This window comes from Tachysurus vachellii, chromosome 19, assembly GCF_030014155.1.
Source record: "Tachysurus vachellii isolate PV-2020 chromosome 19, HZAU_Pvac_v1, whole genome shotgun sequence".
NCBI lineage: Eukaryota > Metazoa > Chordata > Actinopteri > Siluriformes > Bagridae > Tachysurus > Tachysurus vachellii.
In genome coordinates this window covers 13,227,094-13,299,182 of record NC_083478.1, presented here as the reverse complement: position 1 = coordinate 13,299,182, position 72,089 = coordinate 13,227,094, and the positions used below count along the sequence as shown (strand labels likewise).

At 36.6% G+C, this 72,089-nt stretch overlaps 1 protein-coding gene across 1 annotated transcript; it reads right to left on the bottom strand.

Moving 5' to 3' along the window:
• Positions 1-20,448: 20,448 nt before the first annotated feature.
• Positions 20,449-70,608, bottom strand: cntn3a.2 (contactin 3a, tandem duplicate 2). Its single transcript, XM_060893891.1, has 22 exons — positions 70,505-70,608; positions 68,473-68,608; positions 63,144-63,319; positions 62,933-63,025; positions 62,624-62,827; positions 61,579-61,681; positions 59,247-59,431; positions 49,618-49,754; positions 46,013-46,142; positions 43,271-43,421; positions 40,347-40,474; positions 39,513-39,682; positions 36,588-36,705; positions 35,596-35,754; positions 32,913-33,062; positions 32,410-32,480; positions 31,890-32,118; positions 30,700-30,809; positions 30,222-30,408; positions 28,021-28,133; positions 26,841-27,006; positions 20,449-21,519 (listed from the first exon to the last, which is right to left on the bottom strand). The coding sequence occupies exons 1-22, from the start codon at positions 70,557-70,559 to the stop codon at positions 21,422-21,424; spliced, it is 3,069 nt and encodes a 1,022-aa protein (XP_060749874.1). The 5' UTR covers positions 70,560-70,608; the 3' UTR covers positions 20,449-21,421.
• Positions 70,609-72,089: the final 1,481 nt, after the last annotated feature.

The following is a 72,089-nucleotide window of genomic DNA, read 5'->3' as shown; positions in this document are numbered from 1 at the left end:
TTGACATTCAAGATCACAAGGGTATGCAGTATGTCGTGGCTGATGCATATTAAAAAGTATAGTGTTATTAAGCAAACTGGGTTAACAGTATATATAGGACGTTTAAACCTAATTTATGAGTTTCCAAACATTTCTAGGAGTAATGGTAGTAACATACTGTACAGGTCCATAGATATATTCTTTTATAATTGTTAAATGATGGGCTTGTTGTCAAGAGCTGTGCTATGGTGTATTGTGGTGTGTTCCTCCCTGTGTTTTCTTCCTTTTAGCTTCTCTTTTGGCTTCTCCTTCTCTCTAACAGGTAGCAGATAGCCAACAACTGTACCTGCTTACCAGTTAGGAGTGAGGCAAGAAAAACTCACAGATTTTTGAGAAATTTTCTTCCAGTGAGCTTATGCTGGTGCAATTTTGGCAAATTTTCTCCTGTCACAGCTCTTTCTGCTTTATACACTTTTGAGTGTGATTTCACACTACTTTGTACTCTGTTGATGGTGTAGCTGAAAAACCTAATCTTTCAACCTGTTGTTAATCTTAAACATGGTTTATTTGCTTCTGTAACATTTTATTCAAATTTTAGGGAGGTGGGTTCCACATTATTCTTGTTTGTAAGGTTTAAAAAACCTTCTGTAGTGACATTGGGTACAGACCATTGCTCTTTAAAATATGGTCATATCCTCTAGTGTCCTCTAAAATAAAACCTTAAACCTGTGATTGGAGGGCATAATAGACCCTTATGTAGGTTCCCACACTTCAAATATCTGGTTGTTCAGATTTTAACTTAACTCTCTGATGGTGTTGAAGAAGGTACCTTTATTATCGCCACAGACCCAGGAATCAGAGGTTCAAATTGCCCCTGTGCCTTCTACAGGAGCCGCAATGCTTCCTGCCAGACATCACTCTGTGGTATAGAAACTTTAGCGTGATCAATTGAGAATACAACTGGTGAACATCTGCTAGAGATCTACATCTGGTGATGCTGAGAGATAGCAAGGAGTACCATCAATTTAGTCACCCATACCACAGCCTGTTTTGACAATTGTGCTACCACAGCATGAGAACTAACACTGTGTGTTTCTTTCCTCATCAAGACTCATGCATAAGTGCCTATATCTCCATATTGTGGACACACGCACCCTTCTCCATCTACAAGGACAAGAACTGTTCTCTTATCTCAGTAATTCCAACAGCACACACAACACACATCAACTCAGGACATTCATATGCATTATGTGTTTAATTTATATCAGATGCATTTGCAAATGTTTATTCTGTACAGTTATATTTATTGTTATTGTCCTGCACTGTTTAATATGCCTCATGTGCCCTTTTTTTTTGTGATGTTTACATGGCATGGGAATTTACTGTTAATAATTTTATTGCTGTATAGATTTATATAGCTATATAGCTTTTTGTATGAAAAAGACTTGAATTGAAGTAGAGAAGCAGAATTGTCTTAACACTGCAAATATGTGGGGCTGTGAAAAAAATGAGTGTGAATGTGTTTAGCCTACTTTTGGTCTCAGCTCTATGTAACTCTGTTGAAAGTGTAAAATCTTTCAAGATCTTGTCATCAGACAGTTACCTCCTAGTGTTTGCTGTATAAATGTGCTCATTTGTCAGTACCATGAACAGCAACTATTCTTCAGAATGCACTAGTCTCCTAATATTATCTAGCTAGTCAAAATAATTGTATCTAGCTAGACAAAATAAGTGCTGGTTGAAGGGAAAAAATACAGAAAACTCATTAATACATCCCTTATGCCATTAGCTGACTATAATGTGTTCGATCATCTATCATTATCTAGATTCCAACACCTTACATATTCAGCATGAAATTACAGTAATCCCCTTTTCTTTAATCAAAAACAAACCCAAAACAGGTAAACGCTCCACCTAACACCAAAATTCTATCCAAAAAGAGGTAATTAAAAAGAAAATCATAAAAGGCATATACAGGGACATGGTTCAGTACTAACTCAAACACAACTGAATGACAAGGCCTCACAATATTCATAAACAGTTTATATAGTTTAAAGCTAGGATAAGGTAGCTAGGAGAAGGAATAGGTTGTACATTAGCCTGTACATGTCCTGAGTTCTCATAAGTGTGCATACTAATTCCAAGTGAACACTGCTTTCATAGCTCTCCAAATCACTATTAGAGGATTTTCAGGGTGAATTACTGAACCACAGGAATGTCATATTATTATATATATTTCATCATTTGACTCATGCTTTTTATGAAAATCAATCAAACAAAAAACAAGCAAGCAAAATCCTTCTCAGTGTAACCTTAAATGGTAATTGGTTCCAGAACCATTGTAATTGTGTTACCCCAATTGAAATCCATTATTGTGTTCAATAAAGCAAGTAAATTGTCTTTCCTTGGGTTGTAAGTTTGGAGTGCCCTGGCATTTCTAAAGATCAATTCAGACTTGGCAAAAACCAGACAGAAACACATTGGTCTTCTTTTGTTTTGCTGTTCTGATGTCAGATACAGAAAAATTCATACACAAATGTCTACTATTATGTTAAGAGATGAACGCAAACTAGATCTAATCAGGTTAGGAAAAGAAGCAGATGGTTCAGATGCACAGTTAGGATGAATACATAAAGACACCTTATAAGTCCTCAGTTCACAGCTTCCTTAAATAGTACATGCAAAAAAAACTGTTTTATCTTCAGGTAAAAGATGATGCTGGCCTTACAGGGAGAGAAAAGAAAAAAGAAAATTTGAAAAGGTCTTGGCAAAGAAGGTTAAAATAAAAATAAAAAACATTAACGGACATTGGATGGACTTCAAAATAGATAGCTGGGTGAGTCTGAGGTTTTTGGATCAAACAGGTGAGCATATGTGAAACTAAGAATAAATGAAAGATGCTAGATAAACACTGCATGCCTTCTGCCAAGTATGGTGAATGACATGGAAGGCAATAAATTGGCTTTGGTGCTGGAAAGCATTTCATAGACTACATTTAAACAAGCAATAATGTTTACCAATCTGTTTAACTTTAACATTATTTAACTTGTAAATCGATTATTTATGTAAACATTCCCCACCTTTTCTATTTCTGATGACCTGTTCTATGGAGATGTTTTCTCTATGTACTCCCCCAATCTAAAGACATAGATGGCAGGCTGATTAGCATCTCTAAATTGTTTGTAGTGTGTGATTGGGTGTGTGATTGTAGCCTGAAATGGATTGGAAGCCTGTCCATGGTGTCCCCCAACTAGACCCCCCGAGTCCCTAGGGAAAGTCTTCAAGATCCCTGTAACCTGAGTAGGAAAAGTGGTTCAGAAAATTGACAGATGGATTGATGAAATGGAATTGTGAACACTAACATGATTTGTTCCTTGCTCTGTTGTATTTTCCTTCCTTCACTAACTCAAAACATATTGACTAATGCCACAAAGGAGCATTCAATATTCAGAAGCCGATCGGGTTTTGAAATGAGATGGTTTCCTGTCATTATCTGGTCCTGGAGGAATTTAGGTCAATATAAGGGCAAACAATATTGTATGCAGATAATCAGATAGCTTAGATTATTTCAATTACAGAAACAGAATGCAAAAAAGATGTTCATTTTTTTCATATTTTCTGTTCAATCTAAAATATTGTTTTTTCCTGTATTGGACTTGTACAGTATACAAACAATAATTGAAGTGGCTTCATTGTGAAACAATTGCTGAATACATTTAAAATAGTTTATTCACATATTAGTTTCAAGATGAACTTTCAATTCTCAGTACAGCTTCCACCATATTTTGGAAGTGGAATGTTTTTTTTTTCAGTAATCATTTGAGAACATAGTGAGCATAGAGCAGGATTTCTAATATGCCTCTGCATTGATTGGAAAGATAAAGAATGGCTCTTCATTATGAACACAGGTCCTAAGGGTCTGTGCTCTGTTAACTTTAGACACACAGAGAAATATGGATTTCTGCACAAGTCGCACTGCTCCGATATATTCTAGGTTTAATATGCTCAAGGACCTCTCCTAATGACATGCCTAATCCTCCACCCCAAGTCATTTCCTTATTCCCAGCAGCATGACTCTCTAAAATAGGAATGCATGGCTTTGTGAACAGGATCGATTTGGTGAGAATGTTGGATTACTGCTCTAACAACATTCAGATTAGGTCCACCATCAAACATAGTTCATTTAATTTAATTTTGACTTGATTTATAATTTTCAGGTTAGTTCAGGATTGTCTAGAGATCCTGGGCTTGATAAAATGTAACGTTATCTTCACCCAAATCCTCCACATTCAGATGTTCTGATGTAGTGCAAAAAAAAGGTATACAGTATATATTGCAGTGTATTCTTTAGGATAGATGCTTCAGCTTTAGGCTAACAAGCAGGTGAGCTGTCAAAAAATAAAATCATAAAGAATCTCCTAGTGCCTAAAGAGCACGCAATACAAGCCACAGTCGTTTCTGATTGAGCGGGAGCATGCATTGATTGCATCGACCTTCTGGTCTCCACAGCACAGGATTTAATGTAACCCTGCAATCTGAAGAGCTGCCTGATGAAAAATGAGAGGAACCTGTGCTTCCGCATTTCTCCTCCCACTCTCCCACACTGCTCTGTTTTTACTAGCAGAGTCATTAGTGCATTAGCAGCAATGAATGCACTCTTTCCTTTTGATGGCTTTTGGGACTGGAGCTTTTCTGCCTAAAGCTGAGCAAAAGGATTTGCAGTGTCACTAATTTATTTCCGCAATTCACATCATTCAATTTGTATTCATCGGCTTTGGTGCCAAGGAACAAAATATCATATTGGAAAATGCAGAGCAAAATCAGGGCATCAGAAAGTCATGTTTTTTGAAGCTGCAACTCTTTACATTTTAAACAGTCTCCCAAACCGTGGTTAAAAGGTGTTATCATTGCATGCATGTTATCATTGTCACAGCTGACAATTGCCAAGAAAATCTAAGATCAGATGAGTGCTGAAAGCTTGATAAATTATGTATTTTTGCCATATGTCCAAGATATATATCGCCGAAATGTAACCCAGATCAAAGTTAATATCCCACAATGCCAGTATAAATCTCTCTTGTTACACTTGCTGTCGTCCATAAACATCTCTGAATTAGGTTTCACTGTTTAATTGTATTGAGGTAAATATTTTGCTTTATATTTAATGCTTTCTCTGTTCACTTGCTTGTCTTCCTTTCCTCTCTTTCTTCTCATAACTAATCGTCTGAAAGCATTACTACAACTCGCAAGCTGATTTGGCTACAATGATTACAAGTAAATTTACGTTGTACAAACTGATGATTGCCTTCATAAATTCTGACACATAATCAATCACACATTCAATTCAGTTCATTTCAATTGTATTTGAATAGTGCTTTTATCAGTGGACATTGTGACAAAGCAACTTTACAAAAATATCTAAGTTTAAGATTGGAAATGAAGGTTACATTTAAAACTATGTCCCTAATTGAGCAGGCCAAAGGTAATAATGTCAAGGGAAAAGTTGAGGATGAAACATTGAGAGGAACCACATCAGGTTATGACTATGATTATAGTTCATATTATATTCAATTCAATTCAAGTTTATTTGTATAGCGCTTTTTACAATGGACATTGTCACAAAGCAGCTTTACAGAACATAAACATAGAACAAAAGATAAACATAAGGAGAAGTATAAAGAATTAATATAATAAGAATTCAAGATATATACAGTTCACAGTGTGTATGTATGTATGTATGTATGTATGTATGTATGTGTGTATGTGTATTTGTCCCCAATGAGCAAGTCTGAGGCTCAGGCAACAGTGGCAAGGAAAAACTCCCTTAGATTGGTAAAGGAAGAAACCTTGAGAGGAACCAGACTCAAGGGGAACCCATCCTCATATGGGTGACACTAGATGATGTGGTTACAAATATACAAGTATCGCAGAGTCCAACTGGAGCCGGTAGATCTGTAGATGTCTCAGGGTTCTCACAGAGTCAGCCTTGTCTCAGTGGAGGTCCAAAAATTTCAACGCACGGAAGACGATCTTAGCATGGGTGTCTCAGCATGGGTAGAAAAAGAGAAGAGAAGAGCAGTGCAGAGGGATTAACATATCTGCTGTTCATAAGAATGTGCAAGTCTAGTGTAATAGTGCACAATATTTATGGGATGTATTATGTGTACGCCTGACTAAAGAGATGAGTTTTCAATCTACATTTAAACTGTGAAAGTGTGTCTGAGCCCCGAACACTATCAGGAAGACTATTCCAAAGTTTGGGAGCTAAATAAGAAAACGCTCTACCACCTTTAGTAGACTTAGATATTCTGGGAACTACCAGAAGTCCTGAGTTTTGTGATCTCAGAGAGCGTGAAGGATTGTAACGTGTTAGAAGACTAGTTAGGTACATGGGAGCTAAACCATTAAGAGCCTTGTACGTAAGTAGCAGCAGTTTGTAATCAATTCTAAACTTAACAGGTAGCCAGTGTAGAGATGATAAAAGTGGGGTTATAAAGTTGCTATCAAGGTTTAAAATGTTATCTCGATATGGAATAAAATTATGAAATATCTCACAAAAAGCAATTTTTAATATGGAGTGAAAGAAAATGTTCAACATGGTCAATGGACCCTTGTATTTAATTTGAAGTAGCCTGTCTTCCCCACCACAACTGAGAGATAACAGTATTTTATTGCTTCACACTGTAAGAAGATGTGACAGTTAATGCCTGAAGAATCTATAAACGAATAATTTCCATCTCTTATAAGAGCGATTTGTGACTTACAATACTCTCAGCTACTGCATGTCATGCAGATTCGTCAGAAAAATGACAGATGATTTTAAAATACTTCTTATGTTTAACCTTCAAAACACGCCACATGGCAACTGTTGCTATGCAAAGCTGCAATGCTTTTAGCAATGTTAGAAAAAAAGTAAAGAAAAGAGGGAGAATGTTTATTCCTATTTGCGGATTTTTATATTCAGCTCATGTTCGCTTGACCTTGCTCAAAAGACCACTACACAAATATTCGACTCTTTTCATAGTGTGAGTGACGTTAAAGGTTCGGGGCTCTTTTACATTGAAAAGATTGAACTCAACTGGTGTATTTATTCAGATCCCAAGTGATGCAAATATTAAACTCCAACAAAAGACATGATATACAGAATAAAGCAGAAAAAGAATTATGAAATGCATCCCTCTATGGGGTAGTTCAGTTTTTGGCTCTGACTAATTTTTCAGTGAACGTTAGAAAAAATAGAGAAACAACACATATTAATGGCCTTCTAACTACCAACCAGTCGCATTGACAGATGGCTCTATATGAAAGATAAAACCCGGGTCTACAAATACAAGGAAAAAGAAATATCTAAGCTTGGACACGATGACAAGATGTAAAATAGATAGGATTGAAAATATATAATATATTTTATTCATCGATAAATAATCAGTAAAGGAGACAAACAGAAGTAAAGGCAAAATAAATAAATAAATAAATAAATAAATAAACAGATAGATAGATAGATAGATAGATAGATAGATAGATAGATAGATAGATAGATAGATAGATAGATAAAGTGAAATAGCCAGGCAAAGTTCAAAAAAACAAAAGAACTGGCAGACAATGCAAAGAAAAATACCCATAAATATTAGCACCAATCAATGGATTCACTGAAATCAGTATTGAGTGGTACTTAACCTGAATTAGTTTAATTAATTAATGTGCTTAGTAAACTGGCTGAGAGGGGAGCATCGATACATGGCATGATACACCGCAGGGACGCTTGGGAGAAGGAGTTTCTGGAGAATATAACAATGAGATAATCAAATGCTAATTCTAAATTTACAGTTCTCTAATGTAGAAATAAACACTATCAGACTGACAACCTTAAATTCTATAGATTACAAAATGCATATTAAAGACTAGCAGCAAAAAGTGATGTTATAAAATAAACATTTTGTTTTTAAATGCAAACAAATGGGATGGCATACTTCCATCAGCATAGTGACCAAAAGTGTTTTGAACAAACATGAGAGAGACGGATGATTTTTATGTCAATACAAATGACACAAATAGCAATATCAAGGCCATAAAGTTTCAGAAATATAGAAGAGTGGAAAGTCGCACATGATTTGAGAAGACACAGGAGGATAGTGAGCAATTCATTCATTCATTCATTCATTTTCTACCGCTTATCCGAACTACCTCGGGTCACGGGGAGCCTCAGGCGTCATTGGGCATCAAGGCAGGATACACCCTGGATGGAGTGCCAACCCATCGCAGGGCACACACACTCTCATTCACTCACGCACTCACACACTACGGAAAATTTTCCAGAGATGCCAATCAACCTACCATGCATGTCTTTGGACCGGGGGAGGAAACCGGAGTACCCGGAGGAAACCCCCGAGGCACGGGGAGAACATGCAAACTCCACACACACAAGGCGGAGGCAGGAATCGAATCCCCAACCCTGGGGTTGTGAGGTGAACGTGCTAACCACTAAGCCACCGTGCCCCCCAATAGTGAGCAATGCAAAATAAAAATTCTTTCTTTCTTTTTCTTTTTCTTTTTTTTTTTTTTAAGTTACCTACATTTTTTCCCCAGTTTTGTCACCTGCCAATTCCCAGCTGTCAGTCAGCTGTCCCTTATCATATGACAACTACTAACTGTGGAGGGTGAAGGCTAACAAATGTTTCTCCGAATCAGATAAAGTTGACTAACTGCATTATTCCTAAACTGCTGCTGCTACTGTGTAACAGGGCAGCATAACACACTGGAAATAAAGCACCCACTTTCCTTTTCTACAAGCAGGAGCTCAGTACTTGGCTGCTGTTGCTTTGATTGACAGATGAGCATGCTAAACACACTGACACAGAGAACATGCCCAATTTTTCTTTCTTTTGACTCCCATCAGTAGATGGCAAATTATTTTTTGTTGAGTCACTCAGGAGCCCAAATATGCATTTTTTATGTGTTGTTCAGTGTTTATGGGAAATAGTTTAGAGCTTTAAAAAATGCATAGACCAAATTTTCTTTAAGCATAAATGAAACTGCAGTTTTCAGTCTGTAAAAATCATAATAAATTTTGCTAAGCATAATTCAGCCCTTTTGCCTGATTACCTCTGCCTACAAAATAATATTTGGCCATAGGCATATCTTTTACGAAGATAATAACTGCAAAGGTACAGCACAGAAACCCAAATCAGTGCCAAGGCTATCTCAGTATCACAATATCCAAATCAGAACCTCTGGTCTAAAGTTAAGAAGGCAGGAAATTCCTAATATTCCCAAAAATATTAAAAAAACTTGAAAAGCTCTACATTTTGGAGATCCCTCTACAGTACAGGTAACCAAACTCGAGAAAAAATTTGCTTGAATGAAGATGCGTAAGAACCTAGAAAACATTAAAAAAAAAAAATCAATTAAATGTAATAGCTGTTAAAAAAAAATCATACTATAATATACTATTATATCTTTTTTATATACTTTATTTATATGAATATTTATATACTCATTTTACTGTTTTAATTAAAATTCCCAATATTTCAGTTGTATATCGTGTCTGTATGATTATTCTAGAGTGTTACTACTATCTGCTCGTTAACCTGTGAGGTGTGCGTGTCCTTGTTTCCTGACTATTGTGAATATTGTATTTATTTTCTATATTGTATATTGTTTATATAAATTGCTTGAAGGATTCTTTAAGTATTAAATATGATTTATAACTGAATGGCATTCAAATTAATTTTAATTATGTACAGAAAAGAATTCTGAGCCAAATGTTTCTGGAATAGATCACTCAGTAAGTGAATTATGATAAAATTTTAATCTGTGTAATTGTTAAGAGAATTATTCTTAGGTGGTGAACTTTGGTTGATTTCTGGGTCATCAGCCAAGGTGATGTAAGATTGCTGAAATAAGAAGGCATCATTTAAAGTTATGAGAAGCAAATTCATTGTACATTTCCCCAAATGTGGCAAGCAGGAAGGGTTTAGTGTGGGTGTGTACTGGGAGGGAAGTGGTTGCAGATGAGCTAGAAGAGTAATGACTATTGTGGAATAGCTGAGTTCATGCTGTGTTTTTTGAGCAGTGTGTTTATTAATGTGGCACAGTGTTGTAGACCCTAATCATGTGACTTGCACTCGACTTGGACTTGAATCGAAAAATTTGCTGATTTGTTTATCTGAAAGATAGCAGCCTTCATCTAAAAAGGTTATGTTGGGTTGCAACTTGTGGAATCTGTGAATATCAGATGTAGATTTTTTTTCAGCATTTGAAAAACCAAAGGCAAAACCCAATTGAATTTACATACACTCACTTTTGTGTTCATCCCTTTGTCTTACTTTTCTTCCCAATTCATTAGTGACTCTACTGAATTCCAGTGGGAAACTCTTGTTTAATCTAATCTTTAGCTAATTAACAACATAGATAGCACTCTCAATTCATGGGATACTAATGGGCCATGTACTACTGGGTGGCATAAACAGTAATAAAAGGTTTTCATGATAATGACAAAGTGAAAATGTAATGTTGAAAACAGTTATAAGCATTTAGCATTTATAAGCAGGCATCGGGATTAGTAAACATTTTAGTTAGAAAGTTTTGTCTTGTTATTTATGGAAACTTGGTACTACTGCCTATAAATAAAGCGTACACAATTTGGTGTCAGTCCAAAAAAAATGGTTTTACTGACATGATTTGTTGGTTGTAGCTCTCAAAATATCAAATGGTTGAAAAAAATTGCTTATTTTCACAATCAAGAATTTGTACATGGTTGCTGGAAAAGTTCAAATGAGTAGCAAATGAATGTATTGTGCTTATTGTAAAATTACTGACTATACACAGTATTAAAGCAGTCATGGTGTCACTGTGATGTGTGTACAGTGGACAAATGTTTGTCATTTAAATATCTGGAAAAAACCAAATTCTTCAAGGGATTGTTAAAACCCTTAAAGACTAATTTTTTAATTGGAGCTCCCTGCACCTGTGGCAGACAGAAGACAGACAAATAACAGGCAGAATAAGTAAAAAAACAAACAAACAGTGTTATATTTTATATAAAGGGAGAGTGAGGCTTGCTGGGTATCTGGGCTGTGGACTGTGGACATGTGCTGGGGTGGTGGATTGGTGCTAGTATTGCAGGTGTAGAAGGTTTTTGGTGCTGTCATTAGTTTCTGTCAGAATAAGAGAGAAATGGAATAGACATCGCATAAGAGAGAAATGGAAAAGACATCGCATAGAGATTGATGCCTATTCCTGCCTCTGCTGTGCCTTTTTCAACTCTCCTGGATTCTCCAGTGGTTGTGGAGCTACCGCTGTTATCATTTGCTGCCAGCCATGCCTGTTCTGCTGCCTTGCCTAGCAGCCATGTGTTCAGTGGAATGCAGCAGTAGTGCTGAAGTCGTGCTGTTCCTTTAGCCTATTGCTGGTGATGTCTGTGTCCAAAGACTGTATCTATGTGAAAAGCTAGATTATGGCACTTTTTTATTTTCTGGGGTTGCCAAGGGAGGTCTTGCAGACAGTTTTATTCTTTTTAGAACGGAAATGGTCGGTTGCAACCTCTTGCAAAAACCAATGCTTAGTGATGCACAGTGAGGTATCTGTCTGGGGTCTAGGGATAGCTCAGGGCTATTCAACTTGTGGAACTCTGCCCTTGCATGTGTAAGGCAGAGACCACAGTTTAATGGATTTCCTCCTAGAGGGTGTTGTAGTTGGTGGCTTCCCCAGTGTGGGGAAATATTAGGATTGCTGGATTACCCTATAGGGGGTACGAGACATGGGCTGGGGCCCAGTCTCTCTTGTGCAAATCTTCATGGGTGGCGATTAACTTGAAGGTGTGCAGGTAGTCTTTTAATCTTGAAGATCCGATGCCATCTCAGCAGAGGAAAGGAACGGCAGTGGCTGTGCTCTGCTTGTTGTGGAGGACCAGAAGTTCCTAAGTGGCAGCACAGAGCACCACTGTTAGGGCTTACAACACTGAGTCCTGTTGGAGACTGGTCTCCACTGGGTGTCTCAGCACTGGGTTGGAATCCGGTTTGGGTTTATGCCTGCTTTCACCAGTGTACTGTAGCTACTTATAGCTGTGACATAGAACACCAGAGTTAGTGCAGGAAAAAAAATCAATATATTATATTGTGTTAAGTGGAGGGAAAGTGGATCTGGAAGTCATGGGCACAAGACAGGGGACATCCTGGATGGGGTGTCATTCCACTGGAGGGCACAATCACACAGTACAGACAATTAACAAATCAGTCAACAACATCTGTCTTTATGCTATCAGAGGAAACCCCAAAGCAAAGGGAGAACATGTAGGCTTAGAGTTGTAGCAGGAATGAAACCCAAACTCCAGGGGTTACATGGCAAGGCAAACATGCTAACCTTAAGCCACCATGAATCTGAAATTTAATCTCTCTTGAAGAAAGAGAGAAAAGGATGCTTGGGAAGAAACAAGGGTTTACTAAAGAACATAAAAGTGACTTAGTAAATGTTGCTATGCTTTATTAACTGCATAACAGATTTGTCTACAGTATATAGAACAGTAATTAGTACTACACAGTGAATGAACCTTAATCAAACATTATTGCACAACATGTTTAATTGCTGATGTTTAAGCCAAAACAATATTCTGCTCATCCCATAATGATCATATGCCTCATTAAGCAAGGTATATATTTAACTGACTTCTATTTAAAGATTTTATGTGAACATATTGTTCATTTCATTAAGATGATTTGGTTTGTATGTCTGATTCTTATATTATTAGAATTTATTTTGAGGCCACAAGCAAAAATAACAGGACTTTAAGGGTTATTAGTTCTTGTTCTTTTTCTTGAAAATGTTCAGATTAAAACAAAACAAAACACTGTTTTAAGGTTCACAATACAACACATAGGGTTTCCCAGAGTGTCTAGATTTAACCTATTCATCAGAATTCTATATTAATATAGTATTATATATATTATATAGTGACCACTGTAAATGTGTATTACAGGAAGTTAAAAAATTTCAAAATATGCACAATGAAAATTCAAGATATTTCTCACTAAGTCATTAAATATTCCTCTGATAGCTCTTTAGTCAGTCACAGAAATGTGCTGTGCAGAAGACGATGGGTAGATGGGTAAAACCTTTAGGAATGGCAGGAAGGGCAGTTAACTCGCATCACATGTCAAGGGAAAATGTTCTGGAATGGTCACCTCCATCGACAGCTCATTTGGCAGTGTTTGTGTCTGGTAAATGTCTGTAAAAGCACAGACTATCGTATATAATTGGACAAAGACAGGAAGAGAACAGGAAAAAGCAGAAAAGAAGGGGAGGGAGAGAACAGAAAGAAAGACATGTTTCTTCTTAACACCTCGACTCATTTTCACCTCATTGGGAAATGATGTTCATAGTTCACACTAGTTAATGAACAATCCCTCCACCTTCTTCTTTTTTTTTTTTTTTTTATTTAAATCTAGCATAAAACAGGCATAGAATTTGTGCACTTCACTTTATTAGACATGCCTGTGATCATCTCTCAAGGGGACAGACTCAGTAGATCTATGAGAACTACTACCTATTTTTATAGAACAGATTGAATATTGGCTACACTAAGTGAACTGGCTGACTCATCGATGATAAAAGTCTGCTTTGACCTTTAAATAAGAGAGCTGTTAAACAAAGGTGGTGAGAAGTGATTTTTTTTTCTGCCACACCAATTATTTGTACAACTCACTGGAGCCGATCTTGACCGAAAATGTTTCTCCTGTTCCTAAAGGATGACCAAATCGACCCTCTGGTGATGTTTTCTCGCATTTCTTTTCTTTTGTTTGGACTGTTTGGATTAATGGGTGTCTGCATCTGTTTTGCAGGATGGTGTGTGTGCACTTTGTGTTCTTAAATGTGTGACTCTCTCTCTCTCACACACACACACACACACACACACACACACACACACACACACACACACACACACACACACACACACACCACTCAACATTATAATAATATCATCTCTTTATTACTCTCCATTGTACAAAATATCCTACAAAAACCAAATACTTTTGAACTTATCTAACAAAGAAACGATTAACTTTCATCCCACAGAGTTCAGGCTTAGGTGACTTTTTGAATTGACAAATTTCATCTAATTGCTTTGTGCGGATGCTGTCCTTCTTTCCTTTTAAATAATTGCCTCACGTGTGCCAAGATGTTGTAAAAACTCAGAGGAGATATTGATCTACAGGCTTTATTTAAATGCCTACTGCTTTGAGAGGCTGCTGTTTTTAATTTAAAGGCACTCTTGAACAGACACTCCAGGCAATGTCTTTTTTCCTCCTCCATCTTCCTCCGGTTAATAGGATGAAAAAAGAGAACTGACTATATTATTTTCCCCCCTCGATATTCCAGCTTAGGATAGCATGGACTGTAGGCGTGGTGCTTTCAGCAGATTGCCTCAAATGGCCAGGCATGTTTTTGGCTGACACCACAGCTGAAGATTGTCTGTTTGTTTGGTTGTTTTTTTTCCTCTAACACCCACGCCTGTCTGGACTGCACAGAAATTTACAAGTACATTATAGAGGCTTGATCATAAACGGAGCAGAGCACATTCAGCGGATACACAGCAGTTTAAACGTGAACGGTTTAAAAGGTGCATCATGAATCACTTCCATTTCCATCAGATAAAAAAAATGACTAAGTGAAAAAATGCAACACTTCCAGTGATACATAGAGCAGCCTTCTGTCTGGACAAACTTACAGGATACACATAAGAGCTAGACTGAATTCACGTGTTTCTGAAATGGCCCTAACACCTTTTTTTATTTTTTTATAATGCTGAGCTGGAAACATTATTATTTGTATCAATTTCAAACACAGCGTCTTTGCACAGATGGTTTCTTTTCCCATCTGTGATGATGATCAGGATTTGGAGGCCCCTAAGTAAGACTACAGTGATGAAAGGAAATGATGCAGTGAGTCGTATGAATGCAATACAAGGAGCTGAATGCAGCTGCTGTCGCTGTTCACACCCTCACATTTAACACGAACTATATCATTTTCTACGCTGTTTAGTGTAGGATTTAGTGTAGGATTTATTTCTTATTTTTTCTGATTTAATCATGTTAAGCCCAATTCATTGGTATATGTGCATTCATACTGTATGTACACAGCAGTTTTGCCCTTGCTCTTATTTATGTGCTTTCTTCCCTATCATAGTGTCTTAAACAACATGTCTCATCAAACCCAGCATGTCACATGTCCTAGTCGCTCACACCTGGAGCATGTTACAAACTGTTATCACTCCTATTTAAGGTTTTGCTTAACATTGACCCATGTTTGTCTTGTGCGCTAAGTCTTAGTGCTTGTGCTAGTCTTTGTTTCTGATTTGTATCTATAGTGTCTGGTTATTGTTTTTTATTCACAGTATTTTATCAAATCATTGCACTTCTACATCTATAGTATTCTGTATCTATTGTACGTCTCAGGTGTGTGCTTTACATGTACACGTCAGTATAAAGGTCAACTGTTTCCACTCTGTTTTTGACTGTATAAACTATAGCATGTCCAGGCTGTCTTTGAGCACACATTGAAATCTCTTTGCCTATACCAAGGCTCTTGGTCTGATTATTAAGTCATCGTACCTCTGCAGTCACTAATCTGCAGTATTTTTGATCATCCAGAAGGATTTGCAACAATTCTTGGCGTAGTCGGCATATGACAAGCAACATCATCCCCAGTGAACTATCTGTTCCAATGATTCTGTTCCTTTGTTCCTGACAAACGTCAGCACAGCGGAGTGAATCAGCATATTTATAAAAAATCACTTCAGTTTTATTCTTGCTAAAATAAATAAGTTTGATTGAAGTTTCTCAGTACTGGACGAGCTGCGCTGTTGTTTTATACAAGTATGCTAACATTTATTCAGGATCCTAAGCATGTTAGAGAGTCTTCCTCACCAGTTTGTGAATTATTCTAGCCTGTTCCTGGTAATGCCACTGTTACGGGAGCTAAAAGTGAAAGACTTCAGAACAACAGAGAGAAATGTTTTTTCTGCATTGAATAACTACATTAAGACCTTGAAGTCTTTATACTGTCTCAGGGATTTTCTCTGACTACCTACATCATTAATCCATCCAACCCAGTGGCTCATTTGGCACTACAGTGGAAAGCTTGTCTGCAAAGGCAAATGAATGTAATACTAAGTGAAAAACTAAAAACTGAATTATTATTGTAATAAAGAAATGACATGATTCCTCTTTTCAGATTCTGAAACGGAAACCTTGAGTATCAGGTGATATTGATACACACTTGATTTATTAAAATTATATATAATGTTATATATATTATATATATATATTATTTAAAAAAGGACCAGAGTTTTTTTTTTAATTTTAGTAAAAAAAAAAAAAGAATAAAAAATAAGATTAAGGCATGACTGACCAAAACCACAGCTTTCAGGCAAAAATAACATATAAAAATCGTCCTATTGAAAAAAATACAAATAACACAATCATTTTATATATTTGTAAATGGTGTGTACATTTTTGTGTAAATTTACAACTATGTAAGTTATTTTTGTAAATTTTTTGTAAATGCTGTAGTTTTATGTTAGCTCTTTCCTTCCTTCCTTCCTTCCTTCCTTCCTTCCTTCCTTCCTTCCTTCATTCCTTTATCACTTCCTTCCTTCCTTCCTTCCTTCCTTCCTTCCCTCCGTCCTCTCTCAAATCCAAGCTTCTAATTGCATTTCTTACATTTCTTAACATTTGCTTCACCAATTTTTTTTTTGAAGCTGGACTTCAATACTTTACTTAATATCGAAATAATTTGGTTGATTGTACTTGTAAAATACACGATAGAAAAAAAAACAAACAACAAAAAACCCCAAGACCCATTCTATTTAAAGCATCGGTTCTATAACGAACTCTTGGTAGTCCTCACATGCCCGAAATTAGCATGAAACCAAGAAAAAATGTTTTATTAAATAGTAATAGCATAGATCTTTTGGATAGTGAGATGTTTTCTATCTGAAATCACAAAGTGATCCAAATGTAATGTAATAAGATATAGAAGGTAGGTTGTTAGGACAAACTGTGAACTTATTAAATATATTTATATAATAAACAAGAAGTGAAATTTTTCACACTGCATCTATCTATCTATCTATCTATCTATCTATCTATCTATCTATCTATCTATCTATCTATCTATCTATCTATCTATCTATCTATCAGTACACAGTTAGGGAAATTACAGAAGGGAAAAGAAGGGAAATTACACTCTCTCATGTCACCCAGATGAGGATGGGTTCCCTTTTGTGCCTGGTTCCTCTCAAGGTTTCTTCCTCATATCATCTCAGGATGTTTGTGAATCGCTTTATAGAAATACAGAAACAGAAAATAAAAATAAATTAAAACAAGAATAAAAATAAACAAATAAATAAATTTAAAAGGTTAAAATTTAGTTACTATTTATCTCTAACATCTATCCCTAATGACGGTAGTAAGGAAAAACTCCCTGAGATAATAGGAAGAAACCTTGAGAGGAACCAGGCTCAGAAGGGAACACGTCCTCATTTGGGTTAAAATGGACAGGAAATAATGTCAATATAAATAATGTAATTTCTACAACAGTTTATAATAGTGCAACCGAGAGCTCCTGAGGAATTAATAGGTCAGCACAAACTCTGAGTTCACCACAAAACCAACACTAATTCCTTTATGCCGAAATCGTCAAATGACTTGATAACTTGTCAAATGTAAATTATATGTATCCTGATTCATTTTAGATGCTTTGTGAAAGGTGTGAATGTTCCCAGCGTTAAAAGCACTACACAATTAAAATGGATCTGAATTGAATAATTAGACAAAACATGTTGTGTTAGAGAAAGAGTTCATCTTTTGTTTACAAACACTTTTATATTACAAGTATATGAGGCAGAAAATCCAGTCGTTTTGATAATCATATCTACAAATGTATTGTACATCGATATTAACAAACAAACCAACTCAAGCCATGACGAATTCTAATTAACATGTAATTTAACACAAATCACTTGTAGTATGGAGGTAAATCTCCAGCAAATTATTAGAGTTGTTTTAAAAACAAAACAAAAACAAAAGCTACATACACTTAAAACAATTGGAAACATGCACGGTTATTGTACAGGATGTGGGAATTGCTTTTCAATATGAAAATATTGTCCTGATTAAACATGTCATCTCGCAGAGATTAAAGACATTCCAGTTATACAGCCGTATCAAAAGAGTTGGTCAAATGTTTACACGTTTGACAAAACGTGTGACTACAACAGACAAAAGCACACATGCTAAACTTTTCAAAAAGCAAACAAACAAAAAAGCATATTTCAAGTTGTCACATTCTTTCCTGAATGTTTTAAGGAATATGGTCTTTGTAGCCATATTCTTTGTGTCATACTTTGCTTTTTTTCATTACAAAGACTACAAAGGAGGCCATAAAACAAACAAACAAAAAAGTACAATATAGCCATCAAATTTGAAAAAATGAAATGAACAAAACAGTATTTTAATAACACAAAAGGATCAAGGTCAGTTGTAAAACATTATGATATAAGCTATTGATTGTACACAACACAACACACACGTACACACACACACACACTGCTCTCACACACAGAATTCAACATGTAATGAGAAAGAGATGGAAATGTCATCCCTGTGCCATACCTGGCATCATACACCTATAATGTGAACAGAGGTTGAATCAAAACTACACAGTGGTCCAAATCCAGGACAAAGGTTTCTGACAACCCTGACATCTGTTCAACAAGTCTCTAAGAATAACACAATTGTCTTCTCAAAGAAGGCCAAAGAAGAGGGAATGTTCACTTGTGTTCACTTTTGTGCTGTTTCATTTGACTTTAAAATCAAAATCAACATTCAAAGGAAAGACAGCTGCAAAATGCTGCACTTTACATGGCCAGTGCTAAAGATCGTGGGCTGACTGTGATCAGCTTTCTCGCTATCTTCTCAAGAGGCCACTAGAAATGTCTGCGCTTGAAATAAAAGGATGGGGAAATCTAAATATCTTTCATCAGCTCTGTCTGGACTGCTCTAATATAGCTTGGTGCATCGTTCTTCTCACATCCGTCTTCCTTCTGCGGCTCTAATAACCAGAATATACACCATCGCCTGTTCAGTCAGAACCACGGGAGGGCTGCGTAGCCATAATTTAGGGATGTTTTAATGACACCTGAATTACTGCATGGATCAGACACTGTATTTTTCGTTACATAAAACAAGAAATATTGACATAAAGATTGAAGCACAAGACTCTTGTGTTCCTAGGTTAAAACATGCTCGACTGAACGTCTAATCCAGTGTGCCAGAGAAATGTCAGTCAGGATCTAATCTAGCTGAAATCTACATGTTTAAACCTCCTGCTAGTCTGCTCCTGAAAACACAAATGTAGCAGCTGGTACTTTGTACACAGACAGAGACAGTTGTTTATCTCTCTAAGGAGGTAAAATAATACACTCTGTTATTATACCTGGGAACTGAAAGGATGAATTTGAAATTATATCCTGAATCCAAAAATGTAAAATCTAGAAAATATCTACGTTCTGGTGCGAGCAGTTGATCAAACCAGGTACAGGTCAGCGGGACAAGCCGGATGTTTGGTCATAAGAAATTATACTAAACTTTCATTATTCCACATATCAACAATAATTCCATTATGAAAACATATAAAGAACATGACAAAAATTATACACTGCCTAGAGGAGACTATCACCCAAAAGACTGAGAGAGTTTAAGATTATTAAGATTATTAGTCAGAAAAGTCACCAAAAGGCCAATTGAAGCTCTGAAGGAGCTGAAAAGATTCAAGCCGGGCATGGCACAATTCTGCCCACGATATTTGATTTAACCTTAAATTTTAATGTTGAAAAAATAAAATTGAAAATTTTAAATCTTTCAGAATCATAACTAATAAAAAACTGAGCATGTTTGTATTTATTTTGCACTGTGATGCATCGTTACATCCGTAATAGCAAGTCAAATAAAATCCTGTTTGGTTTCTGTAGTATAATAAAACTAAAATGTTGATCTAGGCATAAAACACTATATTTAGAGGAAACACAACACGGCTCCTCACCCTGATAACACATCCTGCAGTGAAGCATTAAATCTTGGCTTCTTGGTTGCTTCTCTGAACTAAGACATTTGTATTATGTAAAAAAATTCCAGGACAAATTTCTGAAATCCTATGAATATGTACATTTTGATTAGATTTCCATTCACCAGCCAATCCCTGTCATACTACAGATACTCTTTCCTTTTTGAATTGTTGCATCACATGGCAACGTAACACACTCAGAGGAAATAGTCTCATGGTTGGATATTGTTGCTGTGATTGACAGGGCAGAGACAGTAATGCCATCCATCCCACCCAGAGAGCACAGCCAACCCTGCTCCCTTGCTTCAATTTCAGTTACAGGTTGTAACACTACAAAAGGTGAAATAATGTACAGGGGTAAATTCTTATGCAACACATCATATGATCACACAAGTTTTACACATAACCAATTCAGACCCTAAAGGGCGCTGTCTGTCAGTCATATGTAAAAAAAATGTCTGTCAGCTAACCAGGGGAACATTTTTCTCTCTAACAAATCTGTTGCTATGATATAATGCAGTTGGGAGAATAACATCATATTATCTGCTTGTATTAGGACTCTAGTGGCGTCTACAGACAGGAGACATTAGAAGCTAATAATAAGTCTGCAACTCAGTATTACTCTGTGCTAATAGTTGTACCTGTTAACAAAACCCATGAAGCACAGCCATTGTTTCGACTAACCCAAAACAAAGTGGCATCAAATGACAAACTGCACATCCTCAAAGATAATGAAAGACTGAACAGTAAAGGCTTTGATGTAAAGTTAAATTAAATATATGCAGCTATTGTATAGAAGGCACAGTGAAAAATTATATTCTGTAAAATGGGTACGCAGAAGCTGCGGGGTGCCAGTGATATGTAACAAGATTGTATAAAAACACTGATTACATTGTCATATCAAAAGGAATAAAAAGCATGATTGGACGAACAGTGGCTTAGCAACAAGAAGTGAAGGACATGACAAAAGACATGAACTACTTTGGCATGTAACATGGAAGTAAGGCATTTTGTTCTCCGCAAGGGTCACAGAGACCAGCTGGCAAGTAGTGCATATGAGTCATGACATCCGTGTACGATACAAAAAAGTACGACCTAAATGTGTTCAGTCTATTTAAACGCTAGCCTTGAGACCATAACATGCACACAAAATCCTGTAATTTTGCACGTCCTCCTCGGTTTCATCAAATGCACATGACGCTGCCTCAGTTGAAATATGGGAAGTTTGGGAGTAAAAAATTGTTTCACTACATTTCTCTCATGATTTGTAAGGAATGAGTACACATGATCAACTCAATAAGTCTGTGCAGTATTAAAGTCCTTCTCACACAGTTGGCCTCGTGGCAGTTAACGCGATGGTAAAAAGCAAGGACAGGGGGATGGCGGTCGGGTGCCACGCTCCTGAACCCCGTACACTCATACCTGCAACACAGTGAAAGACAGCATCAACATGTATCAATTTATATCACTGACATCCTTAACATCCTATATAACTTTAATCATGCCTTGCACTTCTATATAAAACTGTACTGGTATTTCATACACACACACTACATACACTACATACATACTGGATAAATACACTGATGTAATGCATTATAAAGCTCCAGCACAATAGGAAATTCATGATTTGTAGACTAATATTATTTATCACAATTTATTTGATATTAGTCATCTTTAGTGAATATGTGAACTATATATTACTTAAGTTTTACTCAACTTTACCTTGTCCTGTTGGTCTTTGTTTAAATTTAAAATGTTGTTGTAACTTCTTAATTGATTCGTATCGATTTTAAAACAGCTATGCAGTGTGCAACATGGCATTATGCCGAATGCTGATTCATTGTGATCCTGATGTTAAAATGCTTATACGTTGGCAAGGAACTCATTAAAACATTTTGTTCTATGGGACAGGATAAGAAGTTACAAAATGGTCTCAATGCGTTGCTACCAAATCATAAATAATTATGATTTATGCATAAAAGTGTCACGCAATCATTAAAAGATGATAACAATATGTTAGTGAAAATAACCGGAACACACATTTGACATAAAGTGGGCCTGATAATCACACATTTAAATGTCATAAACCCTTTTACACTGTTCCATCTACATCATCAAAAAATCACTTTCATTTCTGACCAACTGAAATTAAACAATAGTGTCTTGCACTCAGCACTAAGCAAATTACACTTGCACAGCTATGAAAACATTAAGTCCATTAAGTCCATAAAATTTTCCTGACTTTTTTCCTAATGACGTTTTTCCGAAAAGCTCATCTGCAGTCTAAAACTGATATGTTCTTTAAGCAGCATATCCTTGAGACTGTTACACCACATACTGTATATACCATACGTATATATTTATGTCTATACAATCTAGTAAAATATAGTATGACAACAAAAGTATACTATGCAATCTCCTACATGTTTATGATCTTCAATTTTTTGTGGCACATACTGATATCTACGATATCACGAATTATTATTTTTTTATTTACCACATGATCTCTAAGTTCAAACTCAGTTTTTCTATGATTGCTATAGCAAAATCATCATATCACCTTTGCAACCTTAGCAAAACAGTATATGCCTTTAAAAAAAGTCTCGATAAAAGAAAGGAAAAAAAAGAAAGTGGGCCTTTTGTCGAAAGAAAACAAAGCAGCAGCAACAGCAGCAGCATACAAGCCACTTACATAGCTAGGGTTATTTTATCGACTGCACTGATATATGACTGATATATATACTTAAATGTGCATATTCATCAATATCAGTTCCATAACCCTCAATCTGTTTGCTGTAGTGTTATAGGAACACTATACTAAGTTTTTATGCCTCTTCAGCTTAAGGTTGATGGTGCAAATCCTTATTGTTTACCCTTACTTCCGGGATTATACCAATTCAGCCTTCTATTGATTTTCAAGATGGCATCCATGTGAAATAAGTGAACTGAAAGCACAAAACCGTATTTTCAGTCATTGGTTTTAGGGGAAGTCTGGAAAGAATGGCCTATTCTATGATTGGATGCTTTCAATGACTCTGCAAAGAGAAAAACCTCATTTCATGCCTTTGGTTGCTTGGATACGTCTATATCTCTAACATGCCTGAAAGACTGAGATTCCAAACCACAAAATCCATGCACGCTTACAGCAGGATTCTCCTGATAAATACAACTTTAACTGTTTTTCTGTTGCAGCTGCCCAAAACACCCAATCGCATGTTTAATATATGACAACAAACTGATGATTTAGTAATAGACTACTGAAGTTCTGAAATGCGTATTGGTTACATAAAATACATATCTTTGTGACATTTGGTGACAATCATTTGAAATGGTATAAGTCCAGCCACAAGTGTTGGGCCACCACAGCTTCAATGATCCTTGGCACAGATTCTACAAGTCTCTCGAACTGTATTGCATGGATGAAACACCAATCTTCCAAATGATAATCTCTCATTTGGTGGTACAGGCAAACCAAACAGATGCAAAAAGCATTTCACTGCATGTTGTACTCTGTATGTATGTGTATGTGACAAATAAAATTTGATTTGATTTGAAACGTCTAACATCTAACATATCCCTCAACTGGCTGTTTAATTGAGTAGAGATTTGGTGACTGCGAACGTCATGGCACATAATTGTTATTATTAAACACTCTATTACTCTCTGCTTTCTTTAAAGGATCTTTATACAGCACGCTACATCCAAAAGGACCCTTTTCATCCTGGACATCACTTATTTAAATTGCTGGCCTCTGGCAAACGATTCAGGCCCATCATCTCACGAATCAATAGATTTAAGAACAGCGTTTTCCTCAGCACCATACGGGAGCTAAATCTTGCCGAACTTGTGAACACACACATACACATAATCTGAAAGAACAATCTGAGCTGGCATTTTATACACGAAACCTATAGACTTACATTCTCTGTATGCCTCATGTATATGTTTATCTATATATATTTATGGAGAGTAATCCATTTATATATATATATATATATATATATATATATATATATATATATATATATATATATATATATATATATATATCAGTATGTTAACATTCTATTGCATTCTACTTTATATAGAAATCCCTGTTTGTATATTGTGCAATAACTTATTTATACCTATGTAAATAAACTATCTAGGTATTTATACCTAGATAGTTCTATCTATATAAATGTATACATACTTATTTATACCTATTCATCATTTACAATAACTGACTTATTTATTACTTCCACCTTGACTGCAATTGTGTTTTTTTATTTTAGTTATTAAAATTGCAGCTGGCACCAAATTATAAGTGGATTGCACTGTAAGGACTGCTTTAATTTCGCTGTACTCAGTAAAGTGACAATAAAAGAATCTTGAATCATTATTATTTTCACACTCATAAGACCCTGTATTGATGAGTGACTCCTTCTTCCTCATCGTGGAAGAGAACATTGCTACTTTCAGGATAGAAATGTTCTAGCATAGTCGTACAACAGAAAAGACCTAATGTTGAGATATCATGAGTAAGAATCCTAATGAAGCCAAGACAGCAAAATTGGCCATGTTCTCTGGGTGTGAGCACTGTCAAAATAGCTCTTCCCAGTCAATTGGCTAGTGTCACAGTGACACTAGCCAATTGCAGGCATCTGTCAGCTTGTATATGCAGATGAGGGCACTTTCCTCTGAGTGTGTTATGCTGCCCTGTGACAGAAATTCAAAACAAGGTTTGCAGACTTCAAATGTCTTGGAGGAAGCCTTGATTAGCCCTCACTCTCCTTGGTTGATATTTGAAAGGAGAACTGGTCGGTGGTTGGGAACTGTCAGTTGGAAAACAAATAAAAGGACAGAAAAGTTTCAAATAAGACAGAATAGATGAAAACATACGCCGCCATTTGTTTAGCATATTGGCACTAGTTTAATTTCTTGTTTTATTATTATAAATAATAATATTAATCATTTCCAGGGCACTTATGACAGACGACATGTTTGTGAACTTCCAGGTCATGCTAAAAACCATGCTAAAACCAAGCGTGACTGCCGAGCACACTGTAGCATAGGATGGAATAGTCTAGTGGTTAAGGTGTCGAACTGCTGATCAGAAGGTTGCCAGTTCACATCCCAGGTCCACCAAGCTGCGATTGCTGAACTCCTCAGCATGGCTCTTAACACTCAATTGTATAAGAATGAATCCTTGTAAAAAAATGTAAATCCTTCTTAATCCTTGTAGATGTACAGCATGACCGTATGTGCTTCTTTCTTCTGCTCCTCGCTGCCAGAAAGAAAAATTTTGCCCATATTGTGAAGATTTGGTTGTTATTTTTCTCCCTTATGCCATAATGATTTCCTCTGGATTAGATCAGCCGTCCATGATAAAAGAAACTATTCATCATTTTAGCAACTACAGTATATTTATCCTTGTATCTAAGATTCCTGCACATTAGATATCATTAAAATGTCATATCATTCATTAGTTTCAATTGTAAAAACAAGACTGCAGTCTGGGTTCTTTATATCTATCCATTCTGGACCCAGAACAAACTAAACAAATAATTGAAATAGGAGTATCTAGGCCAGGAGTTGTGCATACAAGATTTAATGAGCATACTTTAATTAACTTTACAAGCTGGATGTGTAGCACTTTTAGGGTGCTCAAATTAGATACACTCCCCTTATAACAAGAAATGTGTGGTACTTTTTTACCACTGAAGTATGGAGAAGTACCTTAAAAGTAAAATCAATATCTTTAAATGAATTCGCAGTTGATTGTGCTTCATCTTCATCTAAACGCACAATGACTCTCGGAGCATTTGTATTTAAAAAAAAACACATTAGCACTACAGGTAATATTCTGTGCTACTCTGAATACTCAAAGGTTTATTTATTTTTTTATAAAGTGGATGTAGACATCCAAGAGGAGTGAAAACATGAAGAATCTGCTGTGCAGTGCCGTTCTCACCTCTAGTTTTGTCTGCTTGTACCTCAGTATGTAGGAGGGAGCTGAGATCAGGCAAAGATGGATGAGAAGAGCTATAGATAGTTAATAAAGATCACACTACTTAGCCCAGCGGTGGATACAAGGTGTACACTGCAAATCTCAAATCACTGAGTGCTCATTTAGTGAGCTGTATTAAACGCTGAGCCTTGCAATTCCTGTAAAGGGATTTGCCTGGATTCACACCTGCTCTTTTTGCATGGTGGACATAATAAACCTGTAAACATTATACACAGTGTAATGTTAATCCTGTGCTGTTTACTTTATCTACAGATATTTATGTTTCTCACTTTAATGCTATTCATTCTTTATATCAAATGCTGTGATGCAGTATACGTGGATGCCAAACACAGCTATACGTAATTCTGACAGTGGCCTGTTACTTCAGTACTTCAGTAATTCAAAAGATTAGATCAACAATCCAGATTACTTAGAAAAGCCATACAAACAGAGAAACAAACAAACTTGCACTTTTCCTAAATGCTATTAAGTTAATGTGCATCTGGAACCATTAATGTCCAAGACTGCTTTCAAATTAGGTAAATTGGTGCCGTGGGTGCTGAAAATGCAAGTATGAAGTTTAGTAATTGGTGACTTTCAGCTTTTTCTCTATTTAGTATAAACTTGAATGTTTTAATCTTGGATCTGTTGGGTCTAGATTTGATCTTATTTGACCTATTTGAGTCTTAGCAACTAATGAGTGAAACTGACAATAAATCAACTCTAACTAGATTAGAACAAGGCTTCTTACTCAGTTTGTGAATGTTGATGGGCTCAGTAGGCATGCCGTCTCCGCTGTCGCTCAGAGCACAAATCTGAATTATGTAATTATCGTCGGCAGGAAGGATGAGCTCCACAGATGTAACGTTAGTGGTCACTGTATTAATCTCAGTATGTCTGTTCCTTGTGTAAGAAACCTGTACAATGGGACAACAAAAAAGCATTTTGATTGCAATCAAACCAATTCAGGCTTTAATAAGTCAGATGTGCTATATTATTATCATCACCGTTCTATGAGCTTGTACCACAGAGCTGTTGAAAGCTTGAATTTGTGTGGTAAAAAGGTATGTATTCTTTCTGTAGAACAGCACAGGTAGTTCAGGCTATAACATGAATGACAAGTTAATATCAATGCATTCGCTCCAATATGTTATTGTTTCTATAGTAACCGCTCATACACAATGTCCAGTACAGCGGATGCTTTCATCTACTATCTAATCTACAAAAATGTAAGACTAATATTAACCAGCTTTCTGCTGTTTAACAAAGGAATTTCTTACAATTGTTCAGTTGGTTATGTTCTTTGTTAAGAGAAATGTATTTAACAAGCATGGATGTTAAATTAGTCTTAGATACACGTTCTATTTAATGACAGGCTGTATGTGTGTGTTTGTGAATGTGTGTGTGTGTGTGTGTGTGTGTGAGAGAGAGAGAGAGAGAGAGAGAGAGAAAGAGAGAGAGAGAGAGAGAGAGAGAGAGAGACAGACAGACAGACAGACAGACAGACAGACAATGGGGGGCTTTTAAAATTTATCACAGCTATTATTATATCAGATATAGTAGCACTGGATTTAATGCTGTTCCTTGCTCAAGCTAATATAGCAAAAGAAAATTGGGCATAAGTCCAGAATAAGAACTGTTCCTCACAGTCTCACATTTGTTTTTAGCAAACTCCACCACACTCATATAAATACTGAGAAACTGTAAATAGTGCTTAAGACCAATATCTGAAGTCTGATAACCAATTGAGCAATTTGGTGTTAGCCCTTCAGTACGTCCATGTAACTCAACTCTGTATACGGTCCATAGATATTACCAAGTATAACAATTTTTAGATCCTACTCACTTTTGCTATAATCCAGAAGAAGATCTTTTTAACTTTATTGCATGGTCATTATTTTATCTTTTGTTGTTAGAATACATGAACGTACCTTATACCCAGTGACCTCTGACTCCATCTCCATGGTGACCACCGGGTCCCAGTGGACAGTCAGCTTTGAGTCAATGAGATTCCACTCCACATTCAATGGTGGTTGTCCTGGCGCTAAGGAAAAAACACACAAATAAATCATTGACTGATTTAATGCTTAAGCATTCATGTGCAAAATGGTAGTGTATACAGTATATGATGCAAATAATAACCTCGCTCTAACTACATTAGCTACCGATACATGCCAATATATATTTTACCCTGTCTTATTCTTTTTTCACAATGATGATCTTTTTATTTGATTTTTTAAATTTTTTTTTTATTTCCTATGTCTGCCATTTTTAGACTCTCAGGCAATTACCCATGGATGTTGCCTACAAATGTTACCATTAAGATTGTCAATGGCTGATAATATGTCAGCGTGACAAATTTTGCATGCCTAGAAATAGTGTGTATTAGTGTTAAAAAAGAAGCTTTACAAAGATGAAATGTCATGCAACAAAACGAGCACGCTAAATGTGGATTATAGGTTATACATGCTGTATTCATACCACAATTTACTTTGCTATTCACTTACTTTGCTAAACATGCTATAGTTCATGCAAGTATTGTGATGGCTAGCCAATAAAGGAAAGCATTCTGTAGCCTACAGACATGCAAAAAAAAAATACTTTGAGATGATGAGGCACATGGGGGCATAAATAGACAGATTAATTAAAGGGAAAACCTAAAACAGGTGAGAAAGATTATGACATATTAGGGCAACAACCAGTGACTATACAGGGGTGTAGAAATGACATGACTCAAACAGAACACATGTGGCAATGTAAACAAAGCAAATACACGAAAGCAGGGAACAAAGCTGACATGAGTGCCGTAAGCAGTGCGACGGCTCACAGTGCTCGGGGCGAGGGGGAGGTTTGTGACAGAATATAACTCAATCCTCATCAGCTAGAGATCTTGTGGCTATATAATCACTCTTGGACAAAAGTGTTATAGAAAACTGTAAACCCCACTTTTCAAAACAACTGGTTCTATTAAACCTTTATTTTTCCAAAAATAAAAAAAAACATTGTGGTTTTCATCCAATTCTTGATCTGATGAGTTAAAGCAGAGTCTTGAACCATCCTCAGCAAGCTGGTACTGCACATGGCATCCTGGCTGAATCTGACTTGCAAGCATAATGTCTGCCATACATCACGGTTACAGGGTGTCTAGTGTTCTCAGTAAATCAGGCTTCATGCTGATGAATTATTTGGCCGTTTTTTGTGTTAAAGAGCTATTGTCTGTGTTGTCCATGAAGCCAAGTGCTGTATTGTGCATGAGGATGGTACAGTAGATGTGGCTCATAAGATCCAGAAGTTCATGGATTCATAAATGTTGCCTTAAAAGGCAATAAAAATTTCCAGCTCCTTATGCTGAAAGTTAACCCCAGAGTCAATGTCCTTGATTGTAGGAATGATGTTAACAAACATAATCACATAAATGTCTCAAAAACCTCCCAGGTTTTTTAATATGCCTAGACGGCTATAACATAGAGGCCGGAGCTGTGAAGTGCTGATAATATTTTTGAGGTCTTCACAGGTTCTTCTGTTTCAGCAAGTGTGTGATATAACTCCTTCAGCCTCTTGAACACTTCTGTGAGAATTGCCTTTCTTTCCTGAGTTCTCAATTTGGAAAGGTCCTGGTCTTGGTAGTGTCTCAATTGTGTTGTATTGTTTCCACTTTGATATGGATTTCACTTGTAGGCGGTTCAAAGCCTTTTTATGAAAAGCGTTTTTTTAAATCTTTTTTTATAACCTTCTCCACTATTTCATCTCAAAGGTTCACCAGCAGTTCATTGGTCCACATAACAGCAGGACTAATCTGATCTCCTGTTTTAGCTGTGAGACCACCTGAAGTGATATTTATTGTGCAAGTCTACAATAAATAGGGCACAGGTCCATTTGATATGAACACTGTATATGTTGTTGCTCACAGAAATTCAATACGAGTCCTAATTTAGACTTTTCTAATAAAGTGTGTGAATAATCATCAATTAAGCAGCTTTTTAGATTTTTAAATTTTTTTTTTATATAATTCTGACAATTGATTTCTATACAGTAATCAATTGTAATTGTGATTTCTATACAGTAATCAATTGATTTCTATACAGTATAATGACAAAGGTTTGTTCTTTTGACATTATTGTCTTTTACTTACGAGACTTTTTGGTGGTGATGTTAATGGTGGGTGTGCGTGGCCCTGTTCCTGCTGTGTTGAAGGCGCTCACTGTAAGGAAATACTGAGTGTACCCCTTCAGGCCACTGATGTTCACTTTGTACTGATTTGTAGACACTCGCACCTTCCCCATGGTTTCTGGCTTAGTGTCATCTTCCCAGTACATGACCTGTTTTCACGCAGCAGAATAGAGAGCATAGTTTGGCAGGAACATTTTTGACATAAAAAAGAACTGAAAATGTAGAGAGTTTATGCTAAATTCAGACCTATATAGAGTACAATTTTTCTTGATTGGTATGAATAGATGGTAAATAATGTAATCGTCATGGTCTGACTGTTCCTATGAGGAAATTGAATGTTTTCATGTTCTAGGAGACACCTGGTGCAGCGTGGGTATACCCATAGTGCATTTCAGCATGTGGGTGAATCACTTTCATTTAAGAGGTCGGAAAAGCCATACCTCGTATCCCAAAACTCTTTCGGGAGAGTCAGAGAGTGTCTGCCAGCTCACTTGAAATTCAGTGTCAGAAATACTCCGAGCCCACACACCCCCTGGCATTCTGCTGGGCTCTGAAAGAAAGGAAAACACCAGAGAGGACAATAAAGTAGACTGTTAAATAGATACAAAAAAAAAAGGAAAGGTGAGAAAAAGAACTGGGAACAATCAGTAGTGTCGGCAACAATTCTCACAAAACACAATACTCAAATGAGTCCGCAGCCAAACAGACATAAAGCCTTCTGATCAAAACTGTAAATGCAGCCATCCTTTAACTTAATCTGAAAACTGATTGGCAGAAGAGAACATTATCAGAACTGAAATGAAATTTGCTTGGTGACAGGTTATTATCAGCCCGTCAGCTTGTACTGCTATAACCAATATCAAACTGCCTATTAAAAAACCCTCAGTGTCTTTCTAACTTCCTTCCACATAATTAGCTTACATGATCAGCATAGAGTTTATCTAACCTTTACATATACATTACCTTTAAAACAAAATAATGACCTCATGGACATGGATATTCTGGGTATGTAAATACTTAAAAATATACACTAATAACAGTAACAACACAGTAAATGCAATATTTTATGAGAGCAAATATAATATATGACAAGATTTTGCTGAGTTCTCTTTCACTCACTGTTGATCAACTAAAATTCTAAAACCTGTACAATGCAGTTTATTTTCCAGTTTTCCATCTTGATTTAGAATTTAAAGCCCCAGCATGACTATCACATCGCTATGCAATATTTTTTCAAGGATAAAAGACTAATGTTTTGTGCTTCACACGTTGTCTGTGAGTAGGTGGCACACTGGAGATTATTCAAATAATGTCTTCAAAAGTCCAAATAACAATAGTTCAATAATAATAAGGTGAGATTACAGTGCATTCTTCTGTTTTATACCATAATATGGAACGTATTAATGGTAAACCTAAGGCTATGTTGGTCTATCGGTATGGTAGTACTGTAATCAAATCAAATAGTTTCTGAATCTTTTGATCTGAAAAAAAACTCCCCCCAAAAAACAAAAAAACATTATTGTTGTTAAATAAGAAATATCTGAAAATGTGAAAGTTTTAGCTGAACCATAGATAAAAATACCTGTATCTGAGTGTGATGTGAAAAGTACAGTACAGCTTGTACACTCACCTTCCTCTGCTGAGAACACTGTGGTGACAGGACTGAAGGGTCCCTGGCCTTTCACGTTGTACGCTCCCACTTTCACCGCAAAAGGAGAAAACGGTGCAATGCTCTCGTTGCGGTAGACATAGCGTCCTGGTGCTGATGTCACAACATGTGTCCACGTTAGCTCGCCGAGCAGCCGCAAAGCAATGATGTAACCAAAACCGTCTCCATTTTGCAGCTCCTCAGGCACAGGCTGTGTGGAAAAATACAAAACAATAGTCACACTAAAATAAATACACCATGTTCACAATGTAAGCTAATCTACAGCTTGTTGTCGCTTGTGGAAAATGCACAGTATGACAAGAAACTTGTTTGTAATGAGAAGCCACTGCAGAAAATAAATGGCATTATAGGACTCAAGGGTCCAGCTGGAGAATGGGTCTAGCTTTGGCTGGGGGTAATAAACACTGCTGTTCAATTCCATTCAATTAGGTGAAACCATTAGCTCACGCAAAGGGACTAGTAATATAGACAGATGACTTACCTCCCACGTTATTACCAATTCAGACTTGGAGCCTCCCCCACCGCCAACATTAGCTGGTGCTGTATCAGGAACTGGGTACAACAAAACATTTTGCATTGGGAGCAGCAGACACATAGACAATGGCACCTGCCTATGCTTGGTCCTCCTTGTGATTATTCAATGACTCTTATATTCCTTCCTTTATTTCGAACCACATTATCTTGAACCATTTACAAATCATATATGTATGCTTTTTGCTTTGATATGCACATTACATTTTAGTAAGCAGATAACATTAATACAGCAATAAAACTCAGTTTATTCTGTTTTCATATGATGATTTACATAACTCATATGATGAGTTACATTTTTTAATATTCATGAAAGACACTAAGGTAAGCACATAAACAATGGTGTTAAGAAAATAACATCTAATATTGTTTAAATATTACTCTAGTAATAATCTTCGTGTTAGATCACTGTATCGTAGCGTATAATTTTGTCAGTGGAATATTGGGACTCACCTGCATCCTCGGTTCTGGTCTTGAGTGAGGCGGGGCTTGGTTCTCCTACGCCAACACTGTTTCTAGCCAGCACGCGGAACTCATACTCCACCCACGCATTCAGGTCCACTACTGTAGCAGTCAAAGTGTTCCCATCTATCACCTCAGGCACTGAGAAGAGATACATAAGACCTAGCTTAGAGAAAATGACCGTGATTACCAGAAACTGCTACAGCAAGAACAGGCTTAGTCTAGAATGCCAGACACTGTCACTATAGCTACAATTCATGTTCTTTGCAATTCAATTCAATTCTATTTGAATAGCACTTTTTAATAGACATTGCCACAATCGTTTTAATGAACACTGGATGGAGATTTAGATCACTTAGAGATGATAATGTCAAAGAAAAACTTATTGAGACAACATTAGGAAGAAACCAGTCTCAAAGGAAACCTAAACTCTTTTGATTAAAAGTGAATAGTGTGATTACAGTATAAATCATTTTGTATAAATTCAGCACTTTCAAAAAGTATTAATCGCTCAATGATTATTTCTCCTTTTGTTGTATTTGCATTAGATTTTGTCTTCTCTACTAGAAGCTCTACAGAAATAATATTAAAGAAGATATTTAGATGCCCTCAGTATTACTGGCAAATGCAAAACCTAAAGTTAATTGATAATTATACAGCAACCTCAGAGTGAATACAGCTTTGATTTGTCTTTGAAAAAATTTGACTTTGGCATTTTCTTTTTTACCTCAATGTACAGTAGAGATCTCAATTTAGATGGACAGTTTTGGTTTGATGTCACCACTCACGCTCAGGGTCGGAGCAATTTAATGACTCATACAAGTGAGAGCGAATGAGCAAAAAAAATAAAAAAAAAACAATACAGATGCTGCAATTAAACAAACAAATTAATAACATGTAAAGGGAATGGAACAGAAAACAAAGAAGGAACACAAACGTATGAAAAGTCCAAATTGTAATCCAAAGCATGTGTCAAAACAGTACTGGGTCGAACAGGGCAATCATGTGCAAGGCAGGAACAGAGTGGAAAGAAACAGGCAGCGATAAAACTGGAAAATAACAGGGACAGATATCTTAACACAAATGGCAAAACACAAATGGCAGAAAACAAAAGTACGAAACAAAAATTTAGCATATATCTCTCCGAGAACAAAAGCACACACAGAGCTTAAATAGGGTGAATGTACAGACATAATGGAGAACAGATAAATATGATCAAAAGTCCAGTGACTGAGAGTGTGGGAGTGCTTGTGGCTCTGTGGTGACCATGTTTGATGCAATAGGAGCTGTGATGTTATGCACTGTGACAGTGGACAGAATTTTTAGGTATACCACAGACCTTAAGTTGGATTTTATTTAATTGGATTTTTTTTTTTACCCAAACATTTACAAACATAAATATTTTTTCAAGCCATTCCTTTTCTGCCCTGTGCTTTGGTCTGTTGGGACACATATTTTTACCCTGGCTAGAGATTTACTTGAGTGTTTCCTGCACCAAACATAACATTTTGCTTTTAGACCAAAATCCCTTCCCAAAAGCTTTCAGATTTAGTCACATTCCTTCCAGCAATTGGGAAGCAGGCCTTTATGGTAACATTTTTCAGAAGTGGCTTTCTCCTGGCCAGTCTCCCATAGAGGCCAGATCTATGAAGAGATGTTGATATTGTTGAGGTCTGCATACAGTAGGTTTTTTCATTTTAGCTTTTCAACGCTTCTTTGACAATTGCTCTTCTTGTATATGCTCTCAATCTGGAAGAATGGTTGGATTTCAATAGTGCCTGGGTTGTGCCATATTTTCCCCTTTTGTTAAAATAGATAACACATTTCTTCCAGGAAGTTTCAAAGCTTTTTGATGTTTTGTTGAATCTTCTTCATCTTTTTCCAACTTCATCTTAAAGCACCATTGGCAGTTTTGTGAGTGCTCAAGAAAATTTAAATGGATGAAATGGGGGCATGGAAGCCTTTATTATTGCCACATATATGTTAGAGCACAGTGGAATTCTTTCTTCATATATCCCAATTGAGGAAGTTGGGGTTTGTAGCACAGGGGCAGATATGATACAGTGCCCCTGGAGCCTTGCTCAAGGGCCCAACAGTGGCAGCTTGGTAGTGCTGGGGGCTTGAACCCTGATCCTCCAATTAACAACCGAGACCCTTAACCACTTGAGCTACCCTTCCTTTTTTTTTTTTTTTTTTTTTTTTTTTTTTTTTTTTTAAAAAATTAAAATTAAAAGTCCTGATTTAGACAGTAAGAGGAAGGAGGGGGTGTTAAACTTTGTAGACTTTTTTTTTTTTTTTTTTAATAATTCTAAAAATGTGTTACAAACAAATCTCTTCTAATATGCGTCATATTCATGTGGGAATATTCACTACAGTTTGAATTCTTTCTGAAGACACTGTACACTGTATACTTTAAACTCATACGTTCAATCCTAAATTTCAGTTCTGTTGACAGGACATGTCCCTAACATAACATCATTTTATGAATTAGAGCCAAACACAAAGTTGTGTGGTGTAAAATTGGTCATTTCCATTTAAACCGAACAGAAATAAATGCAGTCATCAATTGTAAATGAATTTAATGGAACATTTGCTGTTGACCTCCAGTGAAAATTATTATGCATTAATACAACGAGCCACTTACTGTATATTTTGTCAAACAAGATTTCATTACCTGTATTCACTGCCTGCCATCCCACAGTGAAAGCTGTTTTGGTCTGGATGATGTAGCTGAGGATGGGGCTGCCATTGTCTTGTCCAGGCCTCCAGGAGAGCTGTGCTGTGCTGTCTGTGATCTCCTCTACTGTTACAATGTCTGGAGCTCCAGGGGGACCTGACTCAATTCAACAATTTAATATTTCATTTATGACTTCATTCATTTATTCATCAAGGGGTAAAGATTTTTTTTATCCCAACTTGTGTGAAAGCTAGGTTCAGAGAGCTGGGTTAGCTGAACAGTGGTAATTTTGGATTAAAGGTTAATGGCAAATAGCAGCAGTCTGGCAGTTTGGGGATTTGCAGTCATTAAGCCAGCTAAATAATCTATAGTTAACCTAAATAACAATAAAACCCAGGATCTGTCAAGAAATACACTCATCAGGTTGTAATATCACATTACCTGGCTTAACAAAAAGAGCAGTAAATAAACAATAAACAAGCAAACAAATAAATAAACACCATCATCATTTCAAACCCATGATATGAAAAACTCAAACGTTCTTGATTTTATACAGACTACAATAACATGAATCTAGAGCTCCATTATGATATGCTAAGCTGCTGTACTATTTCTAAGCCTCCTTTAACCTTTTAAACTGCAGATGTTGACCATGCTGTGCTAAGATTAATTAAAAGGTATGGATCCTCCAAAGCTCATTAGTGTGCTATGATAAACATCTTAGACAGGTTCCTCTAATTAACTCATACTAAAGGAACGAAACACATGGATCAATTCATATTACATGGAGAGCACAATTAAAAAAACAACTTAATTAAAACAGGCACTGAATGATTAAGATACTCATTTACCAATTAAACATATTTATACAATTTACCAATTAAACATATATATATATATATATATATATATATATATATATATATATATATATATATATATATATATATATATATATATATATGCAACATATATGTATTTTTTTTTACCTTTTACAATCAAAATGGCAGCTGCAGATAGACTTTCTACATCTGTGTCGATGACACAGACATACTTCCCGGCATGTTTCAGTTGAATATTGCGTATCATCAGATCTCCAGCCACCCCCTTTGTGGGCAAACACACACACACAAACACCCACACCCACACAAACACACACACAAAGAGAAACACACACTTGCTAAACTGTACAGGCATAACTAAATATTATGCAAATAAGTATATCTAACATGCATATTCAGAAGACTGCACACAGACTTAAATAATGTGCATGAAATTTACATAACTGTCAGTGTAATCACTTTTAAAAAACAGCAATAATTTCAGATCGGAGAAAAAAAAAGTGTATAAGTTTACTATAGTGTTCAAAATGTCTGTCCTGGATAAACATTCCCTATGCCTAATACTGCACCGGATCCAACTACTGAACGTAGAATATAATGGGCTCTAATTAGAGCTTGAGCACAAGATGTGGAGTGATTGGATGCAGTGTGCAGACAGCCTGAATTATACCACAGTGCTTGGGATGAATACAGATTCACATGGGTGCAATTAAACAAATGTGTTAATTTAATAATGATAAAGAAGCTGGCGTGTTCAGGGCAAACGAGCAGTAGCTCTGAAAAGCAACTGGAATATCAGCTATGATATAGAAGTCCGTATAACCGAAATGGAACGGACAACTTGCAAGTAGTGGTCGTGTTTATCAGGCATTGTTGTAGCTAGTATTTAAACTGTAATGTTTTCTTATATATTAAGAGAGAGATAGACCCGTCTCTGGACAGTGACTAGTACTTGATACACACATCAGCCCATGACCATTGGCAGTCTATGATTCACCATAAAGCATAAATGCTCCTAAACAAAAACAAGATAATTGTCCTTAACAAATGTACATGTAGTACAGACAGTACAGCCTGGAGTACAGATCTGAACACTCATACTGTTGCCAATGCATCTGCCACAAACACAAACCTTTTCACAACCCTTGGTTTACCCTAAAGGGGAATTCCTGTGGTTTGTGTATGTTCTGTGGCCTCAGTGATCCATGAAGCATGGGCCATATAACAAATAACAATGTAAAATATCGTTGCTGTCGGGCGGAATCCTTGTATCTCCAAAACCGTTATTTTTCAGGAAGTTAAAAAAACACTGTACCTTATCTGCAGTGCACAGGGTTTAGTCTGCGTTGCAGTGGATTGTCTTGCGCTAAATTCCTGTCCTCAGACGAGCACCAGAACTAGCGGGGGTCAAGATTTTTTTTTCTTTGAAGCCCAGTGTTTTGAAGACATTTACCTCAGAAGACGTGTTGATTCGTTGCGACTCTTCTTGAGGAGAAATATGCCGCGAAGCTCTCCCGTGGAGTGAGGAAGAGGTGGACAGTTGAAGTGTCCAATGGAGTTATGAGATTTGCGCTCAAGCTATTTTCAAGACTTTAGATTGGTTAATAAATTACAAAAAAATAACAGACCCACGTGGGGACTGACCAATAGCATTGATATATGAAAAAATATGAAATTGACCAAATTTGGACATACAAGGTTTCCGCCCGACAGCGACGATATGTTCTAATCTTTTGCACTTTACGAATACGAAAACATCTAAACAGCTGTTCTAACATCAATGGTCAAAGGCATACAGATGTCATAATCTGAATTACACTGATGTGTGTATGTGTGTGTGATGTTTATTCAAATCAAACATTATAGTCAAACCTCTAGGCAATAACAGTCTTTATGGATTCAGAGGATTTAGAAGAATCATTAAGCATTAAGAAATTAATATGTATTTTGAGCCAAATGTAAGCCTGCAGCTTTGCTTTCATTATGGGAAACGGTGCTATGGAACTCCCCTAAGATGTGAACTTCAGACTGATAATCCCGCCAGATGTGTGACATTGCAGAATTCATAGAAAAAGGGAGCTTATTACAGACATGAGTCACTGTTAAACATAAAATTTGGAAAAGGTGTGAGAGCATCTGCCTAAAGGCTGATTGAGCTGTTGAAGAGTTTAGTCTCAGCAGTAAACTTAATCTCAAAATCAAGCCAAAAAAAAAAAAAAAATCTTGTTATTTCTGAACTGCTAATATGATTTATAACCAAATTTGCTTTCACATTGCATTACTACATGCATACATCAAAGACAATCTAATTTCTGTATTTTATCCTTATAATAATAATACAGCTTTATAAAACTTCATCTTTTTTTTTTTTTTTTTTTTTTTATGAAAAAGTCATCATGCAGATTCAATATTGATACAAAATGTTTGCCTGCAATCTCCTTTCCTGATACTAATTATCATCCCTTCATAGACAAAAAGTACTGATTTCATATTTAACTAGCTCGGACTTTTCAGGTCACTAAGCATAAGAGCAAATACGACTCAAAGTCCTATGAGGGCATTGCATAGAGGACTAATTGATTTTTGATGGAAAGAAGATTAAAAAAGTACTAAATGATTATTCAAAGAGGCCAAAGCAGAAGAGGTATGAAACAAAAGCCTTATCAAGGGTGAACTTTGCAACCGTTAGAGTTGAACCCTGTCATTTTTCACCAGAAGCAGATTATTATAGTTTGCAGTGAAAATCAGCGAAACAAAACAGAACAAAACAAAACAAAACAAAACAAAGCAAAGCAAAGCAAAACAAAACAAAACAAAACAAAACAAAACAAAACAAAACAAAACAAAACAAAACAAAACAAAACAAAACAAAACATCTGCCTCTTTCTGAGCTAATATATATTTCTGTACCATTAATCTAAAAAACTATTACTGAATTTAAAATTGATTAACTAAAGATGAATTAAATACGGTTTAATATGACAGTCTAAAAACTGTGAAGGTATAAACAGACACCATGATTTATGGGAACACATGGAATTATATAATACAGTCAAATGCTTTTTCACTAACCCCACCAACGTGCTCATAGTGAGGGTCGAGTTTGTTGAGGAGCTGTCCGTTAAAGGCCCAGGAAAAGGACACATCCAGAGAGGCATCACACGCGATCTGGCACGGCAGCACGATACTCTCGCCCACTATGATCTCCGTATCCACTGGGCCCTGAGTGATCCGTGTGGGATCTGAGAAAAACATCCCACACAACCTCATGTTACAATATGCTGCGATCTGTCAATCAACTGATGGTCACGGAATACTGAAGCCAACAGAATAACTTGACTTAGCACAGATTCTACAAGTCTCTGAAGCTGTACTTGAGACAAAACTCCATTCTTCGTGTTTTGATGATGGTGGTAGAAAGCTATATAACACATGTCCTACTGGCGTTTGCATTATGGTTAAGAACTAATAACTGTGAAGGCCATAGAATAAGATTTTTCTTTATTTTATAGAACCTAATACATTCTAAATTCCACTATCAAAATTTTTATTGTATGTGAATAAAAAAAAATACAGTTAATCATTTCTTTATGACAAGTAAAAAAAACTACCTCATTTCTAAATAAATACTAGCCTCTCCTTTGATGCATCCAATTTACCCAATCTAGAATAAGAAAGTCAGACGTGTAATTTATTTTTAAGCTACAAATAAACTACACAGTATCAACGCTATAAAACTAAATTGCACACAGAAATAAACCTTAACTGCAATCCTGCGTAACTGCAAAGATCATTGCGAACAAACAGGTAATTACACAGCACACACACAGAAAAGCCTTTGTCTTTCTCCTGTGTCTAACTGTATTTCCCTGCCCAGCCAATGAAAGTATAAAATAACACACTTACCTGTGACCAGCAGTCTTCTGGTGGTGCTTGCCATCCCAAATTGGTTTCTAGCCAGGCATGTGTAGCTGCCCACATCTGTCTTTGTCACATTTATGATTCTTATTGTTCCATCTGGAAGAAGACTTATCCTGTGTGAGAGAGACAAGCATTACCCAAAACTGGAACCTCTCTGGCCGACAGACTGTGAAGTTTCATTTTGGCTTTTAAAAGGGCCAAATTAGTGCGCTGTATTGGATTTGAACATCAATCATCACTTGGTAGTGCAGAGCTTGTAGCTGAGCGAAGCATCTTGATGGCAACAATACTTGTTTATTACTGTCAGTAATCATCCCTTCATATGTGCAGTTGATGAGGCCTGTAAATGAATATTCTGCATTTACAACCATATCATCTTGCTATGACTCAAGAATCATTTGGGGAAACAGCAGGGCCACTATAACACCATTAGTCCAAGGTTTTGAATGGACTTCTCATGTCTAAGTATCAAACAAATCTGAATGAACTGTTGTAGAGCTGCATTGCTGTAGGCATTTCAGTCTGCAAATGATGTTTTGGGTTTTGTGCTGTGTGTGAAAATCCCAGGAAATAAGAACTAAGTGAAATATTTAAACCAGCCCATCTGGCACCAAAAACCATGCCATGGTAAAAGTTACAGAGATCACATTTTCCCTGAAACATTACTTGGAGCTCTTTATGTGTATCTGCATGATTTAATGCACTGTGCTGCTACCATACGACTGGCTGATAACTGCGTAGATGAGCAGCTGTACAGGTGTTCCTTTTAAAGTGGATGGTGAGTGTAGTTTTATCCTTGTTTTTTTTTCTGTTTTATACAAAAAAAAAAATTAGCACTTTCAAGAACATGCTGGAACATAATTCCACTGCATTCACAGAAACAACAGGCCTTATTTATCATGCTGGATATGAAAAGATATATGTGTACATTGTTAGCATTTACAGTGATTTACACAATTAATTTTGTATTCATGAAAATCCCATTTCATATTCTACCCATGCTCATGAGTGTGTGTAAATTTACACACAAGAGGACTGAATAATGTCAATCTTGACTTGATTGACTTCATATAATATAATTTGCATGGATTACTGCATGGAGTTACAATGCTTTTTTTTTTATTACGTGTACCGAATTTAGCAGATGCCCTTATCCAGCGCTACTTAAAGAAAAGCATTGGTCACTCTATGAAAGGCCATATCCTCATGCTAGTTCAAATCAAGGAATAAAAGTACCATTAAGAGCATTTTGAGACAGTTGTTTTTATATTATTCTATTACTTTTATATTATTGGCATAAATTAAAGAATATAAAATGGTACACAGTGGTAAGTCTGTCATAGGTTGGCCATATGACTTATCACTCAGCTGACAGAAGATTTTGCACTTGCTTTTATTGAATAATATTACTTAATTTAATTGGCATTGTAATGAGCAAAAAGAATTCCCACTTCTGTTTTCAGGCTTTACCCTAACCGATTGTTTCTAGCTCACAGCTATCTGTGTACCTGAACGTTTATGGAGTTTTGTGGTTGTCAGATAGATGCAAATCACCTGTGCCATGCATGCTTGAGAATCTGAATCCAGTGGAAATCGTCGGCTTGGTTTGGTTCAGATTACACATTTAAACTGGCGGTGTCTGATTGAGTGCTCTTTAGACATACTTTACACACCATGGCATGACATGAATGCATTTCTTCTTCCTGTGATCTCCTTGACACAGTAATTCCCAAACCACTTAATCCTAATTCATTTAAATATAAGCGTGCATTCTGTTTTCATCTTCTAACATGAAGGCTGGGGACTGACTGCAAAGTGAGAGGAAAAGGAGATAAGCTACAGAATGGTGAAGGTATTATCAAGGAGGTATTTGTGTTTTTTTTGTTTTTTGTTTTTTTTATTGAAAACTAAGACAAAAATGTTAGGACAATTTTTTTTACATAATAAACTGTAAACAATAATTCACCCTTCTATGGAAATGTGAAAGCAACGAAAATGTCGGAAAATTGAAATGACAGATTAATAATTTGTACAAAAATGTTCTCTGCTTTTAGGCTTTATCTAGTTAAGCTAATATAATTTTATGAAAAAACATAATAAGGAAAAAAATATTAACAGATGAGTTTTATGTGTCAAATCCCTGTCCCAAATAATACAATTACAGCCTCGAGTCCTAGTTTTTGTATGCTCACTATGTCTGCAAGGTTGCTGGATATCAAAGCAAGATGAGACATAATTAAAAGTTTCTAGCTAATGGAGGCAAAAAGATATTCAAATACAAGTCCTGAAAAACCCTTTGTTATTAACACATCATGTGTCCTAGGTTTGCATCAAGTCCATCTAGTAAATCAACCATAATATTAAAACAACCCGCTTAATATTTTGTAGGTCCCCTTGTGCTGCTTTGAGCTGTCGAGGTGTGGACTCCATAACACTTCTGAAGGTGTGCTGTGGTATCTGACACTAAGATGTTACAATCCCAGAGATAAATTATCAGACTGAGATCTGGGGAATTTGGAGGTCAAGTCAAAAGCTTGGACATGATCCTTAAACCAATCTTGAACAACATTCAGGAGCATTCTGAAAGAGGACCTCTGTAGAAGGTCAGTACCATTAGGGAATGCTGTTGCCATAAAGGTCTGCTTGGTCTACAACAATGTTTGGTAAGTGACAAGGAATGGAAGGTATCCCACCTGGCTGTCCACATGATGTTAAAGAAAACATCATTTATCAGACCAGGCGATAATACCATACCGAATATATTATGTATTTTCTATTTAATTCAAATAACCCGTTACAGTTAATAAATTGAGAAGAAAAGACAAAGTGCAAAAGTGCTAGTAGTAACATAAGAGAAATCCCACTAGGGAAAATGACAGATATCAGAAAAAAGAAAGAATTAACTTTACCTTTCTGTGCTCTGGAGCTGTTCACTGCCTTTCCTCCAGGATGTGATGGGAGGAGGATAAGCCTGAGGCCTGCACTCCATAGTCACAGTGCTGCCAGTTTTAGCTTTAAGTAGTGCTCGCACTTGGGACCTCGAGAAGTCTGGGGGTGAGGCTGAGGAAAGAAAAAAAGGAGAGCAAAGAGAGACATAATAACTCATCTGAAAACAGCTGGGAGTATCAACTGATATTAGGGCTGCAGAGAGTACAAACTGGTCTGAGGACAGCAGAGAACACCAAACAGCAGAGAACACCAAACAGCAGAGAACACCAAACAGCAGAAAACACTGTAGTGCCTAGTGTGTGAACTGATTCCACTCTGGAATTGTACTCGAGGGATCAACACCATTCTTCCAAAAGATACTCCCTCTGTCGGGGTTTTGATGATGGCGTTACCTAACATATCTGTCCAACATGTCCCATGTTTAACTGGGCTGAGATCTAGTAAATGTGAAGGCCGAGGGTGAGGGGAGTCAAAATACACCAGAAAAATTCCCCATAGCTTAACAGAGCCTCCAGTGTTTTTTTTTGGTAATCTGATAGAACAATAGAACCTATTGAACAGTAGACAGACTTTTTGCTAGATTTGAGAGCTGCATAAACTCAAACTGCCATATTTAACACATTCATTTGTCAAGCCAGAGCAGAGCAAGTCTAAATCAATACAAACTGTTTAGGCAGTGGTGGCTCAAGTGGTTAAGACTCCGTGTTATTGATTGAAGGATTGGGGATCAAGCCCCAGCACTGCAAAGCTGCCACTGTTGGGCCCTTGAGCAAGGCCCTTAAACCTCACTGCTCCAGGTGCACTGTGCCATGGCTCACCCTGTGTTCAGACCCCAAATTCCAACACTGGGATATGCAAAGAAAAAATTTCACTGTGCTGTAGTGTATATGTGATTAATAAAGGCTTCTTCTACTAAAAACTCTGGCAGTAGAGAGCACCAATTTTGATAAAACAGTGGATAGTGGCAATTAATCGAACATTTCTTGTACTGCACACTTGAGCTGTGAGATAGCACTGATATTAACGTAATTAGCCTTGGGCCCCTGTGTAAAACAATAGTTAGGGCAGTGGTGGCTCAACAGTTAACACTCTGAGTAGCTGATCAGAAGGTCAGGGGTTCCAGATCTATCACCCTAAGCTGCCACTGTGTGCAAGGAGCTTAATCCACTCTGCTGCAGGGATGTTGTATCATGGCTAACCTATGCTCTTCTGGCATATGTGAAAAAAAGGATCTTACTGTTCTGTAATGTATATCTCACAAATAGAAGTGCCTTCTTCTAGATTCTGTATATGCTATACTAGAGATTTTGTTTATGACAGGAGCTCCAATTGCTTCCCTCCTCACTCTCCATTTTACATCCTTACATTAACACTCACTGCTTTCTGCTACCTATAATAATAATGTGGATAAAACCATTTATTCAAATTATGTAAAAAAGGAAGGGAACATCTTTTCATGCTCTTACAGTTGTAATTACTTTGATTTAGAGAGCAAGAACCGTTTCCATGTGGCAAATGAGTAGTTACACGCTCTTTTATTTTCCATTGATTCTGCTCTAATTTTTTCCTTTTTATTATCCAATAACAATTCTCAGCTATTTGCTAGACCTCTCTTATCACTATAGACACTGAGTATGTGGGCCAAAAACTGCACTGGTTCTGGCTGTGTTTAGGATAAAATAGTTTTGGATATTAGTATCCCTCTGGATTACAATCTCTTTAACCTCCAACCAACCTCCAAAGGGTGATGATACAGCTCATAAAAGTCTCACAAAACCTTTTTTTTACGTGCTTGGGCAGATGATTTCCCAGGTGTGAATGCAAATAATAAACAGATGGAATGTCCCAGTGAATAAAAGCATCTTTCTTCATATTCACAAAGATGCTTTTAATGCTTTTATTTCATTATTTATATTTATATTATTTGGGTAAAATGCTTGTATTTCAGCTTAATACTCTCTGATTACTCAAACATGCACTGAGGCCAGAAACACACACACACACACACACACACACACACACACACATATATATATATATATACAGCACAGTGGAATTCTTTTCTTCACATACCCCAACTGAGAAGGGAGGGTTTAGGGCCTTGCTCAAGGACCCAGCAGTGGCAGCTTGGCTGTGCTGTGCCTTGAACCCCGATCCTCCGATCAACAACCCAGAGCCTTAACCAGTTGAGCCACCACTGCATTTTTTATAAGAAAAAATATATATTTTTTCCCATAAATATAACACCGGTGTCACGAACGCGTGATAAAACAGACCCAAATGCAGGATAGCAAAATAAACAGGGTTTAATAACAAAAGAAACACGAAACATTAACACAAACTTGAGACAGGACGAGAGAGCAAAACAACCAAGACAACAGTAGATTCCGCGCTGCACAAGGCAACGCCGCACAGTTAAATAGACAAAAGGTAATGACAATGGGAAACAGGTGTGTGGAGATGGGAGAAGCAGACAAAGGCGGGGCAGACACGTGACGAGGAACATAAACAAATGCACGTGGCCAAAGTCCGGGCTGAGTCCTGACAACCGGCATATAAGTGGTATGCCTTTAAGAAAATGTTTCCAAAGTCCATTACATACTTCAGATTCATGATACAAACCAATTTGTGATGATAAAGGGAAGACCTAAACAGGATGAAATCCGGAGGAAACACAAAGAACAATAGGTGGAATGTCTTACCAAGCACCACCAGCTCGGCACTGAAATAAATAACTCCATGTTTGTTTTCCGCAACACACTGGTACATGCCAGCATCAGACAGGTTGACTGAGACTACAGTTAGAGCTCCATTCTCTATGTGAATCCTGTCCTGCAAAACACAAACAAACACTCAGACAGAGAGACAAAAAGGATAGAGAAAAAGAAAATACTGAAAACAAACAGGAAATGCATTTATACTGTACATGGAGTTGGTGAGTCACTTCATATGAGTACTACATTTTCATTATTACATGGAATATACCTGAATCAACCTGAGTCGACGACTGCCTGGGCATTTTCTTTCAGGACCAGTGGAGTTCAGGTAATTGTTATGAGGGTTTGTAACAAGCCCTTATACAAAGAGTACTCATAATTTTAACATTTTTTGAGACAGGGGAGCAACAGTATTAATACTGCTTTCCACTGAGGATGAAAAGCACTTGACTTGTTGATACTGTTCCTTTGACTGCTGAGTGAGGATAAAAATCACTCAAGCAGATACTGTTTTTATTGTTTGAGAATAAGAGTCACTCATCATTTTGATACTGCTCTCTTGTTCTGTCTCTGTTCACTTCCATATTGCACTTTTGATAGCCTTGACTGGACAAACCTGGCCTGGGCACATTCACATCTGCAAGAACAGATAGGTTGATAGATTTATTGATAGACTGCCAATATCATGGCAGAAATGCTGGGAGAATGGACTGCAGTGTTGTCCGGAACAGTGATGGTGATGGAAAAGCCTATAGATGTACGGTAATCATGTGCCAATGCATCCTGGCCTAAGTATTCAGTCTGGGCTGGTGAACCATGTCAGAGTTCTCAGTATTTTAGTGAACCTTGCTGAGCAGCAAGTTGTCTTTTTGCAAACAGATTGACTTCTTCTCCTCTGTGGGTCTTAAACTACCTTCTTGTTATTTGTCATTTCATGGGTATAAGCTTGCTGGGTGACAGCATATTGACTGTCTGATTTTATCTGTCAGTGGATATGCAGCTCTTAAAACCAGAAGGTGTGCAGCTACACACATCCAGAGCTTGCTTGCCCACTTAGGCATCACTTGCCACATCATTTTGTGCCATCATTGTGATTGATGTAAAATACCACCATGGTGCGATGTGTTTGCAGGCCTTTTAGAGGTTTTTGAACATGTTGCAATACTAGGTACAAAGCTCTCATTTCCAGTATGTTGACATGATAATATTGAGCTTTTTACTTTCCTTCTTTGTATCTGTTGTTTCATGGATGTTTTTTTGTTTCAGATAGAGCATGACCCCTGCCAAGCTCAGAGAAAGGTATTTGAGTCAAACCAAACTTGCCTACGAATCTGTATTAACAGGCAGTTATTAACCCAGTGATCTGATGCTACCTGCTGCTATGACTCCAATAGCATGATATGCTGTCTGTAAGCACATTGAGCCAGCTGTATCTTTTACTACAGGCATTAAGGTTAAATATTCCATAGTACTGGAGATACAAATAATGTTTTTCTCACAAGGTATGAAAGCCTGTACTACTAATGAGGCAGGAAATCTCTATCAAGGGCATGGATCCTAATCCTGTGGTTTCTAAACCCTTTATTGCCAACAGTCCTTCTGCCTTTTAATCAAACTGTGGCTTCAATCTGCTCTTCAGTGCTCATAACTTGGAAAAGCCTATTTACTTACCTGAGCAAATGCACTACAAAAGGTATTAGGCATTTAGTCAGCTGTATTGACTAGATCCAGCTTTAATATTGTCAAAGCTGTCTTAACACCATGCTGAAGCATATTCAGTACAGCTGCTGTGTTGTGCTTCTGCTTTATACAATCGTTTTGAAAGCACTTGACTCATGCCCTCTGCCAGCACATCTGATCTGCGTTCCAATGCGATAAGGCACTCGCTCCTGTTCCTTGGGACTGATCCATTGAATCTTCATCCCACCTCTGTTCTTGCCACTGCAACAGGGTAATTTTCTTCCCAGCAGGCTCTGCTTCACCTTTACTGAGGCACTGTTAGTAAGTATTGCACTATTAGTACTGAGAAAAGGGACAACAAAATAAGAAACCTCCACTAGATCCAAAGAAATCTGCCCTGGCAGTCTGGAACAAAAGGAAGTAAACAGGACAAAGGCAGCAGTTAAAGGAAAATAATGAAGCTTAGGATGGTTTGTGTTGCCATGTTGAAGTTGATTATCATTCTATAATAATTATTGATATTTTTAACCTATAGTTATTTATTCTGCTTATACCAACTAACAGGTGTCAAACTCAAAGTCCATGGGGCTAATATTAGCTTGTGCCATTAGCGAATGGGAGGAGTAGCAGAAAATAAGCAGGTAATGAAAGAGTAGTTATACCTGTGGGTGGTTATTAATAATGGTTCTTTATAGACTGTATAGAATGTTGCAGTGAGTGGAGTCTTCTAAAGAGGGCAAATGCAAGCAGAGCTGCCACTGACCTTGACCATGACCATGCACAATCAAACAACAGAAACAATGTGTTGTGTTTTTGTTGTTGTTTTGAGATGTGATTTATTTTGTTCAGTGAAAATATTATCAATGCTTAGAGGAAAAATAAAAAAAAAAGCCCCAACAAAACAGGAATTTCTCCAAAGCCTGCCTTCTGTGTCCTTATTCCCATCATTTAATTTGGCTATTTCAAACAGTTCACTGTGTATTACAACATAATATCTTGTATTACATGGAATTCACACTGGATGCGTTGTATAACCGTGTAGTAAATGTCAGTTCACACTACACCCATTCTGTCCACACCACCAGGATGACAGCATACAATTATTTTTCAAAAGAAAACTCATGCCCAAAACACCCAACAGTGTCCAAAACATGTACGATGGAAAAAGTCCACACTGGGCCAGCTATTTTAACAGTACAAACATGACTGAATAAACCAGTCGAACAGTGAATAAACCACATAGAAAAATAAATCTTGTGTTCATTTGCCTTTGATTCTTTGGACATATGGACTCCAAATGCTGAAATGCATCACCTAGTGTTGCTATATGCATAAATATTAAAACTAAGTTAATGGGAATAAAAGGAGAGTGAGCTGGGAGACTGAGGACATGTTGTTACCAAAGATAAACCCATATGACATTTTCTTTACTGCTACAGAAAATAAGCTATTGTGTGAATGAACGCCTCTGCTGTCAATCATGAAACAAAACATAAACATAATAACAGACTCACGACCAACATAATAGCCTTATTTATGGTCCTTCAAGGCCTCATAAAAATGCTGATATGGCAGAAACTGAATTTGACACGTGTATATTGACAATGCCTGCTGTAATACCTATACACATGTCATTTGCCTTGTAGTCACTATTGTCAGTGATGTGTTGTAACAGAAAACAAATCATTTTTAGACCAGTGAAAATCAAAAATTCAACAGTGCTGTGATACACAACCTAATTTTTTGTTAATATCTAGCATACACAATTTAATTAATATGCATGGACAACAATCAACCGAGACCATAATTAAATAATGATAATTCTGTGATGTAACAAATACATTTTCAGCACCGAATCAAACATGCCTTTTAGTTGTGAATACCACGGCCGCATTTAGTTGTTACTTTACCTGTGTGTTTAGTAGTTCTCCATTCTTTAGCCAGCTGTACGAAGGCTTGGGTTTTCCACTGGCTTTACATTCCCAAAACAGCCTTTCATCAATGGATAAGGCACTGTCATGCATGGTCTGCACCCACTGAGGCTTAGCTATGCATCCAAACACACAAACAAATTATAATGTCAATGTTAGAATTAGTCTGAATATATACAAATCTTACATCTAAAACCCTCATATGAGGTGGCAGCTACTAGTACTGCAAATCCTGCTCTTTTGCAGACTCTTTTGTCAGTATGTATGACAGAAACTCGCTCAAGAGGTCCCGAGCTCATTAGTTAGGCAACAGTTGTAAAATGTGTTGTACAGAAAACAAAAACAAATACTTCACACCACATTGCCTTAGAGCAGCTCAACACATCCCATGCAAATCCACACTGCGGCAAAAAGTTATCTTTAATGAGTGCAGTCGTGTTTTTAACTTCTTAGTTAGTGGGCTCGATTGTATCACAAATCTAGAAACCACTGTTATAGCAGGCTATATATCTACAGTATATCACCTACGAAGGACACCAGAGAATTTGCCATGATCAATATTTAGTCTGATTAAGAAAAAAAAAAAGGTCTGTAACTGCAATCTCAGTTAATCATTGTGTTTGAATGCCTAAGGCAGCAGAACACTTAACTAATAGATTAGCTTAGGCTGCTAATATATTCATCAAGAAAGCAGAAATGCTTCATATTTTAGAGGAACATTATATACTGTATTTACATGGAACATAACTGTTTTTCTTTTTATTGTAAGGCTACAAAATGGATTGATTCTTCACACAAAGCCACAGTATTCAAGCTAAAGTGGAGACTGATTGATTTGACTACAACTACTATAGCTAGTACTGCACAGCAATCACTGTTACTATTTTTATTTGAGTGATTCATTCCAATCGTCCCCAGGCAAAACCATTAAATGCATTAGAGGACGCAAAGAACAATCTTGAGTTCCGTGTCTCATAGAGAAAAATATGAATATATGAAGAAAATGTAGATGGCAGAATGATTGCAGAGAAAAGAGAAGACAAAATTCATGGCTTGGTATGACACATTTTCCTCACTGTTATCCTTCTATAGTGACTTAGAAAGTAACTTTTCAGGAGATTCCAACAGATAAATAGGTGATTATGTAAAAGCTGATTAGAATTTATATTAAGAACAAGAAAAATAGTACAAACTCTAAAATAAAGAATAAGATTCAGAACTAATATAAAACTGGCAACAGCTAACTTGAAATATGTTGTATTATAATTAACAAGTAAGCCAACATAAAATGATGATGTATTTTGCAAAACAGTACTTTCCTATAAGCTTCAGCTAATTAGTTTCTATAGCATTCTATAGCATGGTTTTTTTTCAGTTTTAATTTTCTCTTGGGCTCAAGTGCAGAGCATTACAATTCTTTAGCCTGGCTTGGCAGAGAGCTGGCACACAGCACTGTCTACTCTGTCAGTACTGAACAGAAGCTGAATTCAGGGTCATAGCCTATTAGATGCACAGCTGACTTGGCATATGTTCCCTTTAACCTTCCCAGTAAGTCATATGAAAACCCAGAGGGAATCCTTAAAATAGTTGCCTTTGACTTGTGTCTGAATTCAACCACAGCACTGTTGAGAATTGTAAATTAAACATGTGAATCTTCTTGTCCCCTGGATTGGCTAATCACAAAGAATCAAATTGTGAACCGTAGGGTTCCTGGCCACGGTTCTGATAATTATCCTGGAATTTCTCCCATTTGGAACACATTTTGGCAGCAGGTTTGAGCATGCAATACAGGTCTGTGACTGAGCTACATTAATTCAGATTTTGTTCTGTAATTAAGATAAATAAGTCATGGTGATTATATTTTAGATATTAAATGACTAAATATCCTGCAGTTAAGCAGAGCTTTACGTTTAAATTTCAAGGAGCACTTGTGGGGCTGTGTATGAGAAGACACACATGCTTTCAATGCAGTTCATTTGATGCATCATTATTTTAAAGTAAATATACACATGTATGCCTAAACAACACACCAAATTACTAAATAATTCTTTATTAAGAATAGAAAAAAAACATGTACCAAAGTCATGACAACTCATATTTTCAATCTAAAATGATACAGGGTATAATGCTGTTCATTAGTTACCTATATCTGTATTAAGCCTTAAATGTTTGATGCCAAGCTGCCTTTATAGACCAAACATAAGCCAAAAATACATTGCTGTAATGTGAATTTGCACTGTGATTTTGCACTTAACCAGTGGCTCTCTTTATACAGTGTCTCTAGAAAGAATGTGTTTAAGAGGTTTCACAGCGAAAATAGCAGATCAGTTCAGTCCTGGTATCATAACAACCAAAGAAGCTTCAAGAAGTAGTCGTTAAGTGGAAAAAATATGAAGGTTATTAAGACATCAGCAAAACTTTGAACCTTTTAAGGAGTATGAGGAAATTCATTACAACAAAGTGAAAAAGGGCAAGAAGGGCACTTGTAAAAGAAGTGTCCAAGAGGACAGCTACAATACTGAAGGAGTTAAAGAGCTTACACCTGGTTGAAATAGGAGAACCTACGCAGACCTCAACAATTTTCATCAGCTCTTCACTGATCTGGCCTCTGTGGGAGTGTGGGCAGAAGGTAGACACTTCTAAGAAAGGCAATGTAAGAAAATCTAAGAGCTTTTTTGGGGGGAAATAAATAAATAAATGTTGACTGATAAAAGTGCCCTGCGATGGGTTGGCACTCCATCCAGGGTGTATCCTGCCTTGATGCCCAATGACGCCTGAGATAGGCACAGGCTCCCCGTGACCCGAGGTAGTTCGGATAAGCGGTAGAAAATGAGTGAGAGAGAGAGTGAGTGATGAAAGCATAATATTTGGAGAGAAAAAATCAAATTCAACCAAACAACCAGTTAACACCATTACGATGATCAAGGGTGCTTGTAGTAGAACCGGACAGCTTGTTACCATCACAGGCAACACAGATGAAGTTAAAAACACTATGAGGCCAAAGGTTTATGTACACCTGCTCATCACACCCAAATGTGGTCCTTCCCCAAAACAATTGCCACAAAGTTGGAAGCACACAATTTTATTACAATTTCCACTTCCATGCTGTTCCAAAATGACAATGACCCTGTGCAGGAAGTGAGGTCCATGAAGACATGATTTGGCAAAGACGATGTGAAATAGATAAGTCTGATATGAAAACACTTGAGTGGCCTGAACAAAATCCTGACCTCAACACCACTGAACATCTAGGGGATAAAACGGAATGATGACTGTGAGCAAGCCCTCCTTACCCAAGTGAGGCATTAGTGCCCTAATACTCTTGTGTTTGAATGCACACAAATCCCCACAGCCATGTTCCACAATCTAGTGAAAAGCCTTTTGAGAAGAGTGAAGGGTATTAGAAGAGTGGGAATCCATCTGCAAGGGGCTGTTCAACAATATAAATGTATAAGCAAATTATTGATGACTATCTGTTCCAGTCAGTCACATGTGCTCCAAAAGGACAAAGAGCCCAAATAAAGTGCAAAAAATTACAAAGTAATGACTCGAAAGAAAAATGAACGATGTTTTGGAAAGACTGAGCCAAAGCCTAGAAATAAATCCAATAGAAAATCTGTGACAGCTTTAGACAAATTAGAGTATTTAGTCAGTTACACATTATTTTGTGCTTTCATCACACATTAGGTTCATGAATGGCAGAAAGTAGCAAATGAACAAAAGAAAAAAGATACCATGCCAACATCTTCCCAATTTTCAAACGAGGCCTTAGAGACATTGCTGAGATATAAATGTTACATATTGTGCTGATGTATGTATTCTATTTGGCAATATTTCACCTTAGTGCTGGGGAAATTGCATTCGCAAATGTGAGTGAAATGTTTGCACTCTAAAAGCCCTGTGGAGAATATAACAATATTGATTAACCCTGACAGAGGTATAACAAAGTGTTGATGAATTAAAGAATATACTTCACCAATAATGAACAACAAGTAAACAAGTGCTGTTTGAGTAAATAGCTTTTAGAATTATATACACAATTTTTATTTTTATTTTTAGGTAAATGAAAGAAAGACATTTGAACACACAGAAGACTTTAAAAATGAACACTGGGGCTCTTCAGATAATTCCTGTAGATAAAGTGTATTTTGCTGACAGACAGAGCTGTCATATCTGTGAAGAAGCGCTGTATATCATGATCGGCTGTGTCATATCACGTCTCTTTATCAGAACATGCAGATTTGGTTTATTGCAGAACACAAAGAAAGCAGTGAAACGCCAGGGAGAGCTGCAAAGTCATGTTCATGTTAGGAGGTGATGGACTGTTCAGTTGTTTATTGCAGGCAAGTGATCTTATAGCATTTTCTAAATTTCCAATTAGAAATGATAGTGGCTGAAATGTCCATTGGCTACATATCATATCTACCACTATGACACATTAGTTTCAGACAAATTTAACAGTAATAATGCATAAAATCCTGATACGGGCCAAGAGCTTCAAGTCATGTCAAGTCAAGAAGCTTTTATTGTCATTTCAATCATATATAGCTGACGCAGTACACGGTGAACTGAGACAAGGACCATGGTGCTACATAAAACAAAGACAGAGATAAGGACTTAAGTATTGTTAGTTCTAGCCACATAAAGTGCATCTGTGCGACCTGGTGCAAACAGTGCAGGACAAGACAAAAAGACAGTGCAAACAAACAATACAAGACATTACACAAAAGACTACACAAAAGCAGCACCGACCAGTGTACATACTGTATGTTCTATATTGCATGTGCAAAAATACTAGAATAAACACTTAATATAATAGCAGAAGTTACATGAGGTATTGTAATGTATTGTGCAAAACAGCAATCAACTGAAATGTGAAAGAAAGCATGTTTAAAGAGCAAAAACAATGTGTAAAAACAGCATGTAAACAGTTTGATATGGATGGTGCTGTAAACATGGATGTATATTGGAAGAGTGTGTATTTGGTGTAGGTCAGTGCAGTTCATGCAGTTGATGTGTGTTTGTGTGTATTGTATATATTCTGATAATCTTTAAGGAAACGCGTGATATCTGTGAATTTAACTGTGTTATAGTTGTTAGTGACAGATGGGCTTGTTTGAGCACTTCATATATCGCTGATCTCCTGGAATTTTCACACACACACAACTAGAATTTACACAGAATGCTGCAAAAAACAATAAAACGTCCTGTGTGCCGAGCATCTGCAGGTTGGAACACCTTATTGATGAGAGAGATCAGAGGGGAAGGACCAGATTATGCTAACAGGAAGTCTATAGTAATAATAATAAGCACTCTTTCAAACTGTGTTGAGCAGAAAAGCATCTTAGAACATCAAATCTTGAGAAGTAGATGGACTACAACAGCAGCAGATGAAGTTTCACTCCTGTCAACCAAGAACAAGAATCTGGCGCTAGCTCTGGAAAATGGACAGTTAAAAATGAGAAAGAATTCTCCTGGTCTTTTTCCAGGCCCGTGATAGCCATAGATTCTTGTTCTTGGCTGACAGGAATAAAATCTGATGTAGCTTGGTTGTAGGGGATACATCACAGGGGTGGATGTTTTGTGCATGCTGAGAGGCTTTTCTGCTCACAATAGTTACCATATCATGTCTGCCAACTAATACTAATCTGCCCAAAATTCCCATGACCTTTCTTATCAACAAGGCGTTTCCAGGCACAAACACTGTTGAGTGTTTAAGAAAAAAAAAAAAAAAAGGAAAATCAGTTGAAGATTTCTAAAATACTCAACCCAGCCCTTCTGGTACCAACAACCCATGCAATGATCAAAGTCACAGAGATCAGTTTTGTTCATTGCAATGTTTGATGTAAAAATGAGCCGAAGCTCTTGACTTGGATCTGTATGATTTTATGCTTTGTACTGCATCAACATTATTAGATACCTGCATAAAGGTATAGGAGTTCCTTATAACGTGGACAGTGAGTGTAAGAGAGTAATGTAATACAAAAACAGGATTCTCGGACAAAAACAAAGACAAAAGATATAAGAATATAAGAAACTCTGCACCTGGGGTATTTTTTCCTCCGGCATTAATTCCACATTTAAATTCCCACCTCTTGTGTTAGCATTGATTATTATCCTGATACCACACATGTCATGGTATGCATAATTTATATTTCTGCAAATCCTGTAAGATATGGGTTGTTTGCTAATAAAAGAAATTCGACATAAAGCCTTTTATTATCTTCTACTCTCTTCCCTTATCCTTGAAATGATCTGTAATTTAAGAACAGCTCCCTTTCCTGTTGACCTTTGATTTTTTTTTTTTAAATCAAATCTCCACACTCTCTCCAAATGATAAGCAGATTTAGTTCAAGTTCTCTTCCGGCAATGTTTCTCCTGTAATTAATCAACGTAACCTACATTTCCGAGGACGTCACATTAGCTGGGTAGCTCACAAGCGAATACATATTAAAGTTTGTAAACTATAAAAAGCATCCTATTAAGAACATGCATTAACAGTACATTAAAAACAATGTTGAGCTAACTTCTTCCCACCCTGGCTGCTACATTATTAAGTCATAATTTGAGCATATTACGTTGCCATTCATGTGTGTGTTATTGGGCAATTTTTGCTCACAGGCACGCCGTAGTCTTGAAAGTTAAGAACCCAGACTGTGGAAAAATAGAGACGAATATCCAGCGAAAAAGATTTGATCAGCTTTGAATGGTATTTTCTATTTAATAGACATTATGAAAACCGGTGAACTGGATGTAAAGAACAAATACATAATGATTATAATAGCGAAGGATCCAAATGTTACATGGTTCCAGGCGCATTTCATCTCAGTTGATAGCCAGCATAGCCTGCTGAGACATCATGCATCATGTAGTTTTTGATTTCTTAATTAACAGCCAACGTAATTAACAGCTAATTAATTAACAGCCAACTTAATAGAATTAATTATTGAGTTATTTCTGGAGGCATTTTTTTTTTGTTATTTCAGAAACGGAGAGTTCAGATCCTTGAACAACATTCAGACAGCTTCTCTCTATATTGTCTGTGTGAGTTGAACAGAATGATGAACTTGGCTACTGGATCGAGAAAGATCAATAATTCCTCCTGAAGAAGTGAATTCCTCATGAACATGCAAATGCCTTAAGGCGGACTAATCATTCCTTAGATCACGCTTTTAGCCAGCGTTTTCATTGGGACTTGTTTAACGCTTTCTAAACCTGCCTGCAAGCTGAAACACTTACTGTTTATTTAGTCTTTATTTAAATGGCTCAGAATATGAGAATCCATAAAAGGCCATTCTTTGCATCCACTTCTTTTACACACTAACCATCTATACAACACTGAGTGGGTTTTGCTCAGCCCAAGGCTCAGAAAGAAGCAGCTTAGCAGGGATGAGATTGAACTCATTGCGTTTTGAGCAGCAGGTTGGTTCCCTAACCACTGATTCAGTGCTGACTGACTGACCCTGCATTGTGATTCGTAATTCAACATTTTGTTTGCGTTTTATTGTTTTGTGTACGATAAATGGACTCAAACCGTTTCAAACATTTCACATTTACATATTAAATTAAAAAGAGATTTAATAAGTTTACTCTTAATAATAATGCTACATTCCTGCATGTATTTTTGGATTGCTTGTTACATTTTCTCTCTGTATGTGTTTTTGTCTCTCTCTATCTGTCCCTCTCTCCCTTTCTCTGTGTATACAGAATGTCCAGGGAGAGAACTCGATGTGCCCCAGGGATTGGTAGACAGTGACCCAGCTTAAAAAACATAATATTCAATATTACTAAATGAATTATAAATGTTTGAGACGCTTAATTTGTTTACTGTTATGTTGTGTAAGTGGCAATTTATAAACTTCTGTTTAAGAGCATTTACAGTACCAACTTGGCCTGTCTTGGCATTAGGAAAAGTACTGAACTCTTAATTAACACTACAATGAGTCTTGATCACTTAGTGCACTGGAACAAAGCAGCAGTTTGCTCTCAGGCCAGAATCTCAGTGACTTTACAAAGCCTAAATAAAACATACAAAACTGAATAGCTGAAAGTTGTTTGGTGCTTATTAACTCTATCTGGCTCTTTGTTATGCGACTATGTGTTCAAATAAGAGGTCATGGCTCACTTCACTTGTTATGTTAATAAAGATGAAAGTTTTAAGAACGTCAACATTCGCTTGCCCTGGTTTCCTTTTCCACTAGTGGCTGTATGAAGAAAAATAAACACAAAGAGCACAGCAAGTAGACATGACCCAATACCTTTTTAGTTTGCGACATGAATATTACACTGGCTTTGGGCAACATGTCTATTGACAAACTTTCTAAATAACAAAAGCAAAATATAGTGTATGGTGTGAAAAATATTTTTTTTACCCACTGTATGCTGAGTAGGAATGTTGACTTTCATCTTTGACTTGGATTTTTTCTAATAAAATAAAATATAAATAATAATAATAATAATAATAATAAGTCAAATTGCTAGGCTGCCCAGGTTAAAGTTAAACCAATATCACTGTGACGTATATCACATTGCCCATTCGTACATATAACCTTGCTTTGCATGTGAAAAGGCATTACATTACATTTACATACTAGAATAAATGATATAAAGAATAAACTAACTAATTAAAAGACATAAATAATTTTCTAAAATTATATAACATAAACATTTCTTGAAAAGAACCCAGTTATGAAACACCAATTTGTTGACAAATTTAGTCATAAATTTTATATATATAAAATAATCTGGGTTCCTGTTTGCCACTTTTCTGAATTCCCAAATGTGCTAAAAGATGTTTCCATCAACATTTAACACCACTGACACTTGTTATTGCAAACAATGCTGTGCTGCCAACACCAATTAAACAAAGGTTTATTTTTTTGTTCTCAGCTATGTAGTCATGGAAACTATACAAGATTCATGGCTGGATCGAAAAGCACCGAATGTTAATAATTGGAAAAAATCCAATGAAATGGCAAAACCTTTTCTCCTCTAAGATAATAATGAGAATTAGGTATAATTGGAGTGATGGCACAATGTTGCCTCCCGTTGGAGTCCCAAGCTCAGAATAAATACAAGCATGAGACAAGATGAGACTACATGGAAATTTAAATGATTTATGTTGTACTCTATATTGGTTTAGGTAGATGTTTTTAAGGTCCAGCCCACTGGCACAAGCCGTGGTCATCTCTTGCTCCTGTCTGGTTGATTATAACTGCTATTTCTTTTTAATGAGGTGATCAACTCCTCCTGTGCACAACACAGTGCTTAGAAAAGTAAGGTTTGTATCTTATGGATTACATAGCTTAGGTAGCAAAACCGCCTTGACTGTTGCCTTCATTTTCTGGCCAGTTTGCTAGTTAAAAAAATCAAAGCAACCAAACCAAAAGGAGTTTGTTCTTATTAACCCTTTCCCGTTTACCGGCATATCATGGTCTGATCTAGACTGGGTCATAACAGCTGTCCAAAGAAAAAAATACCATTAAACAGTAAGTGTGTTAATGGAATAAATCTCTCTCTCTGACACACAGGCGCACACACACACACACACACACACACACACACACACACACACACACACACACACACACACAAAACCAGCTACTTACCATGGAAGGAGAGTCGTCCTTTCACAGTGTTCCTGCCCATCTTGTTCTCTGCCACACACTCGTAACCGCCCGCATCCTCTTGTTGGAAACTGGGGATCTCCAGAACGACATTCGAGTTCTTCATCTTCACTTTGTTGGGAAAGGGAACTCCATTAGCCCTTCTCCATGTTATTTCAGGCACTGGACTGAGAAAAATACAACTCCAGTCAACATTACTGGCATGCTACCTACACCACATTTTTGTAGCACTCCATTTAGTAGGTTGTGTAACCTCCTGCTGCCAACTTAAGAGCACTGAGTCTGCTCCTATAATGCATGATGTCATTGAAGAATACACAACAAGGAATCATTCCTCAGTATAGAATCTCTCCAGATCCGCTCTGGTTTCTTGCACCTCTTCAGCTCACCCCACATGTTTTAAAGCCAAATGATTGATTCTGTGATTATTGAAGCATTTTTCTATGGATTTGGACATTTGTTCCAACCACGCCCCAGGTGGCCAGATTTTCATTCAAAATCTCCTTGTACTTCATGAAGAGTCTTTGGAAGAAAAACAAACTCACAGACGCACATGGAGCGCAAAGATTAAGTTCTTTTCTGTATAACTAACCTTTTTCTAATGCCAAACCCATCTTGTATTGCCAGAAAGCTCTGTTTTTGGTGGTTTTCACACCGGGTACTTATGATGCTGTCTAAATCCGAGTGTGATTGTTCCCAGCTCCCCCACAGTGTTGTTCTGATTTCAGACACACTTGATTTTACAGAACCCTCATGCATCTTATATCATCACAAACACACCCGGAGTGCAGAACGTGACTCACTATATTATTATTTTTTAAATGAATATTGTGGTGCTATTATGTGCAGTAATGCATCTACTTCTTCTGTGTCCCACAATGTTCCCCTGCCACTCATAGTACACGTGTTGGGGAAACTGATTTAATGATTTTGTTATCGGCTTAATGCACATGCACAGGTTACCCGAGTATTAGTTGCGTTCACATTGACAGAAACAGGGACACAGTTCCAGTGCAACTGAACTCAGACCACCACCTACAGGTAGTCTTGGGTTTTGTACACATTCTGGTCCACTTGACAGCTTTAACATTATCAATTTTTCATGTGAACTCTCCCATTGTTAAAAAGCCCCTCTTTGTCTTGTCTTGAAAACAGCAACTAGTTCCATGGTCTAGCAAACACTAGGCACTTATGTTTGTGGTTAGATATGATGCATATTATACAAGCTTATAGAAGTTATAAATGCCTCCATCAGACCCTGACATACCTTACGGAACTGCTTCACCCCTATATTCCTGCCCGTTCGCTTAGGTCAGCCTTCTCTGTTGCTGCTCCTAGGCTATGGAATAACTTGCCTCTGTACATCAGACAGGCACCCACTGTTTAATTATTTAAAAACCGTTTGAAAATGCACTTCTATTCCCTGCTTTTTATTTAATTCTGATTTATTATGTTATTATTTTATTATTAATAATGTTATTATTTTATTTTGTTACTATTTAATTATTTTATTATCTCTCATTTATGATGTACAGCACTTTGTGTTCAGCTTTGGCCGTTTTAAAAGTTCTTCTTCTTCTTCTTCTTCTTCTTCTTATAAATAAATAAATGAATAAATAAATAAATAAATAATAATACAAAAATAAATGGGTGACATTAATTTTTTTATTATTATTTATTTATTTATAAAAACTGACATGTGACATAACAATATAGAATATTTGTCCATTGTCTCTTTCAGACAAAGACTGCTGAATTTATTTTTTGGTGACATCCTTAATAAAATGATAACTGATAATTGATAAACTTTAATGATCTTCCCAAATCATTCCACATTCATTCAGATTCGATTGGATATCCTCTTATTTTGTTGGGTATTTAATTGTGTACAGATGATTAAATCTCTATTTTGCACTTACAAGCACAATAATGTATGTTGTCAGTGTTAATCTACTGTGTAATCACACTGTGTCGTGTATTTAGATCTTTTATGGCAGGTGACAATTGATAAAGCAGTGCAACAAATCATCAATAATGAAGTTGTTTTTAACTGATGCTTCAGTAAGCAAGAGACTCTGATTTTGGCAAATAAGTTTGCTGTCGATTTCTTCTCACTCTATTTGCTTTCCTTGCATCCTGTGAAATATTGACTGTTTCCAAACATAACAAGAGTTCAGATAAGTGTAAAATAAAAGAACTGAGGAATACCTATGAATACCTGTGGTTCAAGAGTACTCATTAAAATAGCAGCATGTGTCATGCCCTATAAAAAAGAGTAGCTTATAGATTGATACTGATAAAGAACTTTACTTACTTCCCCAAAGCAAAACATTCCAGTGTCACAATGGAGCCCTTGGCGGCTGGAACCATGTCAGGAAAAAAAACTTCTATTTTAGGCTCATATTCACCCATCACACCTAGAAAATAAAATAAATAAATAAATAACTTGTTTTCTGTTCGCTAACAACATTTCAGTCTGAACACAGTAGAATGCAATGAAAAAGATGAGTTAGATGGCTTGGAGCGATTCTTGACAATTTTGAAGGTAAAGATAAATCTTGACGATTTTGAAGTGAACACATATCGAGGCCATGCAGAGTTTGGTGCTGCTTTTGCACTGTTGGGGAATATTTTATCTAGGAAGGTTTGCTTGATTTGAAGGCAACAGTAAGAATCTTTTCATAGAGAGCAAACAATAGTTTACTGAAGCTCTAAAAAGCATAAAACAATAGATATACTAAAGATCTGTACTGGCCCAAACAGCACACATCTCATGCTTGCTTCAGTGGTTTCTGCTTATACAGGGATTCTCATTTCCAACGTTTGTACTTAATAGCATTTGAATATATTTAGTATGGTTTTGACTTTACTCTGCTACACCTGTATACTTCAATGATTTTTTAATCCCACTATCTGGTTTCAGCCAGAAGAGAATGAGTTTCCTTTGAATCTGGCTCCTCTTAAGGGTTCTTCCTCATATTATCCCAGAGATTTTTTTCTTCACCCTGTTGCCTCCGGCTTTACTCTTTAGGAAAATATTAATCTACAGTTACATTTTTGTAAAGTTGCTATGTGACAAGGTCAATTGTTAAAAGCACTCTACGTATGAAACTGAATTGAATTAAATATGTGCAACCATGGTAACGTAATCTACAAAAAAAACTGTAGCTTAATAACTGTAGGCTTACATTTTAATAATAAAAACGTGAAAAAAAAAAACCTCATCATACCACTATATAAAATACCTGAATATGAGTGTGGTGAAGGTTGTGTTAAATCATTAGTTCCTAAATTTATAATATAATGAAAAAGTAAGCAGTGCGGCGTCTGATTAGATGTGAAAGTAAGCACATTCTCACCATCTGTCCTCAGGATCAGTGGAGTGGGAGAACTCAGCATTTTGACCTTTGTAATGCGATTTACTACTACGCATGTGTAGTTTCCTACATCGGAAGGCTCTACTTTAGCGATGTAAAGGTTTCCAGTCTCTTGGGAGACAAAACGTCTGCTGTCTTGCTGGACAAAATACGGGTACTCGTTGAACACCCAGGCAAAATGCAGCTCTAAAGAATAGATAGATATCAATTTGTTATCAGATCTTCAGGAGCTGAGATACGTAAATGACTAGTAAATCTCAATAAATATATCATAAATACTTAGACCCTTACCTCCTGCATATATAGGTGTACCACATAGTAAAACTACTCCTTGACCCTCACGCACTGACACGGCACTTCTTGTTTGCGTTTTAAAATTCAAGTCTGTAAAGTTTTGAAAAGATAAAACAATGTCCACAGTGCAATAATAATAAGAGCAACAGAAGAGCTAAAAAAAAGTTTCGCTTCTCTGAAATCAGCACAAACTGAGCTACTAACTCACATGCAAACTGAAGGGTCGCTCTCCTGCTCAGAATGGCTCCGACTGAGTTAAATGCAGTGCACTGGTAGATTCCTGCATCCCTGGAAAGGTCCAGATTCCTAATCACCAGATTTCCACCAGAGAGACGCCGCCGATAATCAGCCCTCAGATCAATCATTGTGCCGTTCAGTGACCACCTAGGATTAATCATAAACAAATTATTATAAGAAGTGTCCAGATTCTGGAATGACCTGGGAATAAGAGAACTTTCACTGTGGCTTACAAGCTACGATCAGATATTTGATTAGCACAGATAAATAAGCTGCTTTAATGCACAGACAGTAGTTGGGCTCTGCAATAGTTTGATACATGTGACAGAAAATCAGCAGATGATTTACATCATAATGGCTAGAGATAGGAGCTTCTAGCAGTGTGCTGTAACAAGGCTGTTTGCTGTAGACCAGTGTGAATGTAATCACATGCAGTATATACATATATGTATATTTCAAAGATATAAATTCAAGGAGTGAAAATATCCATATTGTGATATAAAATTCATAAGTTTCATATTCCCCTTTTCATCTTTTGACAAAATGTGATTTATTTTTAAGCACAGAAATTATACATATTTATAAGAATGCTCAAAAATCCATATTATTATTATAATTCAGTTCAATTCGGTTTTATTTGTATAATGCTTTTAACAGGACACGGCATTGCATAAAAACAGATTTACAGAAATTTTGAAATATAAAGATTAAAAAAAAAAAAAAGTTTAAAATTCAATTAATATTTATTCCTGATGCGCAAGCCTGAGGCAAAAAAAAAAAAATCAACGTGGGTCAAGGTGTATGATCCAGTTATCTTTTACTGCTTTGCTAGAAAAAAAAAAAAGAAATATTAAAAATGACAATATTGCATGTGAAGGATAAAGATATTGTCCACTGACACAGTTTAAGGATAATTGCTATGTACAATCTTTGCTAATGTACAGTAATAAAACTATGCAAAGTGTGCAGTCACTGGTTATGTCACTGTCTTCAGTTTCTGAGATATTCTGCTTTAAATAATTCTCTTTACTGTTCATGAATTACTATTACAGAGGATCATCAGCCTTCTTCTTTACACTTACAGGATCTTGCAGGGGAATCTCAAAAGCCAGAGAGGATCCAATAGCTTGCCAATCATTTATTTTGGCGAGTGTTCAGTAGATGCATCTGTGCAGGAACTGATGCAGGAAGGCACCACATGCTAATTTTTATTTCCAGGGAGGGAATAAATAAATAAATAAATAAATAAATAAATAATGAACTGAAGACAGTGCCTAAAGCAGCTGAATCCCATGATGTTTGGAAGATTATTCGATAACCCAATCCCCATAAGGCTGGTAATAACAGACACCTCCTGGAGTGTTTATCAGGTTGATGCATGAGGTACTTTGCACATTTGGTATCGAACATTTCACTGTTCCCTCACAGCCTGGTAGTTGCCACCCACAAGCTGGAATTCACACAAGTATTTCAAAGCATTGTTTACTTTCTTTGATGGTTGTTTCTTTTGATGGCACTGTCTCTGCATTGGTCCAGCTCCCACAAGCAGCACTGTATTTTAAGGTCTGCTCATTGTCACTGTTGTTATTTGTACTAATAAACGTACAAAGCAAAGGCAGCTTGGACAAAGCTAGCAGCAGGGACAAAACCAGAGCTAACATTTAGGGATAACAGGTGATCACACAAGCGTTTGGTCAAATTACCAGCTGCTTGTAATAGGAAATAATCTGCTTAGCATCTGCAGGCTTGTTAAAAATAGGCACGCAGTGATCCAGGCCTTATGAAGCGCACTTGACACCCAGATGCAAAAAAGGTGCTACATCCACACAGAGTGACAAAGCAAGGGAGGCAGAAAGAGGAGGGTGTGAAGTGAGGGTATAGGTGCCTCAGGGCCTTTTTGGAATGTGTCACCATGGATGAACTCAAGTAAACCCTTGCAGTCCATATCAATTTCGCAAAGTCTCATCTGATGAAAACGGCCCTCTGGGCTCTAAAGCTTCAGATTCATCTGCTGAACTATCTATGCACTATCCTCTGCAGACATTTGGCACCTGTGGACTGCCGTAGCTTTGGCAGCCTACTCGTCATCCGGCCACGAAAGAAATCATTCTTGAGCACACACACAGCCAGCATTGGCCTGTTGTTCTCAGCGGGCTTGTAAAGCTTGGCTACACTTTTTTGCACAGGCACACACACAAAAAAAAAACAACAAACTCTGATCAAGCTGTAAGATGTATTACACTACAGTTTGTCTTACAACGTAAGTGCAATCCAGAAGAAGTAATTGCTCAGATTTTTCAGTGTGTGGCTGAATAATGAGAATATGTAATGGGCATTATCACTCACTTTCCTGATTCTCTGACAGTGAGCTGCCACTTTGGATTTGTTTCATTCACTACACAGGCTGGGAATCCACCAACACTGAGTGAGCTAATATTTCTTTCCATACAATAATCCAAATTTGGTGCTTTTATTCTTTTTCTTTACAACAGCTATTTTATGGATTAAAACAAGCCTTGTATGTGATAATTGCAGCCTTAATGCTACATTTATATTTTTACAAAACAATTTATTTCCTAATCTTACATTACATGCCATGATTTGACAGACTGTTCTCTAAGTTCAAAATAAGAAATGTTAAAAGACGGCAAACTGTTCAAAATAAAAGCGGCACCTTTGGCATTGTGATAACAGCCCGGTAATATTGTGATATTTTATTTAACAGAAGATCACACTGTACAGCTATTAGATGCTTTTTTTGTTCATATTTGATATTTTTTATAGCAACCTGATGTTACTTAATTCTCAGAGCACAATTTACAGGAACGTTAGCTTTCGATGATCTAGATTTCAGAAAAGGAACAGTTTCAACTCTGAAATCTAAAGGGCTCTAGATTTCCTACCACATCAAAGACATGACTGGTGTCCTTGATGTGTGACAGGAGAGAGAAAACAAATGTCAATGCTTCAGAATCCACTCGTCATGCTTAATATATGTGACAGTGCTAAAATAAATCATGAGATCCTTTCAAATCCTGAATATGCGTTGGGTATAAATTAACGGCTGAACAATGTGTATAACTGGAGTAACTGGAACTCCTTTGGGATTGTGGCTATGTATAGGCTTTTTTTTTGTCAGGAGCTTTATCACACACTCCATATCGTACCAAAATAAGGTCTGATTATGTTTTTGAATATCAAATCAAGTGCTATACAAACAGTAAAACTATTCCGGATTGAATACAATAACAGGGCTATAATATTTATCGTATTAAATATATAATAAGGAATAAAATCTTAAAAAATAAAATCATAAAATCAAGGTAGGACAAAATCTATCTAACTAGAACCTTTTTAAGATTTTAATTATATAAGATATATTTATTTTTATTTGTATAAATGGTTATTATACAATTTAAATTCTGCTACCATGCACGTAAACAAATGATCTAGAATGTTATGAGGAAAACAAGAAGATAGGATATCTCTAGATGACTTAAATAGTCTAGATTTCTAGGGGTTTATAGTTTTTTTTATAGTATTTTTTTTTTTTTTGGTTTATCCAAAAATCATTTACCCCGTTTGTTAATACATAGCTTACACACTGTATATTGAGAGAGAAAAACAGAAGAGAAAGTGGTGTAGAGACTGTATGTTAAAAAATAAAAAAATAAATAAAAAATTTAAGCTCGAAGGTAAGCAGAAGGAAAATGGGTTTTGATCACCTGAAGCGGAAACAGTACTACATTATTAAAAAAAAATATTTTCCTTAAGACCTGCCTGTCTAGTAAACAAATCTACTGAGACTACTTCTCAGTTCTATACAAGTAAATTAAGATGGTGTAAAGTAGCAAATCCAAATATCTGGCTCCAATAAATTCCTCTAACAAATCCTATGGCGAGAGTTGTCCAACTGTTCAGGTCCCATTTGTAATTAGTTCCAATTCTTCTAGTTTTGAACACAGAAACTGGAGAACATCTGACACCTACAGGTTTTAACTTGGCCTAATTCCCTGGATTTTTCCTTTTTACTTCCTGGCTTTATTTTAAAAGTAACATATCAAATATCAGTACACTATACAGTATACTAATAAAAGTTTTTTGGACACCTGACCATCTCACCCATGATATCTTATTCTAGACTCTCTTTGCTATGATAATAACCTCCATTTTCTGGAAAGGCTTTCCACTACATTTTGGAGTGTGGTTGTGGGCATTTGTCAGCCACAAAAGCATTAGTGAGGTCAGGCACTGATTTTAGATGAGGAGGACTGGGGTGCACTCAGCGTTCCTGTTCATCCCAAAGGTGTTGCGTGGGGTTGAGGTAAGGGCTCTGTGCAGACCACTTCCACACCTACATTGTTACCATGGCTTCATGGACGTTGCTTTATTCACAGGGGACCTGTTGGACATTGGATCAGGTTTTGGGCCTCTTAGTACCAGTAAAGGGAAGTAAAATACACATAATATATAATATGTTAACTGAGCTTCTTACCACCAATCACAACCTCTGATAATGCAGTCGAGCACGATACGTCTTGCAGCGTGCAATTGAACAAAATATCAAAAAGCATTGGATGTGGTGTGAGAAAATGAATTTATCCAGATGACTTCAATTGAATGGAATTACCTCTTTTTTATTGACTTGCTTGTAAAGGAGAGGGTTACTGAGAACCCTAGAAAATATTTTTTCCCTATCACTTTCCATTGAAAATATTAGTGCAGATAAATACAGTTTAGCAAATAAAATCTTTTATTGCTTTGCACTTGGATATTTATAAAATATATACACCTCAGCAGATGTACACTTGTGCTTAGGTCCACATACTTTTGCCCCTTTAACTCAAACCATGTATGCTGACATGTATCTGCTTCTCTAGTTAATCTTTAGTTCTAACACGTTTACTAGTAGCTTTCAAACTAACGTTACACAAATACAAAATGACTCGTTACATAAAAAATACACATGCAAATAAATGCTGCAGATGTTGGGTTAATGAATGTCATTTAAGTGTGTTCATTAATTCATTTGTTTCTACTGCCCATAACTCGGTATCTGACAGCGCTAGATTTATGCTAAACACTCCAGTAGAGATGCATCTCTTTAGCACATCCAAAACACTAAGTAAGAACATATTAAGCTAAACTGCTTAATACATCATGAATGTAAGCACAAAAAGTCCCATTTTTCTAAAATAGTATGAAGCTGAATTTATGTGATGTGACACAAAGAGATGTGACACAAAGGGCATAAAAAATTCCCAGTGTGTTGCAGAGCAAAAGGAAAAACAGCACTGTACCTGTACTGAGGAGCAGGGAAGCCTTTGGCATCACAAGTGAGAGTGGCCTCTTCTTCTGGTAAACCAACAGGCACCGTTAAATCACTGGGTTCCATCCGCCATTTTGGCCCATGAAACGATTTATAATCCAAACAATCTAAGGGAGAAGAGAAACTCAGTAATGTTAGCCTCTAGTAGGTAATATTTGATACAATATTTACTTGTGTCCTGTGTAAATTATAAAATACAAAATAAAAAATGTGTACATTCATTGCATAAATGTACTGTCAAGAACAGATCATAACTGTAAGAAAGTTTAAGCTTTCTATATACAAAATCTATTTTCTTTGTTATTTATGTCAAACTATGACAACACATGGATGAAAATGCACACTGTAGGTTAAGTGTCTGAAAAACAAGCTCTTGACAAAGGTTGTACCAGCTCTCCACTTCTACCTTTGAGTGTCTGGTCTTTTTACTGGAATAAATCCCATCTAAACAGATACTACTCTTACCTCAAATTTTGTGGGCTCCACCCATACAGCAAGTCATAACGGACTCGATAGTATATTAAGATTTGTTATTAATTAAATAGGAGCCAGATTACAAAAATACTTACGATGGTCATAACACGCTCATATTGTTTATTTTTTGGCCAAAAGCAGCCATAACTGGCTACAGACGTAATGATATTAATGTCAATAGTCAATATATAGTATATATCTATATTCTATATAGCATAAATAGCTGAAAAAATGCTAGACAGTTCTGGGTGTGTATGTGTGTATGTGTGTGTGTGTTTGTGTGTGTATGTGTGTGTTTTAGTATGTATTTAGTGCACACAAAAGTAAATGTGCATTCACTTGTAGGCTTTACAGCAATAGCTATATCCTCCTGCTATACAGCCATTCATTTACAAAACAACTATGTAATTGCTTCTTTTATCACCCAAAAAACAAAACTTCTCAATCTTGTTACAGTAGTGTCCCATTTTAATGTTAAATTGCAGAGCAGGAGCCCGAGAGCAAGTTATAGTTTTTTTTAACCACATTTTTCCAGTTCCATTAAAATGATTAGACTATTATAAGAACTGAATACTGTCTAATGTGTGTGTATGTGCACAGGCAACATCATTAGTGTAGAAGTGCAGAGCAAAAGCATACTCATTTGAGCAAGTAAAATGGTATCTTCAGCCAATAGACTGAAAAAGATAAGTGCAGTTAGGCCAGTTTTTAAAAAAAAAAAAAAAAAAAAACAGGAGCAAGAATGTAACTGAACTGCGGTTGCAGTTTCAGGCAAAACATGTCAAGCAGTGCTATTTTAGTAACTTGTACTTTTTCAAGTGCAAATTTAATACTATGTTTAATGAGTAAATGTATAACACAGAGACATTTCGAGCAAATTATGTTCTTTCTTTTGTTAGACCATTAAAAATATATTAATGTGATAATCTGATATATATGTATATATATATATATATATATATATATATATATATATATATATATTCATTCATTCATTCATCTTCAACCGCTTATCCGAACTACCTCGGGTCACGGGGAGCCTGTGCCTATCTCAGGCGTCATCGGGCATCAAGGCAGGATACACCCTGGACGGCGTGCCAACCCATCGCAGGGCACACACACACTCTCATTCACTCACGCAATCACACACTAGGGCCAATTTTCCAGAGATGCCAACCTACCATGCATGTCTTTGGACCGGGGGAGGAAACCGGAGTACCCGGAGGAAACCCCCGAGGCACAGGGAGAACATGCAAACTCCACACACACAAGGTGGAGGCGGGAATCCAACCCCGACCCTGGAGGTGTGAGGTGAACGTGCTAACCACTAAGCCACCGTGCCCCCCATATATAGACTTTCAGGTCAATCTTCTGCCTCACAGAACAAAGCCTATAGAGCCTTTCCACCTATATAAGCACCAGCTTCCCCCTTGCACATAACTTTCTATTGTTTCAGTTTACCCTTTATTGCCAAGTTGACATAGACAGAGCACAAATTTCCCAAAAGTAAAACGGTAGAGATCATGTACCTGTAAGACACTCCATGACTGATAGCAGCAAAAACTGTTTCCATAATAACTTCATCTTCAGCTTCCGAAGGCGTGTGAGATTTCCAGCATCCAGTAGGTTTGTTTGACCTGAGAAATGCCTAACCTGCAAAAAAGCAAGGTTTAAAAATATATATAAAATAAATACATAATAATATACTACTAATAACAGCATATTAGTATTCTACTATAAAAACGATAGTATAATAATAATAACTAATAGTATATCACTCACTTATAATATCAATAATCAAACTATACACTTCACTAATATGGACAACGTAAAAACAACAAAGTCGGTTATTTTTCATAAAAAAATAAATAAATAATCGATCGAGTAATTAGACTAATTGTATTATTTATGATGGTAAACAAATTTCTACCTCCATGTATTACTTGTATGCTAAGATTAACTTGTAAGATATTATTTTGTAATGCGAGGCAGCAGCCAGAAGAAAAGATGCAAAGCAGAAGAGAACACAACTGGTTTATCACACAAAATCCTTAAAGCCGCATTAGTCAAGATTTGCCTGTATTTCTTAAAGTTTTGTCAAGATTAGGTTTCTACTAATTAGGTAGGTGGCGCTGAATAAGATTTGATTAATTTAACTCCTTGAGCCCACCCCCTTATTCCCACACATGTACCCAAAGCTTCAACTAATATTAGTATTAGCAGGGATTGTTATGCCAACACTTTCAAGCACACCCCACCTTTCAACTCCTGGAAATGGTTTAGTTATAACACTATGAACACATGAACATCATCTCGCGATGATTCCGGAGAAATTAAAGTACTGTTGCTGTCCTTTTCCCCGTTGTAATGAGTTTTTGTGCTTTTAGCTCAGTGCTTAATATTGTTAGCATCTTTAGCATTTTAGTCTACTGACTAAGCCATTCGGTTGTTTAAAAGACAAGTTATTGGGCAATAAACACACAGATTTCGGCTCAATTCGGCTTATGTGAATTTCAGAGCCACTAGCCTTTTTTTTTTTTACTTGACTGGTTTTGTTAAGCAGACCTTTCCATCAATTCAAACACAAATTGTACACAAATTTTTCAGAGCACAACATGGGTGTTTTTGCTTACAGGAGATTTATCTGGGTGCTTGGTGATTTCAGACTGAGATGGGGTGTAGTGAAGGGTCTTTGAGAAGTGTCTGAAAGAGGCTCATCCAATGCATACAAGCTCTATGAACCATAACACAGTTTTCCAAATGAGTTTCTCAGCCACCCAATACACTTCTGCTTAGGCCACTGCTTAAATTAATGAGGAGCAATGATCAATTAGAAAACAAAATGCTAGAGCTTCAGTGCATTATATGCCTATATATACACATACAGACACAGGCACAGACACACACACATCTATGAGACAGAAATAGAGAGAGCATGCGAGAGAGAGAGAGAGAGAGAGAGAGAGAGAGAGAGAGAGAGAGAAGTATGTTACATACTGTAGAAAGGCCATATTAAGTCAGCTGCTGCAGGATTTTAAAATCTCCTTTTCCTCTGTATCTCAGCTGATCCAGTTATTAGCTCAACAAATCTTGTAAATGCATACACATACACAC

Bases quoted from the DNA above. Each gene is read 5' to 3' on its own strand.
- cntn3a.2 (XM_060893891.1), bottom strand. From the start codon at position 70,559: ATGAAGTTATTATGGAAACAGTTTTTGCTGCTATCAGTCATGGAGTGT. The intron at 63,320-68,472 runs GTACAGTGCTGT...GATTAATCCTAG, and splicing joins TTCCCTGCTCCTCAGTACAG to GTGGTCACTGAACGGCACAA. The intron at 43,422-46,012 runs GTAAGACATTCC...TTCTTTCCTCAG, and splicing joins TGCCGAGCTGGTGGTGCTTG to CCTCACCCCCAGACTTCTCG.